Here is a 72,089-nt window from a genome sequence, read left to right on the forward strand (position 1 = left end):
TGTGGACTCTGACCACAATCTATTGGTTATGACCTGTAGATTAAAACTGAAGAAACTGCAAAAAGGTGAGAATTTAAGGAGATGGGACCTGGATAAATTGAAAGAACCAGAGGTTGTACAGAGTTTCAGGGAGAGCATAAGGGAACAATTGACAGGAATGGGGGAAAGAAATACAGCAGAAGAAGAATGGGTAGCTTTGAGGGATGAAGTAGTGAAGGCAGCAGAGGAACAAGTAGGTAAAAAGACGAGGTCTAGTAGAAATCCTTGGGTAACAGAAGAAATATTGAATTTAATTGATGAAAGGAGAAAATATAAAAATGCAGTAAATGAAGCAGACAAAAAGGAATACAAACGTCTCAAAAATGAGATCGAAAGGAAGTGCAAGATGGCTAAGCAGGGATGGCTAGAGGACAAATGTAAGGATGTAGAAGCTTATCTCACTAGGGGTAAGATAGATACGGCCTACAGTAAAATTAAAGAGACCTTTGGAGAGAAGAGAACCACTTGTATGAACATCAAGAGCTCAGATGGAAACCCAGTTCTAAGCAAAGAAGGGAAAGCAGAAAGGTGGAAGGAGTATATAGAGGGTCTATACAAGGGCGATGTACTTGAGGACAATATTATGGAAATGGAAGAGGATGTAGATGAGGATGAAATGGGAGATACGATACTTCCTGAAGAGTTTGACAGATCACTGAAAGACCTGAGTCGAAACAAGGCTCCCGGAGTAGACAACATTCCATTGGAACTACTGACGGCCTTGGGAGAGCCAGTCCTGACAAAACTCTACCATCTGGTGAGCACGATGTATGAAACAGGCGAAATACCCTCAGACTTCAAGAAGAATATAATAATTCCAATCCCAAAGAAAGCAGGTGTTGACAGATGTGAGAATTACCGAACAATCAGTTTAATAAGCCACAGCTACAAAATACTAACACGAATTCTTTAAAGACGAATGGAAAAACTAGTAGAAGCCGACCTCGGGGAAGATCAGTTTGGATTCCGTAGAAATACTGGAACACGTGAGGTAATACTGACCTTACGACTTATCTTAGAAGAAAGATTAAGGAAAGGCAAACCTACGTTTCTAGCGTTTGTAGACTTAGAGAAAGCTTTTGACAATGTTGACTGGAATACTCTTTCAAATTCTAAAGGTGGCAGGGGTAAAATACAGGGAGCGAAAGGATATTTACAATTTGTACAGAAACCAGATGGCAGTTATAAGAGTGGAAGAGAATGAAGGGGAAGCAGGGGTTGGGAAAGGAATGAGACAGGGTTGTAGCCTTTCCCCGATGTTATTCAATCTGTATACTGAGCAAGCAGTAAAGGAAACAAAAGAAAAATTCGGAGAAGGTATTAAAATCCATGGAGAAGAAATAAAAACTTTGAGGTTCGCCGATGACATTGTAATTCTGTCAGAGACAGCAAAGGACTTGGAAGAGCAGTTGAACGGAATGGTTGGTGTCTTGAAGGGAGGATATAAGATGAACATCAACAAAAGCAAAACGAGGATAATGGAATGTAGTCGAATTAAGTCGGGTGATGTTGAGGGTATTAGATTAGGAAATGAGACACTTAAAGTAGTAAAGGAGTTTTGCTATTTGGGGAGCAAAATAACTGATGATGGTCGAAGTAGAGAGGATATAAAATGTAGACTGGCAATGGCAAGGAAAGCGTTTCTGAAGAAGAGAAATTTGTTAACATCGAGTATAGATTTAAGTGTCAGGAAGTCATTTCTGAAAGTATTTGTATGGAGTGTAGCCATGTATGGAGGTGAAACATGGACGGTAAATAGTTTGGACAAGAAGAGAATAGAAGCTTTCGAAATGTGGTGCTACAGAAGAATGCTGAAGATTAGATAGGTAGATCACATAACTAATGAGGAGGTACTGAATAGGATTGGGGAGAAGAGAAGTTTGTGGCACAACTTGACCAGAAGAAGGGATCGGTTGGTAGGACATGTTCTGAGGCATCAAGGGATCGCCAATTTATTATTGGAGGGCAGCGTGGAGGGTAAAAATCGTAGGGGGAGACCAAGAGATGAATACACTAAGCAGATTCAGAAGGATGTAGGTTGCAGTAGGTACTGGGAGATGAAGAAGCTTGCACAGGATAGAGTAGCATGGGGAGCTGCATCAAACCAGTCTCAGGACTGAAGACCACAACAACAACAATAGTAAAATGATCGTCTATATTTAAATAACGCTATCTTACTAATTATCATCAGGCTCTTCCCTGAGTGTCGGAGGGCACTCAGGTGTCTTTAGTTGTGGGGTCGAGCCATGTAGCGGCTTACATGGAGCCGTTACAATACACTCTCAATACACAAGCATTAGATATGTAGGTCCACGTACCGTTGTGATGGTTTCTCTGGGGCATTAGAATTACGCATTTTGCTTATCTTGAAGTACCAGTTCTTTATTATCACTGCTTTTGAGAGCAGTGTATCCGTTTCTACATGCAGACAACCCTTTCAAGCCTGAAAGGAGCTTGCTATTACTTTAACCATTTTATTACGAAATCCTGGTAGAGATCATCAAACGAAAGCTAACTTGAGTCGATATGAGGACTATAATAGTCTCTTTAAAAAAAACAGTTCTATTTTCCATCTTGATATTTATAAAATCATTGTCCTTTATATTAAACGATCAGCTGAGCCATTTTCAGGCGCTACTTATTATGTCGTAACTTTACTACCTCACCCAGTGCGGAGGTATGCATATGTGCGTCCGTCATTTTGAGATGTAACCGCTGTCGTAGTAGACAAGAGCGAGACCGACATTCCATACTCCTGAACAGCTACAAATAAGATTACTGCCGAAGTCGCATACTTACGCACACAATAAAATAATGAATTGCACATAACATTTCTATACACGAGTTGTTACTCATGTCTTTGTATTCGTAGGCTAGTATGAAAAATCTATGAAACTGAGGTCTACTGAGGCCCACAGAACGCCTTAAAGTCGCAGATTGTGATTCTTGTTACTTAATACGGGCCGTAAGTAAAAGTCTTTGCCGACCATATTCATTCCCCTGTTCAAGCTATATGATAACTTCCTTTTTTCTGGAAACATCGTAGATAAGTTTAAGAAATTCTTTCCGTGACACTGGCATTAGCTCTGCATCCAAATTTTTCATATCCTTCACCACTTTATTTCCATATCTCTCCTGAATCACTGCTTTGAAGCGACTAGTTGGGACATCATCTCACTTTTGCACCAGTGTTATACTAGCAGTTCACGTACGTAAAGTATTTTTTGTAACGTTGTCATCCTCTGGCGAAGACCACACGAGACTCTGTCCAATAAAACACCCTGAATAGCTAATTTTATACTCTCTCCATAGCATTTCCCAGGTCGAACTGCTATTGATTTTCATTTAAATCTCTGGATACTTCCCTGAAAGCACAAAAGTAATTTTTTCATGTAGCTCGTTGTATCACCCAAATCAAGTAGACCTTGTGGGTCATGCTACTCGACTGAAGCAGTAAAAAAGAAAGTTGGGCTATCAAGGCAGACGGAAAACTTTGTTTAATGTTATGAACATACCCAACGGAATTAACTGTCTATACTCTATACAGTAGTATGGTTAACCCTTACCTCTTCTTTCTATTCTGTACTTTTTGCATTCAGTGGCTCGCCAGAGGTAAACCATGACAGCGGACTATATGAATAAAAACAAAATAAACATAATATACCTTTTCTCATAGTATATTTTAACAAAATGTTCAGTACAGATTGTAAATATTTGAAGAACGTCTTGAGCTCTTGATAAATTATCTTTATTGAAGAACCAGTTTCGATCCACGAGCAATAAATAAGGTTCATAAAATAATTTCCTTCACCATGCTAGGCGATAAAATTAGGGACACATCTTCCGCTTTGACTTTTGAACTTTATCATATTTATGAAAACGCTATTATTGGTCGATATGTTCAACACAATAGTATTCAATGTAATGAATACAATGCTTATACGATTCTCACTGTCTAATTCATCATTACATACTAACACTATAAATGTCATAGTCACTCTGTCTGTCCTCGCGACTAAACAGCTCGAACAATTTCGATGAAATTTGATATGGAGGTAGCTTAAAGTTTGGGGAAGAGCATAAGCTACTTTAGAAAGGAAACAAACTCGTACTCCATGAGGGTGACATCGGGAACGGACGACCTTTTTTTAAATCAGTGAACATAACCCATGAAAAAAGATATTAAATTTGTTGCATAAAGTGCACGCTTGCACGCTGTATAATGAATAGCTGCTTCAGTAGCTCGATGCATAGATCACACTCCTGCCCATGCTTCTCCGCATGCATCATGCGGCAGCAACACGGCGTGTGCTACTGCGTCATGCATTGTGTCAGGTGGGGGTTGTGGGGAAGGGGTGGGGGTGGGGTTCGTGAACACCACCATCACCAGCTACTCTTGCCTGAACAGACAGGCACTGAGGGCAGATGACGTTATTGCACATACAATAGCTTACTTACTCATCACCACTTATCTTAAGAGAACTACTGATACGTGAGCGCAGCCACTGGTAAAAGCTACTGTTACTATAATCACGGAGTTTATTATCTGACACCACTGACACCATCGCCTAGTATGATGTAAAAATTTTATGAACCTGTTGACGGGTCATGAATCATAACTGGTTGTTGAATATAGAAATTTTATCAGCAGTCTTGGTGCTATATCATGACGTTCTTCAGTTATTCCACTGATTACTTGTTTTCACTCAGCAGAACAACATAGATGTCACTTTCAGAATACCATATCTAATAAATTTAACTATGTTGGGTGATAAGAATGAAAGACGCGTCCACAGTTTTGAAGTCGGAAGTGACGCTGCATTGTCATTACCGTACCATCTAAAGCTTATTAGTATATGTACCGAGATATTTTTCTGTGACAAAATCTATGATCCACATAGATTGCCCCCAGAAGATCATGGGTCGTCTTCACTTGTCATGAAACAGCCGTGGCAGGCAAACTCCACGATTAATAATATCTTCATTGGGATATTGTTGAATTATATCCGTTGCCCGTCTTGCTGTATAACTGATTCTTTTTTTTTAGTGCGGACATTTTACGAAGCTCAGAGCTAGCTTGAGACGAATTTAATTCTCTGTACTACATTCACACTCACACTTACATAAATGTCTACCAAAAGATAAACATAATATTATACGCTAATTGTCACTGATGCAGCTCTTTCACGCTGCTAAGGTGTAAAGCCAAAGATATCTGAACTTCGTCAAGACTGCCGAGGACATCTGTAGAGAAAGTATTATTTACTTTTTTGTTTGGATTTTATTTATGATACATCGCACGAGAGGCGGAATAGTAAGCGGTAAAGATAGATATTAAACCTAATGATGTATTCCCGTAATGTGATGACAAGAAACAATGATGGGCGAAATGCGCTCTACTTTATAAAAGAAATGGTATGTAAATTTTCACCAGAATTGAAATCAGAACCGAACGAAATAAACATTGGCTGTACACTGTACATTGAAGGCACAAACATTCTCCCCTCCCCCCCCCCCCCCCCATAACGACGGTCTTCAGAGACGGGAAAGGTTTTTTTTATTTTCGAAGAAGATCCATGGACCGTGCGATAACAATGCAAGGAATTTAGAACCTGCAATGAAAAGAAAAATACTATATCATGGTTACTGTTCGTAGACTTCACATGCTTACGTAGCAGTAATGCTGTCCTTTCGGCTCCAGAACCATTTTCAAATAATCTGAGATGAAGAACTTCATGACGGTGTTTTATTCGTGTATTTTACGGTATTATCAAATTAGTGGGAACGTGCGGTATGTTGCTTTTTTATTCCAATATGCATTATACTAAAGGGGGATTATTTAGAGTTAGACAGTAATTTTTCAGGCGAGTGAGGCACGGTGAGCGATTAACATACACTAAAGTGACAAAAGTGTGTGTGTGTGTGTGTGTGTGTGTGTGTGTGTGTGTGTGTGTGTGTGTGGAGCTAACGGCCGGTCGACACCCAGGTTATCAGCACTTACACACTGAGGTGACGAAAGTCATGGGATACCTCCTTATTTTCTTTTTCTCGCCGTAGTGCAGCAACACATCATAGCATGACGTCGTTAGAAGTCCTCTGCAGAAATATTGAGCCATAATCGTTCATAATTGCGAATTATTGTCGGTGCAGGATTTTGCGCATTAACTGACCTCTCAATTACGTTCCATAAATGCTCCACGGGATTCATGTCGGTCAATCAGGGTGGCCAAATCATTCGCTCCAATTGTCCAGAATGTTCAGAAATTTCGCATTGTCATTCATAAAAATTCCTTCGTTGTTAGGAAACTGGTCCATGATTGGCTGCAAATAGTCTCCAAGTATCCGAACATAGCTGTTTCTATTCAACGATCAGTTCAGCTGGACCAGACGACCCAGATCGTTCCACGTAAACACAGCCCACACCATTATGGAGCAAACTTGGACAGTGCCTTGTTGAGAACTTGGGTCTATGACTTCATGGGGTCCGTACTACAATCTAACACTACCATCAGCACTTAGCAACTGAAATTGGGACTCATCTGACCAGACCACGGTTATTCAGCCGTCTAGGGCCCAACTGATAAGGTCACCAGTCCATGACAGGGGTTGCAGGCGATGTCATGCTGGTAACAAATATACTCGCGTCGGTCGTCTGCTGCCTTAGCCCATTAACGCCACATTTCGCCGCACTGTCCTAAGGCATACGTTCGTCGTTCGATTTCTGCGGTTATTTCACGAAGTATTGCTTGTCTGTTCAAATGTTCAAATGTGTGTGAAATCTTATGGGACTTAACTGCGAAGGTCATCAGTCCCTAAGCTTACACACTACTTAACCTAAATTATTCTAAGGACAAAGACACACAACCATGCCCGAGGGTGGACTCGAACCTCCGCCGGGACCAGCCGCACAGTCCATGACTGCAGAGCCTTAGACCGCTCGGCTAATCCCGCGCGGCTGTTGCTTGTCTGCTAGTACTGACAAGTCTACGCAAATGCCGCTGCTCTCGGTCGTTAAATGAAGGCCATCGGCCCCCGTGTTGTCCGTGGTGAGAAATAATGCCTCAAATTTGGTAGTCTCGGCAGGTTCTTGACAATGTGAATGTCCGCAGTTTGAATTCGCTAGCGATTTCCGAAATGGAATGTCCCACGTGTCTAGTCCCAACTACCATCGGGCGTTCAAAGTTTGTTAATTCCTGTCGTTCGGCCATAATTACGTCGAAAAGCTTTTCACATGAATCACCTGAGAACAAATGACAGCTTCGCCAATGCAGTGCCATTTATAGCTCGCTTACGCGATACCATCGCCATCTGTGTGTGTGTGTGTGCAAATCGCTATTCCATGACTTTAGTAACTTCATTGAATAATTCTTTCGTGTCAATATATTCTGACCCTGTTGTTTCCAATATGCTACAAATGCAAAGAACACACCAGTTCGTAGAACTCAAGGTTCAGGCTGAACTCACCACGATCCTTTATTACTCCATTCTCCGTATTAGGATGGCAGTGAGTTATGCCTGTAAATAAATAACAGGTCGTTCCGGCAGTCGTGTGCGGACGCCTCGCAAACCACACAATTGTCACGGCACTCCTAGTTCTTTTGACGCGGCCGCCTGCAAATGAGCGGGCGGTGACCGGCACCATGCTCAGGATGTGAGTCACGGCGCAGCTGACTAACAGAACAGAGCGTCCGTCACAGGACCCGATTTTCGACGCTATTCGTCACGACACTGCGCGTCGCATTCAGATTAACAGACACTCCGGCTTGACGCACGTGTCTTCTGCATTTCTGACCTCTAGCGAGATGTGGTTCTAAAATCTTACGAAGTCGCACTGACGTACTTGGATAATTAATCTACAATCGAATTCTGTGGTGGATACGCCCTTCGAATCAGATGCGAGGGTCATCCAGGAATTAAATTTCCTTATATCTTTTTTTCTTTCGCTTGAGCCTTTTTCCCACAGGGACGCAAGGTAGGCACGGTTAATCGTATTTGGCAATGTTAGATTAAGGGGTGGCAAGATGCCCTTCCTGCCACCACCCCGTACCCCCGGGATGGAATTAGTGTACCCCCTATGTCAGCGACTAGTGTAATCCATGGAATAATGCAAAAGTGTTCAGGTGTCTGCGAGCCGTGTAACTGAAGCGGGACGTGGGGACCAGCCAGGTATTCACCTAGGGGGATGTGGAAAACAGCCTAAAAACCACATCCAGGTTGGCCAGCACGCCGACCGTCGACGTTAATCCACTGGGCGGATTCGATCCTGAGCCGGCGCGCCTACCCGAGTCCACGAAGCAGCGCGTTAGTGCTCTCGGCTAACGTGGTGGGTTAAATTAAATTTCCTTATATACACTGACGAAAACTCGCAACACCGAAAAGAAGTTGTGCGACGTAAACGATAGTCGGCAGGTGTTCTTCTACATCTGAAAAATACTGCCTATTCATATTTCACACCAGTCGCGTAACAGTGGAGCTAGTAGGGCCTCTATGAGGATACAGATAGGGTTTGCTTGAAATAAACGCTGTAACAGTCGTGAGCATAAATTTCCTTGAGATTGGACGTGGGAGTTGATGGCAGCCAGAAACGACTTTAAGTCGATAAATACGTTTTTATCGATTGAGTTTGAACGGAGTCGTGTTATAGGACTACGAGAAGCTCGATATTCTCTCTGCGATACTGTGTGAAGACTTGACAGCAAGGTCGCCACTGTACACGATTACTGTCAGCGATGGTCACAAGAATGTGCGATCGCAACAAGACCGCGATACAGACGATCTCCCGAGGGGGAATACTGTCGTCTTCGGCGTATGGCTCTGGCGCCTCGCACTGCATTTGCAGAAGCAATTTGAGCAGATCCGATCCCGACGCCTTAGCGTGCATTCCACTGATCCCAAACCACTATCACTAACGAGGTTGTGTCCGCCCCCGGTAGCTGAGTGGTCAGCGCAACTGAATGTCAATCCTAAGGGGGTTCCCGACTGGATCGGAGATTTTCTCCGCTCAGAGACTGCATGCTGTGTTGTTCTAATCATCATCACTTCATCCCCATCGAAGCGCAAGTCGCCGAAGTCGCGTCAACTCGTAGGACCAGCAGCCGGAGAACGGCCTAGTCGATGAGAGGCCCTAGCAACACGACATTTACATTTTACGACTTTTAGTGGTGTCAAACCACCACTACTAACGACTTTTAGTTGCGTCAGCTGGGAGTTCACTTTGTAGGGTGGAGTGTGTTTTCTTTGAATGCTGGTTCTGCCCGAGTCTCAGTGATGGCTGCGTGTTGATTAGAAGGGGACGAATTGAGCGGTTTGCAACCAACCTGTCTGCGCGTTACACACTGCGGACCTACACGTGGAATTATGGTCAGAGATGTTATTCCGTACGACAGCAGGAGCATTCGTTCTTATCCTACGCACCTTGACGGCAAATCTATATGTCAGTCTGGTGATTCGGCCTGCTGTGCTGCCATTCATGAACTGCGTTCTAGTGGGCGTTGTCCTACAGTATAACGTTCGCTCACATACCGCTGTTGTAACCCAACATGCTCTACAGAGTCTCGACATGTGCCTTGACCTGTTCGATCACCGGATCTGTCTCCAATCGAGGGCATATGGAACGCCATAAGACGACAACTCCAGCGTCATTCACAAATAGCATAAACCGTCCCCGTATTGACCAACCAAGTGCAACAGGCACGGAACTCCAATCCCACAAACTGACGTCCAGCACGTGTACAGCATAATGCATGCACGTTTGCTTACTTGCATTCAACATTCTGGTGGTTACACCGGTTATTAATGCTCCAGCATTTCACATTTGGAAAGGCTTATCTCGCGCGTACATTAATCCATGTTCTTGCAATATTACTCATTTAAATATGTTATCTAGACAAATGTGCTCACAGAATTTCATTACTCTACGTTAATTATTATGGGGTGTTGCGAGTTTTTCAATCAATCTTTCTTTGAAAAAGATGAATTATAGTTACGTGAAAAAATTTAATGGCAACGCATCATTACTAGTCTTTCCAGCAGAAACAATATATGATAACCTGGATTCATATTTTATTGACATTGTGACATATAATTTTATGCTAGGTATTCTGGAGTACTGACATGTAATGTCAAAGAAGTTAAATTATATTGCTTCGTATGAGGCGCAGCAAGAAATTGGAAGAGCGGCTGTCTTCACATCCGAGAAAGCAGTTAACGCCATCAAGTCGGCGTCCAGAGGGATGAAGAAGATATCCAGAGCATCAAGTTCTTGCTATGCCTGTGTTAAGTAACAATATAAAAAGAAGTGAAGACATAATCTGTACTGGAAAAACCATCAGTCGGTCCTGAGATCTTGAAAGATGAAGATTGCTGCTCTGATCTTGTTATTACATTAGACGACTCTGTACGCATTGTGCGCTAATGATACTGTTATGAAGTTGTGAAAATTGATTGGAAGATGTCAGTGATCTCATTCATTTCGAAATTCTTGTAAACAGAATTTTTGGAAGAAGTGATGCTGGCAATAGTAATGACATAAAATTAACCTTTCAATTCTAAAAGTATGCGCCAGAGAACAAATGGACTTCGTTAATACGTTTGGCGGCAGGAAATCGATCTAAAGTGATAATTGCAACTGAAATTTTGGTGAGCTGGAACGTTGTAAACTGTTGAAATGAATGTTGGAATTTAAATACAATACGCATTTTGTCTGAAAGAAAGCTATTACGTACCGAAGACTGCGCACAAGTAGTGATGATCTCTGGCGAAAACAAAATGCACAAATTAAAAATAAAAAGAGCGAATACTTGAAATATCATGAGATTATAGCCACATATCTCTCTTATAAGTGAAGTATATTTACCACTGAGGGTCGAATATCTACAAGGAAACGGGCAGTGTGTTAGAAAGTGTTTTCAGAGAACAAAGATGGTGCTACCATCCGAATTGATGCTGCAATTAAACATAATATCTGTCGAGAAAATCAACTAACTCGGTTGCAGATGATTTAGAATTGGTTTGGAGGAATAACAGAAATTAACTAGTACACTAGAGACTTATACCCACATTCAGGACGCATAGCGTACACGAAACTGACAAAACTAAATTATATTGAGCTTATGTGGGATGCCATCTTCGTGAGCTGATGAAGAGTAGGTACGTCGCCTTAGATACCTACAGCTGGCTACATTACGAAGTTATCCCATATTAAGAAAAAAGAGATAAAGCTACGTTTAAGCTACTGTGCAGCATAATCACCAACAGGAAAGTCCATAGCTCGTGGTCTAGTAGTGCCGGCACGGTAGCTCAGAGTGTTAGGTCAGAGGGTTGGCTGCCCTCTGTAATAAAAAAACTGAGTTATGGGTCAATAATGAACTTCAACGGGCGTCAGGTGACGTCCGCCACAATTGAAACGAACAATAACGAACAAAAGGAGATAAAAAAAAGTATCTAGCGTTGCTGCCTCTGGATCACGGGGTCTCGGGTTCGATTCCCTGCCGGGTTGGGGATTTTCTCTGCCCGGGAATTGAGTGTTTGTGTTGGTCTCATCATTTTATTATCATCATTCGCAACAGTGGCTACATTGGACTGAGTAAAAAAAATTGGACTGTGTAAAAAGTGGGACTTTGTACAGGCGTTGATGACCGGGCAGTTGAGTACTCCCCAAACCAGATATCATCATCATCATCACCACCACCACCAGAAGCAAACGTTTGCTATATCGTGTACCAACTTTTCCACTCCTCTGTCGCAGAAGGTTGCAACATGGGAAAGGAATCCAATGCAACTACATCCGACTTCCTCCCTCAAACCATGAAATCTCCCTTGACATCTATCCCTCTTACCATCCTAAAGCCATCCGGTCTGTATATTTCTACGTCAGGGATTTCTCTCTGTGCTTCCTTTCTTTTTCTCTTCATTGTCCTGGCTGGACCTCCTTCCCAGTTATATTTAACATAACTGCCAAGGATAGCTACCAACGTGTCTGTCAACAAACAATGAAACAAGACAAAAACCCCAACGCCAGAAAACGATATGGAACCATATCGGTATTCACTGTTATTTAGGCAAACTGTGTGAAACATAAATCAACACATCAGGCAGAAATTACAACCACCGTCTTGAATCTTAGCCACTTGATCAATGCGCTTCATCATCGTCTAGAAGAAATGAAAATGCTTTTCTTCGCCGAGGTTAGAAGAGACGATTCCCTTGTCGATCACTAATTTCTCTGCGGAAGGGAGAGAACGGAATCAGGATTTAAACGTGAGACGGTTAGACGTTCGTATGCTTTTTTTTTGGGGGGGGGGGGGCGGCATTAATGCCACTGTAAAATTTCAACAGAATAAAAACTTCCCAAAAATCTTACTCCCACCTTCTCCCTCCCTGTCTTCGTGTCTCCCTCCCTCCCTCGCCCCACCCTCTCTCTCTCTCTCTCTCTCTCTCTTTCACGCACACACACACACACACACACACACACACACACACATACATACATACATACATATAAAAGAAACACATAGTCGCCCACAGAAATACTAAAACCATGTTCATACTCAGTCTTAAAACTTCTAACAAAAAAAAGAGAGATTCAATGTACTGGTCTCAAATAGGATAATAAATAAATGTGGCTAAATGATCACTGGGCTAAAAAGTATGAGCGAGTCACCGTGCAGGGCGTTCAAAGCCACAGTTAAAAGTTCTTAACCTCGAGTCGAGACGCCTTTTTTTAAGAATTTTATCGCACTCGTTTTAGCTGTACATTCAATATTTTCTTCGCCAAAATTACAGAATTTTTTGAATCTATTACTAACCAATATTGGCTCCCGTTGGAAGTACATGATGCTATGGGTACAGGTACAGGTACTGTAATAATTCGTATCTTAATATGTACCCACTTCAATGTGTTAGTTGTTTTTCTTTGGTTCCTGCAAACACATCACATAATTTACTACCTGATGTTTTTTGTATGGTCGTAACTGTTCGGTGTAGTGGACCTGTCAATACAGATTTTCGTTTTGTGTCCACGCTCTACACCTCAATACGTGACTGACCTGTCCTGCTGCCCCCTGAAAATAAATATTAATGGCTTGTGTCACATGTACTTGGAAGTACTAACCAACCTAAAAACATAGTACTCATAATAGTAAATACTGATGTAATGTTGTTCAGTACACTGCCCTCAGTCATTAATACAAATATCTGCACTTATACCACTGACACCTTGGATGTGGTAGCTAAGTTATTGTAGTCAGGTCTTGAAAATTGACATCAGGGAACAAAATTAATTACCTATGATATAAGATAGTGTTCTATAACTGGAAAAAGGTATAAACGTTTTCTTCGATGGTTGTGCAGTTTGCTACGACTATGTTCTGTCGTTTCCAGAAGAAGTGATAGGTATCGGGGGGTGGGGGGTTAAAAAGGACCGTTTCGCTGTGGACACCATCTATGTACTGTGAATGTGTGGAAATATGGCGAAGACCTTCATCTCTTCACAGATTTTAGGAATGCATGTAACAGCCTCCACCGGGAGAGCCTGATGAATTCCCTGACCGAGTTAGGAATACACAAGAAACTTGTGAGCCTAGTTCGAGTTTGTGTCACTAATTCAAAAGGTAAGTGTAGCTCGAAACCAAGTCACGGAGAGCTTTGACATAAACACAGGGCTTAGACAAGGAGATGCCGTTGTTCCAATATTGTTTAACCTGGCGCTCGAGATTGTAATAATGAGGAAATCTTTCCATAAGAACTTCGAGGGTATCAGGGTATATCGTGAGGAAATATCTCGCATTTGCCGGTGACGTGGCCCTGTTGGCGAGATCTAAGGGAGAACTGATGCGAATGAGTGGCAGCCTGGAGGTGACAGCGAGAAAAATCGGTCTCCTTGTGGATCAACAGTAGACCGAGTACCTGATCAAGAGCAGGACCTATGCCTAGTCAAGAGAGCCACTCCAGGCTCTGGTAGTCCGAACCCGATGTTATAAAATGGTTGATCTGAGCGTAATCTGTACAAAGGACGCATCATGTAAGGCAGAAATCAATGCTAGGATCCAAGCAGCAAACCAATCGTATTTCAGTCTGCTTCACCTTTTAAAATCGCGAAGTCTCCCAAGGAATTTCAGACTCCAGCTGTACAAAACACCGACCCCAACTGATTGGCTATATTGTTGTGGCGCTTGAAGTGTCCAGAAAAAATAGTTAAATAATCTTCTTGTTTTCGAGCGAAAAGTTGTACAGTCCGATACAAGATAAGATCACAGGAATGGATGATTCGGCATAATTGTTAGCTACATGAAATCTGCTACAGACCAAACATTGAAGGCCTATGAAATTCATGTACTGAACTTCCAGCGGAAGATGACCACTATGAAGACTAAAGGAAAGAGGGAGAAAAAGATGTTCAATTGTGTGTGGGACTTAACTGCTAAGGTCATCAGTCTCTAAGCTTACACACTACTTAACCTAAAGTATCCTAAGGACAAACACACACACACCCATGCCCGAGGGAGGACTTGAACCTCCGCCGGGACCAGCCGCACCGTCCACGACTGCAGCGCCTAGACCGCTCGGCTAATCCCGCACGGAAAAGATGGAGAGATGGATGCCGTGAGGACCTGACGCAGATCGGGATAGAGAGTGGCTGCAGGTAGGTGGCAGGAAACAAAATACAGTGGAAGAGGAGCCTCACAACTGAGCGCTTTCCTCTGGGTCGGATCGTGTGAAATAAAATAAGTACATCGCAACTCGATTCTCATCAGGATAACTAGATGTAGGATCAGCTGGGCACCAAAAATACCTATGGCAGCACGGTTGGCAAGCATTACCTGCTACCCAATGTATGCTGCTTTCGATCTTTCTGATGACAATATCGGTTAATTACAGAAATTTTTTTCTGTGGTTGCTTTTCTGAAAATATTATGCATATAATTATGAAGTCAATCGCTACATTCTCAGGAAACTGTCCGTTTATCCACACTCACGTGATCGTCAGCTAAGACAAAGGGCAGGCCATCATTTAGTTTACCTCAGCCATCTCATCCAAGTATAAAGTGTACTCAGCTAAAGTAAAGCGTACAGTGATATGATAGCCGCGCGCATCATAGATAGGAAGGTCATCTCACCGCATGCTGAAGTCACATGTTACTGCAATGTATCCTGTTCGGTAGCCGCTCAGAGCGACATCATCGCGTTAGATAATCGATTGAGGTACGGCGCTGCCAGATCGCGTTTCACCGACCACGGCTATTTCTCCCTGATGGCCAGCCACACTTCCAGGAACTGTTACGTAACTCTCTGACTCAAAAATTAGATACTAGCCTGCAGGGGAATGGCATGACGTATCAACTGATGTTCTCTGCATGGTTTCTTGACTGCTTGCTCATTTACCCAGATACCCACTAGCTCTGGCACCCGGCACTAAGATACATGCTTCCCTTGCTTCTGAGTAAGGTGTACTGTGTCAGGTAACTTGTGTACTGGTCTTTCGGAATTTTTTTTCGTGGTGCCCTATATGCTCCAGTACTTTCAGGATCGTATTTGGTTCTCCTCCAAGTACGGGACCATTAGAGACGTCGCCGAAAGATTGGCGTAGGAGGCAGAAAGAAATTAGCCGCCTGCTTATCAGAAGAAATAATCCTGGCAATAAGCAATTTATGGGCGATGGAAAACCGAGAACGAATTACTGAGATTAAAGAGAGTGTAACACAGGAGTCTTTCTCCCCTGTTTTTCACTGTGTACATCGGAGAAGAAATGCAAATGAAAGCTATTGTTTAGGAATGGCGTTAAATTCAGGAAGAGTAACTGTCAACGACAAGATACGCTAGTGACAGCGCTGCCGTCAGTAACGGTGAGAAAAGGAATGAACTGTCTACTGAGCACAGAACATAGATTAAGTGTCAGTCGATAAAAGACGCGAGTGTTGTGGTGTAGCAGAAATGATATTAATGACGACGCCAAAATTGTGAACCACGAAGTAGTCTAAATGAATGAATTCTGCCACTTTGGGAGTAAATAACTTCTGACGGACGAAGCACGAAGGACATTAAGAAGCAGATTAGCAGAACAAATAGAGGATTCCTGGTCAAAACAAGCATCAAACATCGGCCTTAATTTGAGGAAGGAATTTATGACTATGTTCATTGGATGCACGGCGTTGCACGGTAGTTGTAACATGAATACGAAAATGTGATGAAAAATAATGCTCCGAATTCTTTATGTGAAAATTCATATAGACTTTTAAATGAAATAGACTTTATTAACATTCTACATCTTTTTCTTTATGTGTACATACGAGAAACTATAATATTTGACTTTGTTGTGGGAACGATAAGCTCATCTCTGCCTGCACCGCTTCATCACTATCAAAGTGAATCCCTCGAAGGTGTTCTTTAATATTTTGAAACACTCTAAGCTCATTACAGACCTAGAGGTTAGCACAACCGTTTCCTTAACTGTGAACACGAACAGCCCAACACCGCACATTGCTGATGTCGATACAACCATCATGGTACACAGGTTTCATTTTACTATGCTTTTCAGTTGTAGGTACGTTTTTTGCGGTTAGAAACTCGATTGCAGCACAAAGTTTCTCACTCACCGACACAGTTGCACTACACACCGCCATGTTATACTCTGCAATTCGGAGCCCTCTAGCGACAGACGGTTGCAACATGCTTCAGCGAGATGGGAAAGTCGATCGAGTAGTATGCATGACATGTAATACTTCGATCGATACTGAGAACATAATAGCCGGCCGGAGAGGCCGAGCGGTTCTAGGCGCTACAGTCTGGAGCCGCGCGACCGCTACGGTCGCAGGTTCGAATCCTGCCTCGGGCATCGATGTGTGTGATGTCCTTAGGTTAGTTAGGTTTAAGTAGTTCTAAGTTCTAGGGGACTGATAACTCAGATGTTAAGTCCCATAGTGATCAGAGCCACTTGAACCATTTTTTTTCTTGAGAACAGAATAAAAAAAATTCGGAGATATTATTATTTAGCAAGCCGTCGTACATAAACCACTACGCACGTCATACACAACAGAGTGAAGGTTTCGTTTTGTCTTGTTAACTTGTTAGATAAATCAGACTTGAATTATGTAATTAATATAGAACTGACAGAGAAGACATGAAAGGGTAGCACGTACCTCGGGTGAAGTAGACGAAATGCGGCGAGCAGGTAGGTAATGGTGAACCAGTCGGAAGGCAGCGCTTGGAGTAAACAGAAGTGAATGGCGCTCGCAAGCGCGCCCAAGTTTGTACGATGAAACTCACGGAATGTCTCATATTTAAACTTCACAGATGCGTGTGGGTTGGAAGGATGTTGCGACTATAAAATGTAGTACATGTCGCTGGAAGTATCTGCGTGTGAGCGATTAACAAATGCCACAAATACACCACGGCGTCAGAGAAAAACTTACAACTATCTGTCACACATCACTGCAGTCAAGCCGGCCACTGAGGCCGAGCGGTTCTAGGCGCTTCAGTAGGGAACCGCGCTGTTGCTACGGTCGCAGGTTCGAATCCTGCCTCGGGTATGGATGTGTGTGATGTCCTTAGGTTAGTCAGCTTTTAAGTAGTTCTAAGTTCTAGGGGACTGATGACCTCAGATGTCAAGTCCCATAGTGCTTAGAGCCATTTGAACCGTTTTGAACTGCAGTCTACGGTGCTGTGACTTGTGTAAAATAACGGGACCAGTAAATCTTATTCTGTGCTAATATAATAACTAAATGAGCATCTGTATTTCAGTTTTTTAGCAGTAATCCAGGTTTGTTACCAGCATCTTGAAAGAACCGATGGTATGTTGGTGTTTCCTATGAAAGATACTAATTTCAAACAACTTTATAACAGTAACAGGTGTTAAGGTGCAATACAGCCTTCGAGTTCAGGCGAGGGACCAAAATATGAGAACAACAAAACGTCAACGTATTATCAAATCTAAAGCAATGAGGCAAAACAGTTGGCATTCAAAATATCTTCCATTCGTCTCAGAAAGGATAAATACAGGCCCTGTATCTTTTCAATGGAATCTTACACTATTCCACTTGCGAAATAGATGCAAGTTTAGGCAACGCTGGATACCGATTACGCACTCTTCTCTCCAAAGTAGTCCAGAAAGGCTCAGCAGCATTGACATCTGGTGACTTCAGTGGTTGGTGAAATAAGACAATCCATCCTCGAGCTCACAAAACAAGTCCCAAACGCTGCGAGTTGTAGGAACAGGGCCCCTGTCGTCTTAGAACACAGCATCATCATGGTAACAAAAATTGTATCACGGGATACATCTAATCAGCAAAAATGATCACTTAATCCCTGGCAACAATGCGACCTGTGGCCCAGGGAATACCAGGATGTATTTGCCCAAATCAACACCGAACCCGCTCCATGTTTCATTGTTGGCACATAAATTCGACAAGAAGTCGGAAACGGTGTGCAACAAGACTCATCCGAGCAAATGGGTTTCTCCCATCGCTCAATACTCCAAGTTTTACGACTTCAGAAACACGTCTTCCCGTTACGAGTATTCGCAGCACTGATGAGTGGTTGCCGAATTCCAGCTATCCCTGCAGTTTTTTGCTTATGGAGCCTCCTTCGTGTTTTATTTTAGTGCTGAAGGTTTCTCGAGTCGGACATTCGATTCTGCAGTCACTTTTGCAGTTGTCGTCCTGTTATTTTTCGTCACAATCCTCTTCAATGGCCGTCCTTCACGATCACTCAACACACAATTCCGTCCGCGCACTGTCTTAACGGATGGTGTTTCTCCGCTTTCCTTGAATCCATACATACCACATACCTGCATACTCGTATTTCAGGAGAGACGACGTCATAAACACTGAGATCCGTGAAAAACTGCCGCACTGTGCGTGACGTTTAAATTTACTACTTCTGTTCGAGTAACTCTATTTGCAACACATTTCTCATACAGTATCCACGTGTGATACTGAATGTTCTTACAAAACAATATTTTAATATGACACAGATCAGGTGATATGACGTCATAAACTCCGAGATGTATGAAACACTGGCACATCATGCATAACGCTTAAATTTAGTACTTCTTTGCGTTGACAGTATCCACATAAGCCTCTGAATATAGCTACACAAATACATGGTGAACGTTAATAAAACCGGCAAACTGCGGAGACGGATTTCTCACTGGAACTGGAGAAAAGAGGGTCCTATGAACAGTGTGCGTGCAATGACAACAGATCGTCCTCAAACATAGTACACGGCTGCATCGCGTCCATGACACAACATGTAATACTGTTATCGATATTGCCTCTAACGGTCTCACCTAACTTCTTTGCCTGATTTTACTTAATGTGATTTCTGTATAACTACACTCTTTGATGGAACATCGATGTTATATTTTATTCCGTCATGGGTGTGTGTGTGTCGTCCTTAGCACAAGTTAGTTTAAGTTAGGTTAAGTAGTGTGTAAGCCCAGGGACCGTTGATCTCAGCAGTTCGGTCCCATAGGAACGTACCACAGATTTCCAAATCGTACTTTATTCATTATTTATGATAATTTATGCAATTGTAATTAATCTATGAATGTAATTTCTAAAGAATGTGCTGTAAAAGAATGCAAATGTTATATTTTACTTGTTTAAGCATAGCGAAAGAAGGTTTGCAATCACGTAAAAAGTGGAGGGAGGTCCCTTCGCAAAGGAACTGGCTAGGCGGGAATAGAAAAGGTAGATCTGGCGGTTGAACTGCGAGGTTCCTATGTGACATGAGTCAGTCGGCGGCTAGCAGCCACCGAGTGAGCATCTTGTGAACTGAAAGAGGCGAGAAGAACTGCAAGATTATATAATATGGCCTCGGATGCGGAAGTAATTCAGCATACTTGTGTTAGTTCTGTACTATGAAAATCTTACGCTAGGAAGAGAATTTTCAGAACTTGTTGCACAGGAAGAGCCGTGAATACCTTTGCGGCCTTTTCTTGAACAGCACAGGAGATCGACACAGCCACCACCTCCAACTCAAATTATCAATTGAGCACTGTATAAATGCATGAAGCAGTTATGTGGTTTCGTTTGCAGAAATAAGTCTGTGTTCTGTGTCACTTGTACATAGGCAGGATCATACCCCATGTGTTACCATGAATCCGAATATCCTATTTTACTGAACTGAAAAGCAGTTCCCTTCTTTAAAGGAAATAATAAACTTTGAGAAGTTGTGAAGTTCATGATTATTTAGTGAGCATAACTTCTGAAACATTCAACGTAGTTTTTATAAACGTACAGTTAAAATTTCATCAAAGTACAGTTAGTAAGAGAAGATTTAAAATATTTAGTTCAAATAATTTTTATTATTGAAACAATAGTGTATACAATTTCATGTTTTATATAGTTAATAGTATTTCCCATATTGTGTTATGACTAAAGTGTTCAGCCTCGATCTGAGCCTATAGATAGATTAGTTTCTGGGTCCCCATGCTAATAGTTGAGCCAGATTTAAATGTTACAATACAGTAGCAGCAACCAAGAATAAGCAACTGGCTGCAAATATTTAAACTAGTTAGATTCAGGTATCACGTATTCCACTTGAGCTAGATAATACAAAGAACTGAAGGTTCCTTGAGAGTGCAAAGAAATACTCAGTACAAAAGAGACAATTATTTCCTAACTATTTCAGTAACAGTAATTTCCTAAAATAAACTGTTAAAACAATCTCTTCTCCAAGTCAGTAGTGCTCCACGTTAGTATTCATTTACCTATACTGATCATTGTCTTCGTGCTGTAATGTACCCATTGTAAGTGTTATTGACAGCCAGTTGTTGCCTAAACCTATTAATACACCTCCTGTGTAGTTCAAATCACTGGTACATTACTTGCTAAATTGTGCTATTGTCTTATATCTCACCAACTAAACAGAAGTCCAGTGTCAAGTAAGTCAATTCCAGTAGTTAACTTTCTTTTTGAACCATGACAGTACTGGGTACAAGAACCTTTCTTCGATTCCCGTTAATCTTGCTACTGTTTTCTTTAAACAGAAAGCTTTAAGGAAACAAAATTGGTGCTATACCTTACCACCGTCACGGTCACAAAATTAAAATCCTTTCGCAGGGGTAACATTATCTGGATATTCCTCCTTTAATAGTAACCGGTATTGTTATAAACAGATGTTCAAAGTGGCCTCCATGGGATGCAGTGCCAGTTCTGGTAAGGGTTGCTTCTTCGGTAAGGAGGGCTGATGAAAGATATCCCATAACTATGTTGGTCTGGTGCAAAAACCAGCGACAAAATCCTTCTGGTGGAGGGAAATCCGTGGCTGCAAATCCTTGCACTCGTTGTAGGTGATAGGGATCCTAGCGGTTGTCCCTCAGGATGCACATAATCGTACTTTGGTTTACATCATGTTGACTGACCATTTGCCAGGAGCTTATACTAGGGTTCGTCTCAATATCCCGTAGAAAACGGTCCTCCAGATCTGGTGTGCGCACAGACCGCCGTCGCGCTGCACGTTCGTCTGTCTGAAAGGACCCATGATCACACAAATGCCCAAAAAGGGCTTCGAATGTTGTGTGATGTGGTAGGTGGCTGTGAGTGTACTTTTTTGTTATAGCCGTACACCCCTTGACTGTTTCCAACCGCTTGACACTAGACAGGCACCATCTCGGCTTGTTCCCGACATGAACACCGAACCATTCTGCCGCCTGCAGTATGCTGCGTCAGTCACACAGCTTGCAACACAAAGAAACACATGGCACGTGGTCAGACGAACTGATTACTTTCTCCTCTGCATTTCTAGTCAGGAATCCGTCCATGGAGGTTGTCCATTTTATTAATGCGCACTCTGTATATCACTGTGGGACACGTAACTTCAAGAGATATAACATCATAAACACTGAGAAACGTGGGAAAAATGGCGCATGTGCACTAAGTTTTAATACATTTATTCTTTACTACTAAGACACTCCTACAGTCGAGTCAGCTTAAGAAAATCCCTGACTCCTGGGACTGTTTTTGGCAGCTTTCAACTGCGAGGTGCAAACGGCTGTAGGTGAAAACGATGGCCATCTATAGAAATATGAAGAGGCGTTGCCATAGACACGTTTACAAAATCACGTTGTAGACACGCGAAGCAGCTGCACCCAGCACTGTCCGGTACGATGTTTCTTAATTTGGGTACTGTACTTGTACGTTGGTACATTAAGTATATTTCTTTGTACGACTGTTTCATAATGTCAAATGAGTTTTCATGAGTACATGGAAATAATTTTTGTCAATACTTCATTACAAACACATTTCACTTTTGTCTTCATGACTAATAGAAAATTGGAAATACGAATACTCGAGCCAGTGAGATATAAGACTTCAATACGTTGTTTCTCGAAACGCCAAACATTTCGTCTCCCTTGGTTACGGAAGAACCCACCATGCATGTTGCAATCATTCCGCCGGGCTTCAATTCACTTAGCTCCAACATAATGCTCTCCCAAGCACACAGATCACTGTTGCGGCGACTACAGATACCTGCAACATATTGAGCACACTGCACACGTGCCGTTTCTTGGTAAATACAACAGCGCAACATGCAGGCGTAGCCACCATCAGCATTGACGTCTACATACACTGCGTTCAAGCATGCACTGCTCGCCAAGTTTCCATACTTTTGTTCAGCCCCTGTGAATATACAGCGTGGTCCACTGATCGTGACCGGGCCAAATATCTCACGAAATAAGCATCAAATGAAAAAACTACAAAGAACGAAACTTATCTAGCTTGAAGGGGGAAACCAGATGGCGCTATGGTTGGCGCGCTAGATGCTGCTGCCATAGGTCAAACGGATATCAACTGCGTTTTTTTAAACAGGGACCCCCATTTTTTATGACATATTCATGTAATACGTAAAGAAATATGAATGTTTTAGTTGGACCACTTTTTTCGCTTTGTGATGGATGGCGCTGTAATAGCCACAAACATATGGCTCACAATTTTAGACGAACAGTTGGTAAAAGGTAGGTTTCTTAAACTAAATTCAAAACGTAGGTACTTTTGAACATTTTATTTCGGTTGTTCCAGTGTGATACATGTAACTTTGTGAACTTATCATTTCTGAGAACGAATGCTGTTACAGCGTAACTGTAAATACCACAGTAATGCAATAAATCCTCCAAATGATGTCCGTCAATTTCAATGCATTTGGCAGTACGTGTAACGACATTCCTCTCAACAGCGAGTAGTTCACCTTCCGTAATGTTTGCACACGCTTTGCCAATGCGCTGACGCATGTTGTCAGGCGTTGTCGGTGGATCACGATAGCAAATATCCTTCAACTTTCCCTACAGAAAGAAATCCGGGGACGTCAGATCCGGTGAACGTGCAGACCATGGTATGGTGCTTCGGTGAGCAATCCACCTGACATGAAATATGCTATTCAACACGGCTTCAACGGCACGCGAGCTATGTGCCGGACATTCATCATGTTGGAAGTACATCGCCATTCTGTCATGCAGCGAAACAACTTGTAGTAACATCGGTAGAACATTACGTAGGAAATCAGCATACATTACACCATTTAGATTGCCATCGATATAATGGGGGTCAATTATCCTTCCTCCCATAATGCCGCACAATACATTAACTCGCCAAGGTAGCTGATGTTCCACTTGTTGCAGCCATCGTGGATTTTCCGTTGCCCAATAGTGCATGTTATGCTGGTTTACGTCACCGCTGTTGGTGATTGACGTTTCGTCGCTAAGTAGAACGTGTAAAAAAAATCTGTCATCGTTCCGTAATTTCTCTTGTGCCCAGTATCAGAACTGTACACGATGTTCAAAGTCGTCGCCAGGCATTTCCTGGTGCATAGAAATATGGCACGGGTGCAATCGATGTTGATGTAGCAATCTCAACAACGACGATTTTGCACTACTGATGTGCGGATTACCCGCGACAGCAGCTAATACACCTACTTGCTCATCATCATTTGTTGCAGGTCGTGGTTGACATTTCACATGTGGTTGAACACTTCCTGTTTCCTTAAATAACGGAACTATCTGACGAACGCTCCGGACACTTGGATGATGTCGTGCAGGATACCGAGCAGCACACGCCCGTTGGGCATTTTGATCACAATAGCCATACATCAACATGATATCGACCTTTTCCGCAATTGGTAAACAGTCCATTTTAACACGGGTAACGTATCACGAAGCAAATACCGTCCGCACTGGGGAAATGTTACGTGATACCACGTATTTATACGTTTGTGACTATTACAACGCCATCTATCACAAAGCGAAGAAAGTGGTCCAACTAAAACGTTCACATTTCTTTACGTACAACACGAATATATAATAAAATGGGGGTTCCTATTTAAAAAAACGCAGTTGATATCCGCTTGACCTATGGCAGCGCCATCTAGCGGGCCAACCATAGTGCCATCTGGTTTCCCCCTTCAAGATAGCCGAGTTTCGTTCTTTGTAGTTTTTTAGTTTGATGCTTATTTCGTGAGATATTTGGCCCGATATACAGGGTGTTACAAAAAGGTACGCCCAAATTTTCAGGAAACATTCATCAGACACAAATAAAGAAAAGATGTTATGTGGACCTGTGTCCGGATACGCTTAGTTTCCATGTTAGAGCTCATTTTAGTTACGTCAGAATGTACTGTAAATTTTCACAATCATCATATGTGGGCTGACGAGAATCCGCACGCAATTGTGCAATCACGTCATCAACACAGATTTTCTGTGAACGTTTGGGAAGACATTGTTGGTGATGTCTTGACTGGGCCCCATGTTCTTCCACCTACGCTCGATGGAGCACGTTATCATGATTTCATACGGGATACTCCACATGTGCTGCTAGAACATGTGCCTTTACAAGTACGACACAACATGTGGTTCATGCACGATGGAGCTCCTGCACATTTCAGTCGGTGACAGACAACAGATTCGGTGACCGAATATTGGTAGAGGCAGACCAATTCCATGGCCTCCACGCTCTCCTGACCTCAACCCTCTTGACTTTCATTTATGGGGGCATTTGAAATCTCTTGTCTACGCAACCCTGGTACCCAATGCAGAGACTCTTCGTGCTCGCATTGTGGACGGCTGTGATACAATACGCCATTCTCCAGGGCTGCATCAGCGCATCAGGGATTCCATGCGACGTAGGGTGGATGCATGTATCCCCGCTAACGGAGGACATTTTGAACATTTCCTGTAACAAAGTCTTTGAAGTCACGCTGGTACGTTCTGTTGCTGTGTGTTTCCATTCCATGATTAATGTGATTTGAAGAGAAGTAATAAAATGAGCTCTAACATGGAAAGTAAGCGTTTCCGGACACATGTCCACATAACACATTTTCTTTCTGTGTGTGTGAGGAATGTTTCCTGAAAGTTTGGCCGTACCTTTTTGTAACTCTCTCTCTCTCTCTCTCTCTCTCTCTCTCTCTCTCTCTATATATATATATATATATATATATATATATATATATATATATATATTGAAGCTCCAAAGGAACTTCTATAGGGATGCGTATTCGATCACAGACATACACTGTCCGATCAAAAGTATCCGGATACCTGGCTGAAAATAAGTTACAAGTTCGTGACTATCCCCATCAGCAATGCTGGAATTCAGTATGGTGTTGGCCCATCCTTAGCTTTGATGACAGCTTCCACTCTCTCACGCATACGTTCAGTCAGGTGTTGGCAGGTTTCTCGGGGACTGGCAGCCCATTATTCATGGAGTGCTGCACTGAGGATAGATACCGATGTCGAACGGTGAGGCCTGGCACAAGGTCGGCGTACCAAAGCATCCCAAAGATGTTCTATAGGATTCAGGTCAGGACTGTGTGCAGGTCAGTCCATTACAGGGATGTTATTGTCGTGTAACCACTCCGCCATAGCCGGAACAGCTACTCGATCGTGTTGAAAGATGCAGTCGCCATCCCCGAATTGCTCTTCAACAGTGGAAAGCAAGTAGATGCTTAAAACATCAATATAGGCCTGTGCTGTGATAGTGCCACGCAAAACAACAAGGGGTGCAAACCTCCTCCATGAAAAACACGACCACACCATAACACCACCGCCTCTGAATTTTACTGCTGGCACTACACACGCTGGGAGATGGCGTTCATCGGGCTTTCACCATACCCACACCCAGCCATTGGATCACCACATTGTGTACCGTGATTCGTCACTCCACACACCATTTTTCCACTGTTCAGTCGTTCAATGTTTCCGCTCCTTACACCAAGCGAGGCGTTGTTTGTCATTTACCTGCGTTATGTGCGGCTTATGAGCAGCCGCTCAATCATGAAATCTAAGTTCTCTCACCTCTCGTCTAACTGTCATGGTACTTGCAGTGAATCCTGGTTTAATTTGTAATTCCTGTGTGATGGTGTATGTGGATGTCTGCCTATTGCACATGACGACCCTCTTCAACTGTCGGCGGACTCTGTCAGTCAACAGATGAGGTCTGCCTGTACACTTTTGTGCTGTACATGCCCCTTCACGTTTCTACTTCACTATCACATCGGAAACAGTGGACCTAGGGATGTTTCGGATTGTGGAAATCTTGCGGACATACCTATGTCACGAGTGACACCCAATCACCTGACTACGTTCGAAGATCGAGAGTTACACGGTGCACCCCATTCTGTTCTCTCACGATATCTAATGACTACTGAGGTCCCAGATATCGAGTATCTGGCAGTAGATGGCAGCGCAATACTCCTAATACGAAAAACGTATGTTTTTGGGGGTGTCCAGATATTTTTTGATCACATAGTGTATGTAAAGAGGCCAGATACGGATCTGCGGTCAGCAACGCATAAGTATAAGGTAACAATTGTGTGGCGCCGTTGCTAGATCGGTTGCTGCTGCTACAATGGCAGGTTATCAACATTTAAATGCGTTTGAACGTGGTGTTATAGTCGGCGCACAAGCGAAGGGACACAGCATCTCCGAGGCAGCGATGAAGCGGGGAGTTTCCCGTACGATCATCTCACGAGTGTACCATGAATATCAGGAATCCGGTAAAACATCATATCTGAGGCCGAGAAATGATCCTGCAAGAAGGGGACCAATGACTATTGTAGAGAATCGTTGAACGTGACAGAAATGCAACCCTTCCGAAAACTGCTGCAGATTTCAGTGCTGGGCCATCATCAAGTGTCAGCGTGTGAACCATTCGACGAAACATCAACGATATTGGCTTTTGGAGCCCAATTCCCACTCGTGTACCTTTGATGACTGCACAACACAAAGCTTTACGCCTCGTCTGGGCCCATCACCACCAACATTGGACTGTTGATGACTGGAAACATGTTGCCTGGTCAGTGGTGTCTCGTTTCAAATTGTATCGAGCGGATGGAGCTGAACGAGTATGGAGACAACCTCTTAAATCCATGGACCCTCCATGTCAGCAGGGGACTGTTCAAGCTGGTGGAGTCTCTGTAACGGTGTGGGGCGTGGACAGTTGGAATGATATTTGGACCCCTGATACTTCTAGATACGACTCTGGCATGTGGCACGTAAGTAAGCATCCTCTCTGTTCACCTGCGTCCATTCATGTGCCGGCCGGTGTGGCCGTGCGGTTAAAGGCGCTTCAGTCTGGAACCGCGTGACCGCTACGGTCGCAGGTTCGAATCCTGCCTCGGGCATGGATGTGTGTGATGTCCTTAGGTTAGTTAGGTTTAATTAGTTCTAAGTTCTAGGCGACTGATGACCTCAGCAGTTAAGTCGCATAGTGCTCAGAGCCATTTGAACCATTTTTTTTCCATTCATGTCGATTGTGAATTCCGACGGACTTGGGCAATTATAGCAGGACAATGAGATACACCATACGTCCAGGATTGCGAGAGAGTGACTTCAGGAACACTCTTCTGAGCTTCAACACTTCCGATGGCCACCAGACACACCAGACACGAATCTTATTGAGCATTGTTAAAAAAAGTTCTCTTGGTTTGGGGCCGCTTTGTCAACAAAAAATTCCAACGTTTCAGAGACTATTGTAAGACGCCTTCCTCATTGTGTATCTCTAAGTGCTGAATGGACGCTAATTTAATTTTTTATATACCAGGAGTGCTGTCAATGGATATGGGAGTGAGGAGGAAGGGTATGTTTGCGAGGCTGGGCATCCAATAAGCACAAGGTTATCTTAATACAAGAGATGTATCCGTCTCAAACAATGCAATAAATCAGCGATGGCAGAACACGAGGAACAGTGCAGGAAGAAGATCGAGTTTCGATTCGTTTAGCCTTAGGAAGAAGATCAGACAGGTTATGAAATAGCCAAGCGACCCGACTACATTAATAGAGACGACGGGTACTGATTCCCAGCGTCTTGGCTGCCAGCAGTGACAGCTTTGCGGAAGGACAGCTCTCGCAAATCAACGGGCGTGCGGTAGGCCACAGCGGCGGAGGGTACACAGAGTGCTGAGGCGCCCAAGTCGTTACTAGGCAGTTGGTAAACAGCGCTACGCTGCAGCAGCCGCTCAGATTCCTGTTCGCCGATTTCCACCAATGACCAATAAAGGAAACTCAAATGGAAAACCTCCTATGTCCGCCAATGACAACACGCAACGGAAAGACCAATAAAAGAACACCTAATACCCTTCCTCCTCGGCCACATATCCAATGACAGGACTCCTCCGTAGTATGTAAGTTACCATATTATCGTCCATTCAGCAGTTAGCAACACACCCTGAGGAAGGCGTCTTGCGATAGTCGCCGAAACGTCGGTATTTTAGAGTTGACAATGCGGTACCAAACCCAGAAGAATTTTATTGAGAGTGACCACGGCCGCGGAAGCCTACGTTTACATTACTGAGCATATCTGGGATGCCTTGCAACGTGCTGTTCAGAAGAGATATCCACACCCTCGTACTCTTACTGATTTATGGACAGCCCTGAAGGCTTCATGGTGTCAGTTGCCTCCAACACTACTACGGACATTACTCTTCTCATTACTTCTTAAGTAATACAACCCAGTACGTTGTCCTCGATGGTGAGTGTTCATCGGAGATGAGGGTATCATCTGGAGTGCCCCATGGAAGTGTGGTAGGTCCGCTGTTGTTTTCTATCTACATAATTGATCTTTTGGATAGGGTGGATATCAATGTGCGGCTGTTTGCTGATGATGCTGTGGTGTACGGGAAGGTGTCGTCGTTGAGTGACTGTAGGAGCATACAAGATGACTTGGACAGGATTTGTGATTGGTGTAAAGAATGGCAGCTAACTCTAAATATAGATAAATGTAAATTAATGCAGATGAATAGGAAAAAGAATCGCGTAATGTTTGAATACTCCATTAGTAGTGTAGCGCTTAGCACAGTCGCGTCGATTAAATATTTTGGCGTAACATTGCTGAGCGATATGAAGTGGGACAAGCATGTAATGGCAGTTGTGGGGAAGGCGGATAGTCGTCTTCGGTTCATTGGTGGAATTTTGGGAAGATGTGGTTCATCTGTAAAGGAGACCGCTTATAAAACACTAATACGACCTGTTCTTGAGTACTGCTCGAGTGTTTGGGATCCCTATCAGGTCACATTGAGGGAGGACATAGAAGCACTTCAGAGGCGGGCTGCTAGATTTGTTACTGGTAGGTTTGATCATCACGCGAGTGTTGCGGAAATGCTTCAGGAACTCGGGTGGGAGGCTCTAGAGGATAGGAGGCGTTTTGTGTGTGTGTGTGTGTGTGTGTGTGTGTGTGTGTGTGTGTGTGTGAATCGCTACTGAGGAAATTTAGAGAACCAGCATTTGAGGCTGACTGCAGTACAATTTTACTGCTGCCAACTTATATTTCGCAGAAAGACCACAAAGATAAGAGAGATTAATGCTCGTACAGAGGAAATATACGCAGTCATTTTTCCCTCGTTCTGTTTGGGAGTGGAATAGGGAGAGAAGATGCTAGTTGTGGTACGAGGTACCCTCCGCCACGCACTGTATGGTGGATTGCGGAGTATGTATGTAGATGTAGATGTAGACACGTCGTGTTGCGGCACTTCTGCGTGCTCGTGGGAGCCCCACACGATCTTAGGCAGGTGTCAGTTTATTTGGCTCTTCAGTATATGTATATGCTTTAACTTATATAACAGGAGAGTAGATAAAGGAGGATGGTGTGGGGAAATCCTACTTTGTCACAAGCTCTGCTGTCGTGTCACATGACGAGCTGGCCCGCGAGCTTAATTAAGTATGTGAATCTGGTCCGCCGGTCGCCAAAAGATGACCAAGCATGCTCTATGCCAACAGTATGGCAGATTAAACTTCCTGGCAGATTAAAACTGTGTGCCGGACCGAGATTCGTAATCGGGACCTTTGCCTTTCGCGAGCAAGTGTTCTACCAACTGAACTACCCAAGCACGTTTCACGTTCCGTCCTCACAGCTTTACTTCTGCCAGTACACCGTCCCCTACCTTCCAAACTTTACAGAAGCTCTGCTGCGAACCTTGCAGAACTAGCACTCCTGAAAGAAAGGATATTGCGGAGACATGACTTTGCCAAAGCCTCGGGGATGTTTCCAGAATGAGATTTTCACTCTGCAGCGGAGTGTGCGCTGATATGAAACTTCCTGGCAGATTAAAACTGTGTGCCCGACCGCGACTCGAACTCGGGACCTTTGCCTTTTGCGGGCAAGTGCTCTACCGCTGTGAGGACTGGGCGTGAGTCTCAGTTGGTAGAGCACTTGCCCGCGAAAGGCGAAGGTCCCGAGTTCGAGTCTCGGTCCGGCACACAGTTTTAATCTGCCAGGAAGTTTCATATCAGCACACACTCCGCTACAGAGTGAAAATCTCATTCTGGAAGTATGGCAGATGGTAACAGTGAATTAGGCGGTGCGCCAAATCGCCCCGTACGCGACTCCGGCCATTAGCGCCTCGAAGCAGGTAACGGCACTTGGAAACAGTAGCCGGACATGGTGGTGCGGCGGCGACCTATTTCCGCCGCGTCGCGACGACTGACGGACGCCAGCCAGTGCAGGGGGCGTCTTGCCGTGCGGACAGCCGCGTCGGGCGCCGCCGCCACCAACGTAAACATCGCGCGGCGCTCCGCGTCTGGGAAAACACGCCGCTGGATGTGAATGATGCGCGATGTGTGTGCTCAGCGCCGTCCCGAGCCAACAAATATTTTGGTACAGTGCCATCGTCCCTCCTTCCGTGCCACCAGTGTTTTCCGTAAATAAATATGAATCCTTCGCGCCATTCTGTTTGTGTTGGGAAGCTCCGCTCCACCGCCTGCATTACCGAAGGCGAAAACAATAGGCGCTTAAGTCGACACCTGTTCGTCGGCACTCATTTCTGACAGTGCTCCTGCACGCGCCGGCCATTATTTGAGCAGTCCAGTGACATTTGTCTGTGGAGGCAGACAAGCTGCGTACAAGGGAACTGACGAGCCCTCTGGAGTGTCCCTAGGTATGTTGACGTGATGTAAGGTATGTTTGCATTACGAGCCGGTGACAAAGTAATCACAACATGGGTGTATGGTATGAGATTTCCGTCTGTCACGTACTGCAGTCGGTGTTAGCACATTAGAGGCCGTAAGCGCTAACCGTAGGAAGACGGTGCACTTTCAGCCGCTTGAGAAGCGGTACTCCTGAGGCGTTGGTTTTTCATTTTTTAAATTTTTTTCCTCTTCATTTATGTTATCACTCCGAAGAGAAGACTAACACTATAAAGAGTAATGCGTAGAATTCCATGCGTCAGTTTTCTCGGCTACAGTGGTAGTTCTACCTGTTTGTCATCGGATCAGTCCGCACCGCTTCACTTATTTGCAGATCCTTACATTTCACGACGACTTTCACCCAGAAGTAGATTAATACTCGTTATATGCTATATTGGAGACAGGCTAGTGCAGTCACATTGTCGATTATTGTTTCGTGCACATTTTTAGTTGTCTGTTTTCTTTTTAAAAATTGCTAACGTTTGGTTATATCTCAAGATTTGAATTATTTTATGTTTTTTTTTCTGCTGAATATAGCGATTATTTATTTATTTAACATGATATTATTAGGGTCATCGGGTCCTCCTTTGGATCAGAGTTTCATAGATTCAAAAATGATTCAAATGGCTCTGAGCACTATGGGACTTAACATCTATGGTCATCAGTCCCCTAGAACTTAGAACTACTTAAACCTAACTAACCTAAGGACAGCACACAACACCCAGCCATCACGAGGCAGAGAAAATCCCTGACCCCGCCGGGAATCGAACCCGGGAGCCCGGGCGTGGGAAGCGAGAACGCTACCGCACGAGTTTCATAGAACTGGTACCTTTCTTACATCATAATTACCTCAGAAATAACAATTTTAATGCAGTATAACAAATAGTATTAAAATAATTTGAGTGTCTATAGTGACAGTGTTAGTAAATAGTATTACGAATTAATAAAGTTAATATTGGTAGTACATTTACTACTGCTGGTGCTGCCACCACTAATAATGATTATAGTAATAATAATAATAATAATAATAATAATAATAATAATAATAATAATTTAGTTAGATGTGAATGTGTTGAGGTGAACTTCTTTAGCTAGAAATTTGCTATTTTATCATTTCCAGGCCTCCGGTATGTTCTGCCAGTCGTAAAAGGAGACGAAAAGAACAAACCACTAATAGGGCTAACCCCCCTTTTAGTGTGATTAGTTGGTTCAGGACATAACTAATGAATCCTCGGACAAGCGCTGTCATGGTCGGGGACGACGCTTGAACCCTATACCCGTCCACAATGGTAACGACACTGCTAGCCACACGGCAAATGATTTAAATCCAAATAGAGGTGTTTTGCAGGATATGCTTCCTGCAACCACTCTAGAAGGAAAACAAAGGCAGAGGATGAGATGGTCAGGTGAAGTTAACCGACACCTCATGTTCTGTTATTACCAAGCAACAAACTTAGGAACCAACACAACTGGATACAGGTCACAAGTATACACAAAATTTATTACCAGATACCCAGAATTAAAATTTTTACCAGAACAACGACTAGCTGATCAGATCCGTGTAATAATCAAAAATAACAGGATACCCCAGTCAGAATTAGAAAACATCAAACAACAAGTACAACAAATACTGGAACAAAATAATGTGCAATCAGAAGAAGAAGAAAATACAGTAATGGACTCAAACATCCCAGAGCAAACAAACAAAGAACATGCATCAATTAAAGAATCACAGGAAAACGAAACCTTAAGACAGCCACCAGAACAAGCACAAATAGAACATGAAGTGACACACATGTAAGATATGGAAGAAAAATTTCAGTTGACATATATAGAATACAAAGACACAAATACAGACATTAGACCATTCTTGTATAGACCACCAAATAACCCACAAGTTGAAACAACAATAACAACTATCAACACAATCATACACAACAAAATAAATGAAAATGCAACTATGGAAGAGTTACAACTACTGGTTTATATAGGAGCACTCACTACACTAAATATACACACTAGGTAGAGATCAGAACCAACCAACATACAGAAGAAACCCACAAAATCAGCATGGCAACACAGGCTACAGATCAGAATAGAAAAACTGAGAAAAGACATTGGACAGCTAACACAATTTATAAGAAATGAAATATCAGAAAAAAAACCGAAAAAGGTTAGGTAAAATATCACAGCAAAAAGCGGTAGAGCAATTAGATGAAAAGAAGCAGAAATTACAAGCATTGGCCAAACGACTTAGAAGATACAAAAAAAGTGAAAATAGAAGGAAACAAAACCAAACATTCAACACAAACCAAAAGAAATTTTACCAGACGATAGATAACACACACAATAAAATAGACAATCCACCAAACATAACAGACATGGAACACTTTTGGAGCAACATATGGTCAAACCCGGTACAACATAATAGACATGCATGGTGGATACAAGCAGAAACAGACACATACAAGATGATACCACAAATGCCTGAAGAGATAATTTTGCAACATGAAGTCACCCGAGCAATTAATTCTACGCACAATTGGAAAGCCCCTGGCAAAGATAAAATAGCAAATTTCTGCTAAAGAAGTTCACCTCAACACATTCACATCTAACTAAATGATTTAACAGTTAAACTGCAAACCCATACACATTCCCTGATACACTTAAACATGGAATAACTTATCTGAAACCTAAAGATCAAGCAGACACAGCAAACCCAGCAAAATATCGCCCCATAACACGCCTACCAACAATATACAAAATATTAACTTCAGTCATTACACAGAAATTAATGACACATACAACACTGAACAAAATTATAAATGAAGAACAAAAAGGCTGTTGCAAAGGAGCATGAGGATGTAAAGAGCAACTGATAATTGATGCAGAGGTGACATATCAAGCTAAAACTAAACAAAGGTCGCTACACTACGCATACATTGATTACCAAAAAGCTTTTGATAGTGTACCCCACTCATGGTTGCTACAAATATTGGAAATATACAAAGTAGATCCTAAATTGATATGGTTCCTAAACATAGTAATGAAAAATTGGAAAACCACACTTAATATCCAAACAAATTCAAATAATATCACATCACAGCCAATACAGATTAAGCGTGGAATATACCCAGGAGACTCATTAAGTCCTTTCTGGTTCTGCCTTGCTCTCAACCCAATATCCAACATGCTAAATAATACAAATTATGTATACAATATTACTGGTACATACCAACACAAAATCACACATATGCTATACATGGATGATCTAAAACTACTGGCAGCAACAACTCAACCAATTACTAAAGATAACAGAAGTATTCGGCAGTGATATAAATATGGCTTTTGGAACAGACAAATGTAAGAAAAATAGCATAGTCAAGGGAAAACACACTAAACAAGAAGATTACATATTGGATAACCACAGAGACTGCATAGAAGCGATGGAAAAAACAGATGCCTATAAATATCTAAGATACAGACAAAAATTAGGAATAGATAATACAAATATTATATAAGAACTAAAAGAAAAATATAGACAAAGACTAACAAAAATACTGAAAACAGAATTGACAGCAAGAAACAAGACAAAAGCTATAAATACCTATGCTTTACCAATATTGACCTACTCATTTGGAGTAGTGAAATGGAGTAACACAGACCTAGAAGCACTCAATACACTTACACGATCACAATGCCACAAATATAGAATACATCACATACATTCAGCAACAGAATGATTCACATTAAGCAGAAAGGAAGGAGGAAGGGGATTTATAGACATAAAAAACATACATTATGGACAGGTAGACAATTTAAGAAAATACTTTCTAGAACGAGCAGAAACTAGCAAAATACACAAAGCAATCACTCATATAAATACATCAGCTACACCATTGCAATTTCATAACCACTTCTACAACCCTTTAGATCACATAACATCAACAGATACGAAGAAAGTATACTGGAAAAAGAAAACACTACATGGCAAGCACCCATATCATCTAACACAGCCACACATCGATCAAGACGCATCCAACACATGGCTAAGAAAAGGCAATATATATAGTGAGACGGAAGGATTCATGATTGCAATACAGGATCAAACAATAAACACCAGATATTACAGCAAGCATATTATTAAAGATCCCAATACCACAACAGATAAATGCAGACTTTGCAAACAACAAGTAGAAACAGTAGATCACATCACAAGCGGATGTACAATACTAGCAAATACAGAATACCCCAGAAGACATGACAATGTAACAAAAATAATACATCAACAACTTACCACACAACATAAACTAATAAAACAACACGTTCCCACATACAAGTACGCACCACAAAACTTACTGTCAACTACAGTAGTCATACCACACAATATCCACCAGTACATCAACGCAATACAGCTACATCCAAACGTATATATACAACTACAGAAATCTGTAATTGTTGATACATGTTCAATTACCCGAAAGTTCCTAAAAGCAATGTAGCATATAGCGTACGGTTAAAAGGAAGTCACGCTTGATCAAGGTCCGCGTCACTTTCCATTTTTAACCAGACATAACGTCTGAGACAGGAAAGAGAAATAATAATAATAATAATAATAATAATAATAATAATTATTATTATTATTATTATTATTATTATTATTATTATTATTATTATTATTATTACAGTAAGATATACTAAAAGTAGCCGCGTGGGATTAGCCGAGCAGTTTAAGGCGCTGCAGTCATGGACTGTGCGGCTGGTCCCGGCGGCGGTTCGAGTCCTTCCTCGGGCGTGTCTGTGTGTGTTTGTCCTTAGGATAATTTAGGTTAAGTAGTGTGTAAGCTTAGGGACTGACGACCTTAGCAGTTAAGTCCCATAAGATTTCAAACACATAAGAACATTTTCGAACTAAAAGAATTTACACGCGTACAAAACAGATGTTTTCTAATACACACTATGTGATCGAAAGTATCCGGTCACCTGGCTGAAAATGACTTAGAAGTCCGTGACGCCCTCCTTCGGTAATGCTGGAATTCGATATGACTTTGGCTCTCCCTTAGCCTTGACGACAGCTTCCACTCTCGCAGGCATACGTTGAAACAGGTGCTAGAAGGTTTCTTGGGGAATGGTAGCCCATTCTTCACGGAGTGCTACACTGAGGAGAGGTATCGATGTCGGTCGGTAAGTCTTGGCACGAAGTCGACGTTCCAAAACAACCCAAAGTTGTTCTGTAGGATTCATATCAGGACTCTGTGCAGGCCAGTCCATTACAGGGATGTTGTTGTCGTGTAACCACTCCGCCACAGGCCATGCATTATGAAGAGGTGCGCGATCGTATTGAAAGATGGAAATTTGGTTTCTGCATGTACGGCTGCTGATGACCTAGAAAACGTATATAAGTAGCTGAAAATCGTAAATGATATTGAGCTACGTCGTTGTATTAACATAACGCGGCTGGCTGCGTCCTAGTGTACCTTAAATAACATAAAATTCTGTCCGCATTTGCTTGCTCAATTTACTTCTCTTGATTAATGAAACCATGTTCTTTTTTTTTTTTTTTTTTTTTTTTTTGCGATATGTGTGCGCCGTGCCCAGCTTTAGGTGAATTTAGAGAATGTTGCAGCAATGGCGGCCAACAATTAATGTACATATGCTATACTGAAAATGGCAATAAATCGGAGGAATTGTGGTTCACACACATATAAGCACTAAACGAATATTTTATGTTAACCAACAATCATTATATTCTATGATAACAAACAGAATTTATCACATCACAGATGTTTCCATCCATGTAACAAAATGTGATTGTACAAGTTTGCTCTAATTGTTCTATTGACTCCTACAGAATAAGTATTCGTTTAACGCTTGCAATCTCTGGCGTAATGAATGTCGTACACGCCGCAGTACATCTGGTGAAATGTCGCCGCAGGCTGCTACAATACGTTGTTTCATATCCTCTGGGGTTGTAGGCACGTCACGGTACACATTCTCCTTTAACGTACCCCAAAGAAAGAAGTCCAGAGGTGTAAGATCAGGAGAACGGGCTGGCCAATCACGTCCTATGAAACGCCCGTCGAACATTCTGTTAAGGGTCAGCCTAGTGTTAATTGCGGAATGTGCAGGTGCACCATCATGCTGATACCACATACGTCGACGCGTTTCCAGTGGGACATTTTCGAGCAACGTTGGCAGATAGTTCTGCAGAAACGCGATGTATGTTGCAGCTGTTTGGGCCCCTGCAATGAAGTGAGGACCAATGACGTGGTCGCCAATGATTCCGCACCATACATTTACAGTCCACGGTCGCTGTCGCTCTACCTGTCTGAGCCAGCGAGGATTGTCCACGGTCCAGTAATGCATGTTCCGTAGATTCACTGCCCCGTGGTTTGTGAAACCCGCTTCATCGGTAAAGAGGTAGAACTGCAACGCATTCTCTGTTAGTGCCCATTGACAGAATTGCACTCGATGATTAAAGTCATCACCATGTAATTGCTGATGTAGCAACACATGAAACGGGTGAAAGCGGTGACGATGCAGTATGCGCATGACACTACTTTGACTCAGTCCACCGGCTCTCGCAATGTCCCGTGTACACCATGTGTGGGTTCTTGGCAACAGCGGCTAACACACCAACTGCACCCGCTTCTCCTGTGACGGGCCTGTTACGGACCCGTTTGCGTGCTAAGACCATACCTGTTGCATACAGTTGGCGGTAGATGTTTTGCAATGTGCGGCACGTTGGATGCTCTCTGTCCGGGTACCGTTCTGCATACACCCTGCAGGCTTCAGCTGCATTTCGTCGACACTCGCCATAGATGAGTATCATCTCCGCCTTTTCAGAGTTCGAATACACCGTGATCACAGTTCCTACAACACTACACTATCACAGACTTCTGGTAACAAGGTGTACTACAGTTGGTCTGCGTGCGGAGACGAATGCAGAATAACAATAGCAGCAAGCGCTACATGCGGACACTGCGACAGCTAGACCAAACCACAACAGTGCACTACAGCCACACTCGTAAACACGGTCGTCATCGTAAACATGTCCCCGCAGATGCTGCTCGCCGACCGTGGCCCGTGTTTGTAACAACACGCAACTGAACGTCGGAGGTTTCAAGCGTCAACTTTAGGTTACAATATCTCTGGATGTAATTAACATTTTACAATGCAACAAACGGCACTGATTACGTATTTGTTTATATGTTCAGATTTGCTAACAAAACTAACGTGGTTCCATTTAAAAAACGTAGGTTTGTGTTAAAAAACATACTTCCGTGCATTTTTGTATGGTTTGTATTAAACAATTACACTAGCCCCTCTCCTCACGTTCGGTCAGTGGAATCGGTTTCGTCAGCATTTGATGTGGTTTACAAAATATATCCAGCGGTAACGTTAGGTGACTCACCCTGTATATACTTCCGTACAATATTTACACGAAAAATCATTTAGATGTGACTGTTTTCTTGCATCTAGTAGTGAGAATAAATAAAATGTATTTTGAAATTTCTGTTTCATCTATTTGTAAAATTATTCAATGAAAAGTGTTTCCTGAAATTTCGCTTTTTTCTGATGTTCAGTAGTTCATCAGGGTGAGAATTCACAGAAAAGTCATTGAAACCATGACACACTGCAAAACTGTTCGGGAAGGCACCGCCGAACAGTATTGTGATCAACTGAAATTCAGATTTTGAATCGGCAGCACCCAATCCCTGTCATTAGTGGACTTTGGCTTACGTGGGATGGAAAACTGGTCAAATCTTCGACAGCAACGAAGATAGCGATGCAATGTATTCACCTGCCGAAGCGTACAGGTCAACGACTGCTAGGGAGATGTTTGTCGGAAAGTGATCTGAAGATTCAGTCTCTTTCCTTTAGCGAATAAAAAGACAGACCAGACCAGACGTCACTATCAGGTGCGTAAAATCCGGCGAATAACAGCCGCTGTCAGCTGTCGTTAATTACCCCGCCTGGAGAGGCGGGCAACCAACAGGACACTCCGTAAGGAGCGCGCTTGGAGTGACCATTGGTACTGCGGCGGGGCGGCGGTGCGACGAAACGCTGACTTTTACGGCGGGCGGCCGCCTGGTTGAGGGCGTCGTGGCGACCTGCGTCTTTAATAAAGAGGCGGCCACACGACGCGCGGCTCCACTGTGGACGTCCGTAGTAAACTCGAGCCGAAGGTCGGCCGTAAAAGTCTCTATCTCGTCGCATTCGTCAGCCGACGTAAGCAATTGCTGTTGTCGTTCAGCCGTGCCTGTATGTGTGTTAAGAGTGCAGTTTACACACTATCACTGTTCCTTATAGCACCGGTGTATTTCAGCATGTTAACAGTCGCGTTATTTGTACCAGGCTGGTCTGACTGGCGCTGTAATACGTGGGAGGATCTAATTCTCTGTATGTTATCTGCTTGTGTAAGCATGAAGTAATACCAGAAAAAATTATAGGGAAGAGAAATAGCTAATGTGAGCAAAGGGTACACTATTTGACACAAAAGGCACCTATGCATTTAGGAACTAACAAGGCAAGTACACTATACGAGGAGAGTTCAGTAAGTATCGCGCCACGCACATATACACACTGAAGAGCCAAAGAAACTTGTACACGCGCCTAATATCGTGTAGGGCCCCCGCGAGCACCCAGAAGTGCCGAAACACGACATGGCATGACTCGACTTAAGTCTGAAGTAGTGCGGGAAGGAAATCACACCATGCATGATGTAGGGTAGTCCATAAATCCGTAAGAGTACGAGGGAGTGTAGATCTCTTCTGAATAGCACTTTGCAAGGCATCCCAGTTATGCTCAATAATGTCCATGCCCTTGGAGTTTGGTGGTCAGCGGAAGTATTTAAATTCAGAACAGTGTTCCTGGAGCCACTCTGTAGCAAATCTGGACGAGTGGCATGTTATATTGTCCTGCTGGAATTGCCCGAGTTCGCCGGATTGCACAATGGACATGAAATGTGAAACGTCTTTGTTCCATTGTGTCTAACTGTTGCTGTGTTTGTCTCTGATTTTGTTCCATTGTGTCTAACTTTTTGAGATTTTGTTCCACTGTGTCTAACTTTTTGAGATTTTGTCCCATTTGTCTCTGATTTTGTTCCATTTGTTGCATTAATTGCAATAATAATGTATTAGTGTCTGGTATCTGTTTCTCTATGCTTTTTGGCAGTGCATTTTCACCGGCAACATTCACATTTTGACAAGCAGAAAATGTGTCTTGACTCATTTGAGAAAACGGTGATGACCCAGAACCTGAATCTACAATATTTGCGAAATTGTGTCCTGTCATTTCGGATTCCTGAGGCGAGCTGTTGCCGACCGACCGATCGATAATGCTTCCCTGCTCACTAATTGTTTCACTGTCTACGCCATTGTTTGCCACCCGCTCCATTTCCCTATGCACAATTACCAAATTATTACTTTGAACATCAGTTAATTCATTACTCGGTGGCGCTAACACACTGCTTTCGTCTTCGCTGTCATTTCTCAGTTTACTTTGGAGCCTAGTGTTACGTTTTTCACACGCCATTATTGTCACAATATTTCACACGATAGCACAGAAAAGCACAATTTGAAGAGCAAAAATAAGAGAACACATTAACATAGCACTGAAAATAATATGTAGTTAATTGCAGCTGCGAAATACTTAGTGCAAATCTACATGCATGCCACAACTGTTTTACTGTACAACAATGAAAGACTGCAACTACAAAGGAGATTTTCTCTACAATTACGCGCTAGCAATAAACAAAAGCTACACTAATTACACAAACTACAAGAAAAAAAATCAGAAGATTCCAGTGAGGTATCCTCGGCTAAGGGTCGACATATGAAACGTCCCCTTTTTTAACAATTATACACGACTGTCCTTAAACTGGCACACAATATTTTTTTTAGCGCAACGCAATCTGACTTTAAATAATCTCTACAAGAGAATGGCCCTGACTAACATTAACCTGTACTTTTCACAAATCACTTACCTCACAAAAATCTTGGTTACTCCCACTACTGCAATACAGCAAGCGCCACTACTGCCAGCTAAATAAAAGATTTAAACTATGGAAGGCACTAACTACTGATAGGGATAGTTAGCAAATGAAAGATATTAATAGAGAACAAACGTTGTATTTACCTTAATAGTCATCATATATATATATATATAGCAGTTCATGACAAATTTCAAAACTCCGCCATCTCTCTCCCCACATCCACCACTGCTGGCGGCTCACCTCCAACTGCGCAACGCTACGCGCTGTTCACAGCCAGCTGCCTAACACTACAATGGCGAGTATTACAACAATGCAAAGCAGCCACAGACTGCACACAGCACAGCCAGTGATTTGCATACAGAGGTGGCGTTACCAATAAAAAGACCTAAACAGCCTACTTACAAATGATGCAGGTGATCAGACAGGATGCTTAAGTAAGTGTCACCTGCCAGACCCATATCTAGATGTATCAAGGGTCCCATATCAGTCGAACTGCACACGACCCACATCATTACATTGCTCCACCAGCTTGAACAGTCCCCTGCTGACACGAAGGGTCCATGTATTCACGAGGTTGTCTCCATACCTCTTCCAGTCCATCCGCTCAATACAATTCGAAACGAGACTCGTCTGACCAGGCGACGTGTTTCCAGTCATCAACATTTATATGTCGGTATTGAGGGGCCCAGGCGTAAAGCTTTGTGTCATGCAATCATCAAGGTTACAGGAGAGGGCCTTTGGCTTCACACCTGACACTTGTCGATGGTTCGGCTTTGAAATCTGCAGCAACTTGCGGAAAGGTTGCACTTCTGTCACGATAGACAATCGTCTTCAGTCGTGGTTGGTCCCGCTCTTGCAGATCCTTTTCCGAGAGCAGCAATGTCGGAGATTTGATGTTTTGCCAGATTCCTAATATTCACGGTACACTCGTGAAATGGTCGTACGGGAACACCTCACTTCATCGCTACCTCGAAGATCCTATGTCCCATCGCTAGTGCGCCGACTATACCACCAACTTCAGACTCATTTAAATCTTGATAACCTGCTATGGAAGTAGCAGTAACCCATATAATAACTGATATAACAACTGCGCCAGCCACATTTCGTCTTAAATAGGTGTTGCCGACCGAAGCGTCGTCTTCTGCCTGTTTACATATTTTTCAAGACAATCTCCGTTCACTGCGACAGCCTGAAGCCACTTTTCTGGGAGGGCGCGTGTGCTCTCGTGGTACCACTCTAGTGGTCGGCGCTGGACCGACGCCTTGCTGCATCAATAACCTCCGCACCATCCAAGTACTGCTTCCCGCGGAATGTATCCCTCATTGGGCCAAACATATGGAAGGTGCGAGATCCGGCCTGTAGGGTGTACGAGGAAGAACAATCCAGTAAAGATCTGTGAGCTCCTCTACGGCGCGCAGACTTATGTGAGAGCTTGTGTTGTCATGGAGAAGAAGACGTTCGTTTGCACTTTTGTAGCGACGAACACAGTCAAGTCGTATCTTCAATTTCCAGTAAACTTCAGAGTTGATCGTTGCACCATGAGAAGAGACTGTAGTGCTTGCAGCGGAACTTTTGTAAGGTTTGTTTTGGTTTCCTTATTTGTGTTTTTCAAGTGTAAATGTGTTTATGTTCTGTGTTTTTTTTCCTTCTTATGACTGCACAGGGCAGAAAAATATCACTTTTGTTTCCTTTAGCGTTCAGTACTGACAATAAAGCAATACGCAAAATTTATTTTCACCACTGCATAATTCAGTTCAAGTGCTGGTTCGGCTCCACCAATAACGATTTATTCGTAAACGAACACCAGCAGACCAGTGCTCTTGCTTCCTCTGTAATACGTAAGTTACGAATGCCCTCTTCACATGGACAAAATAAAATCTCCAATGCTTTTAATGTACCTTGTTGAGACCCATTATAAAACCCGATACATGACGTTAACAGTCACCTCCTCGTCTAGAGAACATCAATCTGACCAGTTTGTGAGGTATTTCTGACACTGTCAAAGGTCGTGCTGAGGTGTGTACACCGGTTCCCGTCCGACAGCCGAAGCTAAATATCTTCGGGTGTGGCCAGTATTTTGATGGTTGACCGTCCGGGTACACCGCATGCTGTTGATAATTATTCGTTTGCCTTTACGGCGGAGTGACAGAAAGGGCTGTGGCGTAAAGCCCCTGATAATCAGTCTTTGAGCCAACGTCCTGGATCGAACTCCGAGACTTTTCGCATTGTCTCATTCAGTCACGGCATGCGACACTGTTTATTGTGATCCTTTCTTCAGATGGGGAGATTAAGCTCGGCAGTCAGTGACGGTACCGGGTTTGACTCTTTCCCTTCCCTGACCATCGCTAACATTAACACGACACGACACGACATGACACTACACTACACTACACACACACACACACACACACACACACACACACACACACACCATTTCAGTCAGCTACGCTTACACACTGAACTCTCATACTTCGCGAAGGGAAGTTGCTTGCGGGCGCACAGTGTAGGAAAAAACCTTATCCAATTAGGCGGCTGAAACTTTACTTCATTTCTACTACTTAAAACAGTTGATGTAAGTGCTTGTGCTGTTAATAACAATGAACGAGGGAAATGAATGTACGAGGTGCGGCTAGAAAAAAACCGGACTGATGCTGGAAAAAACATTTATTTACAATTATTTACAATTTCATGTTATCTCCTTCAATGTACTCTCCTCCTCGGTCTCTACACCGCTCCATACGAATTTTCCACTGTTCATAGCAATGCTGCATATCATTTTCGGTAAGTCCATACATTACTTCCGTCGCTTTTTCTTTTACTGCTTCAACAGTCTCAAATCTAGTTCCTTTCAAAGCTGACTTGACTTTAGGGAAAAGAAAAAAGTCACAGGGGGCCAAATCAGGTGAGTAGGGTGGATGACCTAAGATGGTGAAACGTCCCCTTTTAAACAATTTTACACGACTGAGCTTAACCTGATACACAATATTTTTTAGCGCAACGCAATCTGACTTTCAAAATTCCCTACAAAAGAATGGCCCTGACTAACATTAAACTATACCTTTCACAAATCACTTACCTCACAAAAATCTTCGCTGCTCAAGCTACTGCAATACAGCGAGCGCCACTACTGCCAGCTAAATAAAAGATTCAAACTATGGAAGGCACTAACTACTGATAGGGATAGTTAGCAAATGAAAGATATTAATAGAGAACAAAGAATGTATTTACCTTGATATCATCATATATATAGCAGTTCATGACAAATTACAAAACTCCGCCATCTCTCTCCCCACATCCACCACTGCTGGCGGCTCACCTCCAACTGCGCAACGCTATGCGCTGTTCACAGCCAGATGCCTAACACTACAATGGCGAGTATTACAACTATGCAAAGCAGCCACAGGCTGCACACAGCACACCCAGTGATTTTCATACAGAGGTGGCGTTACCAATAAAAAAACCTAAACAGCCTACTTACATAGCCCCCATTCTCCCCACAAAAAATTTTACAAATTGTGTTGGACAGTGGCCAATACAGATTTGAAGAAAGTTTTCATAATTACAATAACAAAGATATCAAATGCACACACTTATTGATGCAATGTTGGTCAAAAGCTAAAATTTTCTCACAGTCCATAAAGACAGTCCTGATCATTCATCAAATTGCAGTGTTTTTCTCAAAGTCTGAGCAGTAAAAGAAAATGCACACGGAAGTAGTGGATTTCCATGCAGTCTTGAAGAAGTAGCGTTGTCCTTCCAACGGAAAGACAGTGCTGACTCTTGACATGCTGACAGGTAATGGGCCACAACAGAGCAAACCCACAGCGGAGTCAGTCGAAGTTTTGAAGAAGATTGGTAGGTAGGTCATCACAGAGCAGACCTACTGCAGTCCTGGTAGAGATTACGGTATTGGTGGGCCACCAGAGGTGCAAACCCACTGCAGTCCTTGTAGAAATAATGGTATTGATGGATCATCAAAGATGTAGACCCACTGTAGTCCTGGTAGAGATAATGGTACTGGTGGATCATCAAAGATGTAGACCCACTGTAGTCCTTGTAGAGATAATGGTACTGGTGGGCCACCAGAGGTGCAGACCCACTGCAGTCCTTGTAGAGTTGGCCAGCAGCCATCTGTTGCGACTGTGCAGGTGCACAATCACCATCGAAGAGTCTTGTGGATAATATAGCAAGTCCATAACCACCACTTGTGCACTCACAAAGTTTTTGGAATTGTCCTTAGAACCAGCAATGCTGTTATCCAGACCCTTGCTGAATTGTTAACACACGTGCAAACACTAACAGTCCCTGCTTGTCACATATTGTCCATATACTATGACCAACAGAAACGTGTGCAGTGAGATGTAACTTACAAGTTACTTAATTTGATGAACTGGTGTCAATTGCAATTTTATAACATGAGAATACAATAACAAAGATACAGAAAACATCATTAAAGAACATAACAATACAGATAACATTTGTAGTACAGGTTTTACAATAGAATAGAAATAAACATATACATCAGTGTTACAAAAATAGTGACATAAGTACATACATAAAGATCAGAATAAATTTTGAAACATCAACTTCACACATGAGCATTAAAATAAAACAAAATAAATAATGTCTAAGCATATTTACAAGGTAAATAACATATTATTAATGCCAATTATATTTGAGGATAACAGTATTCCTCATCATAGTGAATGTAGCTTAGTATTAGAAGAAGAAAAATATTCTATGAAACTACACAGAGACTGGAAGAAAACAAATACACAAGGGTACACAAACACATAGTGGGATAACACAAAAGGAAAGGACAGGGTTTGTTTTACTGCAGTATTTTGCATGGAGATCTCCCTTCGTTCATCATTATTCCCAAAAGTCCTATCTAAGCCTGTTTTCTGTATTCTGTTCACATCCTCTGTCAAAAATAGTTTTTCTCCACTGTACAGTATCCTTTTTTTTTTTTGCCAAACCATTTTCTGATAGCTTCTCAATGCATTTCTTATAAATTAATCACAGTTAGTTTCTTATATAGTCTACCCCCTCTTAAGCTAACTTAAATCTACTGAGCTCAGATATATATACCAAGGGACGAGGCAATGCAGCATCACATAAAACAATTAATATAAACAGCAATGAAAAAAAAACGCAGATTTGCGAAGCAAGCAGCATTAAGAAATTAGCAAAGCAATTGTAATATTACAACTAATCTAAGGCAATGTGCAGCAAACAATAAAAATAAATCATTAGTAAAACTGGCTTAACAGAATAACACAAAGTCAAATTCAATAACACTATGCCTGGCAAACAGCAGCAACTTATACCTAAACATGACATAGCTCAAGCAGAAAAAATATTACACTAAAAATGGCCATGTCTAATACCTATGTCACATCTTAACACTAGAGTGATGCATCACGAGAACTTACACTAGCAGATAAGTTACCAAATCGTAAAGAAATTGTTTATGCAATTCCTGTGAAGGGAAATGTCTTTTTATGCTCCCTCATTTTTTGGAAATATATCACAAAACTATTATTTACTGGATCTGGAGACAGAAAATATTTATATTAGTACATCTATAAAATTTTATTTTAACCAGTGCTGCAGTGCAGCTAGAAACTAGATACTAAACAAAATGAGTAAATAAATACATAAAGCAAGCCATATGGCATTTCTCTCAATGCTCGTAGATAGACACTTGTCCTAATCAGGTGTGCAGATGTGAGAATGTTTCCAAGTTATTATTAGCGTGTCGTATTTACGATGCTTTCTACAAACGAATGTCAATAGCGAGGATAATGGCCTCCCTTTTTTTTTTTCTCTACCTGTGCTTCCGGAAAGGCACACCCTAATGGCTTGTTCTCCAGGTGTCTGACACAGCTGTGTGCCCACGACACATTACGTGCAGGTGGTCACTGAACTTTCTTACCGAAATATTTACGACACCAGTTTCCGCTACAGTGACAGTCTCATATAAAAATATTTCACAGGTCAAGAATTTGGGTTACAAATCCGTAGAAACAAAATCCTATAAATATAACAGCGTCCAAAAAATTTTCGCCAGCATTGTGATTCATTTACGCATTTACACACATTTCCTACCTCTTAAAGTACGATTCTTGGTTTCCAACATCCTTTTTCACAAGTCAGTGTCCCTAACCGCTACTCATTACTCCTTACCTTATTACACATATATATATATTTGTCGACGCTTCTTTAATATTTCATTATATGAAATATGTAGCATAATCAAATTCCTCATATAGCATCAGCTTCTTGACCATAAACATACCTCAGCAGCATAATACACATCGTCGTCATAAAAATAACATCATAATACCTCAGTCAACTCTGAAAATCATCGTAGCTTCCTCCAATAATTTCAAAACCTAAAAAAATTCTCTGCTCATGTCAAAAGTGTCATCCGCCTCAAATGTACTTTAAAATCATGCTCCCTTACCAAATACATCATTCAAAGCTCTCATAGTATCACAATGGTTCCGAAAAAATATGAACAGTTCACAAAGTACGGACAAAATGCAATTTCATAAGTGTGAAGTTATTCAACTGTGTAATTACGTAAACATCTGTCACTAATGCAGTAAAAAAAAATGTTTATCTCTCAGTTAAATGATCAGATAGCTGTGTAATTTGTGTGTTAGAGAAATATGGTACCGATGTGTAAAGTTGTATAAGCAAATACCATATTAGCTAGGGCTCCTTGTGCGTGCCAAACACATGGTACACAAAGTAGGCGTGTACCCCCCTGAGGATAAATGTAATTATACCCTCAGGTGTTACAGATTACAGCAATGGAATGAAATGTATCACGGAAAACTTTCTTTGCAATTCAAAATCTCGAAAAATAAATGGCTTAAGTACAAAATTAATCTCTCAAATGCGTGTTCTGTAGCGCTAAATGTGCGTCTTGCTGTAAGATAATTCTGTGGAAGTGTCGTAGTTATCGTCCTCCGAAAGCTAAGTTCTGCAGAAGTCAATGTACTTACCTCATGATAAACAAAAGTGAAATGCTTTGTGTATGGATATCGTAGTTATTACGCTTATTGTTGTGATGAAGAAAGTACTGTACTGTAACGTATTGTTGTGCCACGAAAAAGGCTGTCTCATTGTTGCTATACCACAAAAGTTACTACTAAAACATGTTTTTCTTTCCAGAAGAATTCAGAAAACTGTGCAGATATAAAACAGATACACCGCAAAAGCAACATTGTAAATTGTCACTCATTAGTAGCGTCGTGATAAAATCGTGTAGCTGTCACATAAACTAACCACTGTGTCATCTGGTATCTCACAGAATGTACTTTAAATCCAGAATGTATTTTCAAGTAAACCGAAATGTTGCATTAAAATCTCATTAACAGTACTGGTAAATGTTCTAAGTATGTGAGCCTTATAGTCGTTACGTAATCGTGCAACAAACAAGCAAGAATGTACACACACAATAACACTGTGTCGTCTGCTCACTATAACAATGCATTCGTAATTTCTGTTTAAATAAGTTCTCTTGGTTCTTGACTGGATATATAACTTCAAACATTGTTGCATGTTAACAGTTTCTTAAGTCTGACAAAGCTTACTAGCAATGTAAAGCGAAAAGTTATATGGCAAAGACAAAGTTAAAAAGCAGATTATCTTTCAATAAACGGTTTTACATGTGAAATGTGGTGTAAACCTTTACTCTTCATAGTACTCCGAGTTTGAACTTGAATGCAATTGTCATGCGGTATACGTCGGTAAAGAATACTGAAATTTTTCTCAAGGTTAGCGTCTATGTTCTTTTTCCCTGAGCCAGCTGGCGCACGCAGCTGCCTGCTGTGCGGGTCATTGTCTGTCTCTTTGTTGGCGCGTGTCGTTATTGGGATTTGGAGACCTAACTTCTACAAATTCACCGTGACGAGAGGGCCCTGCCCTGTTTGAATCCCGCCAGTTCTGATGCAATTCAGGTCTGTCGTTACTATCATATCGTCTATCGTCATGTCGGTAGTTTCTGTGGTTTCTTTCTTGTCGGTTAAGTGGTGGAGAATTTCTCCCTGAATCGTAACTGCGCGCTGGACCGTTTCGTCTAAAGTTATTCTGTCTCTCGTAATAATAATTGTTTTGGTTCCCATATTGTCTGTTTCTCTGATTGTCTCTGTGATAGTCATTACCGTGGAGAGGTGATCTTTCCCTGTAATTATTACTACTCTGCCAACGGTTGTTATACGGGTGGTGTCTGTTTCGGTCACGATTTGTGAGAATAGCCTTGTCGCGTCCAGTTATTATTTCTTTCATCGCGGAATTGCGACGGATGTGATCTGTAATTGTTGTGCTCCTGCGTTCCGCGATTGTCAGTGTCAATTTCCAGTTCTTGTAACAGTCCCTGAATAGCTTCAATGTCGTCTTTGCAACGTCCTGCCAAAATAATATGTCGTAAATGTTCAGGTAATTTGATTAAGCAAATGCGGATGAGTTCTGAGGGGCTGTATGGGTTTGACAGGTATTGATTCTTGTGCAACATGTCTTCAAAATATTTCACAAGACTGGAAAATTCAGATTGTTCGAAATGTTTCATCATTATGATGCTATGTTTTACTCGGTCTTGTGTAGCTTGAGACCAATATGCTGAGAGGAAGGCATGGTAAAATTCTCCTTCACTGTGACAATCGTGAATGACTGATCGCATTCTTACAGCTGGTTCATTCTCTAAGTAGCCACACATAAATTCTAATCTGTGTTCTAACGACCAGTTGGGAGGAAAACAATGAGAGAATTGATGGAGCCACGCTTGTGGATGAATGTCGTTGCCAGAATTCTTAAATATTTTGAATTTACGTGTAGTAATGAACAGCTTATAGTCAAAATCATCATGTCGGCGAGTCGCATATCGGTCATTGTTAGGTCGTGTCGGCCGTTCCATCTCGAAATTCGGTGCACATTGCCAGTTTCTTTCATAACTTCCGAAATGCCCTGTGTTATTATTTTGCGTCTTTTCCGTATTTCTAAGTCCCTCTTCCCGTGTTGGGGCTCGAGTGTCCTCTGAAATACGTAATTCTTGTATTACCTGTGTCAGCTGATCTTGTACTTCCCGGATTTCTCTTTGGTGTTGCGTATTAATTTGATTCTGATTTTGTTTGAATTTCCTAATTTGTTCATACTCTGCTGTGTCAGTGAAGGCTACAGGTCTTGTGTCATTCAGATCATTATCTACCTTTGTAGATAAGTTAGTGACCTGATCCGAAAGTTCGGCTACTTTATCCGATAGTGTACTTATTTCCTCAGTGTGTTTTTCTGAACCAAATTCCAGAGTATCTACTGTGTCCTTTAAGTTTTCCTGAGTTTTTGCAAGTTGCGTAACCGAATCGGTAGATGCAACTGAGTCAAATTTAGCTTGCAAGGTCTCATGATTTTCATGAACAATAGTTTGCAGTTCTTTTATGGCTGCTTCGTGATTCTGTAATGCATTTTCATGCCGCGAAAAAATAGGTTGAAAATGCTCACAAATTTGTGTTTGTACGTCATTACAGTCTTTTTGACATTTCGATTCAATGTTATGTAACTCAGTAGTTAAATCTTCACGTGTTTGTTCACGAGTTTGTTCCAATGAGTCTAACTTTTTAAGATTTTGTTCCACTGTGTCTAACTTTTGAAGCTGTTGCTGTGTTTGTCTCTGATTTTGTTCCATTGTGTCTAACTGTTGCTGTGTTTGTCTCTGGTGTTGTTCCATTGTGTCTAACTTTTGAAGCTTTTGCTGTGTTTGTCTCTGATTTTGTTCCATTTGCTGCATTAATTGCAATAATAATGTGTTAGTGTCTGGAATCGGTTCCTCTATGCTTTTCGGCACTGAATTTGCACCGGCAACATTTACATTTTGACAAGCAGAAAATGTGTCTTGACTTATTTGAGAAAACGGTGAGGATCCAAAACCTGAATCTACAGTATTTGAGAGATCGTGTCGTGTCATTTCGGATTCCTGAGCCGAGCTATTGCCGACCGATCGATCGATAATGCTTCCCTGCTCACTAATTGTTTCACTGCCTACGCCATTGTTTGCAGCCCGCTCCATTTCCCTATGCACAGTTACCAAATTACTACACTCCTGGAAATAGAAAAAAGAACACATTGACACCGGTGTGTCAGACCCACCATACTTGCTCCGGACACTGCGAGAGGGCTGTACAAGCAATGATCACACGCACGGCACAGCGGACACACCAGGAACCGCGGTGTTGGCCGTCGAATGGCGCTAGCTGCGCAGCATTTGTGCACCGCCGCCGTCAGTGTCAGCCAGTTTGCCGTGGCATACAGAGCTCCATCGCAGTCTTTAACACTGGTAGCATGCCGCGACAGCGTGGACGTGAACCGTATGTGCAGTTGACGGACTTTGAGCGAGGGCGTATAGTGGGCATGCGGGAGGCCGGGTGGACGTACCGCCGAATTGCTCAACACGTGGGGCGTGAGGTCTCCACAGTACATCGATGTTGTCGCCAGTGATCGGCGGAAGGTGCACGTGCCCGTCGACCTGGGACCGGACCGCAGCGACGCACGGATGCACGCCAAGACCGTAGGATCCTACGCAGTGCCGTAGGGGACCGCACCGCCACTTCCCAGCAAATTAGGGACACTGTTGCTCCTGGGGTATCGGCGAGGACCATTCGCAACCGTCTCCATGAAGCTGGGCTACGGTCCCGCACACCGTTAGGCCGTCTTCCGCTCACGCCCCAACATCGTGCAGCCCGCCTCCAGTGGTGTCGCGACAGGCGTGAATGGAGGGACGAATGGAGACGTGTCGTCTTCAGCGATGAGAGTCGCTTCTGCCTTGGTGCCAATGATGGTCGTATGCGTGTTTGGCGCCGTGCAGGTGAGCGCCACAATCAGGACTGCATACGACCGAGGCACACAGGGCCAACACCCGGCATCATGGTGTGGGGAGCGATCTCCTACACTGGCCGTACACCACTGGTGATCGTCGAGGGGACACTGAATAGTGCACGGTACATCCAAACCGTCATCGAACCCATCGTTCTACCATTCCTAGACCGGCAAGGGAACTTGCTGTTCCAACAGGACAATGCACGTCCGCATGTATCCCGTGCCACCCAACGTGCTCTAGAAGGTGTAAGTCAACTACCCTGGCCAGCAAGATCTCCGGATCTGTCCCCCATTGAGCATGTTTGGGACTGGATGAAGCGTCGTCTCACGCGGTCTGCACGTCCAGCACGAACGCTGGTCCAACTGAGGCGCCAGGTGGAAATGGCATGGCAAGCCGTTCCACAGGACTACATCCAGCATCTCTACGATCGTCTCCATGGGAGAATAGCAGCCTGCATTGCTGCGAAAGGTGGATATACACTGTACTAGTGCCGACATTGTGCATGCTCTGTTGCCTGTGTCTATGTGCCTGTGGTTCTGTCAGTGTGATCATGTGATGTATCTGACCCCAGGAATGTGTCAATAAAGTTTCCCCTTCCTGGGACAATGAATTCACGGTGTTCTTATTTCAATTTCCAGGAGTGTACTTCGAACGTCTGTTAATTCATTACACAGTGGTGCTGGCAAGCTACGCTCGTCGTCACTATTATTTCTCAGTTTGCTTTGGAGCCTAGTGTTACGTTTTTCACACGCCATTATTGTCACAGTATTTCACACGACAACACAGAAAAACACAATTTGAAGAGCAAAAATAAGAAAACACATTAATATAACACTGAAAATAATATCTAGTTAATTGCAAGCGCAGCTGCGAAATACTTGGTGCAAATCTACATGCATGCCACAACTGTTTTACTGTACAACAATGAAAAATTACAACTACAAAGGAAATTCTCTCTATGATTACGCGCTAGCAATAAACAAAAGCTACACTAATTACACAAACTACAAGAAAAAATCGGAAGATTCCAGTGAGGTATCCTCGGCTAAGGGTCGACATATGAAACGTCCCCTTTTAAACAATTTTACACGACTGTGCTTAACCTGATACACAATATTTTTTAGCGCAACGCAATCTGACTTTCAAAATTCCCTACAAAAGAATGGCCCTGACTAACATTAAACTATACCTTTCACAAATCACTTACCTCACAAAAATCTTCGCTGCTCAAGCTACTGCAATACAGCGAGCGCCACTACTGCCAGCTAAATAAAAGATTCAAACTATGGAAGGCACTAACTACTGATAGGGATAGTTAGCAAATGAAAGATATTAATAGAGAACAAAGAATGTATTTACCTTGATATCATCATATATATAGCAGTTCATGACAAATTACAAAACTCCGCCATCTCTCTCCCCACATCCACCACTGCTGGCGGCTCACCTCCAACTGCGCAACGCTATGCGCTGTTCACAGCCAGATGCCTAACACTACAATGGCGAGTATTACAACTATGCAAAGCAGCCACAGGCTGCACACAGCACACCCAGTGATTTTCATACAGAAGTGGCGTTACCAATAAAAAAACCTAAACAGCCTACTTACAATGGGAATGTTGTGTTTTGCCAAAACGTCTTCACTGACAACGCACTGTGAGCTGGGGCATTGTCTTGGTGAAGGATCCATGACTTTTTTCTCCACAAATCGTTCCGTTTTCTCCGTACTCGCTCACGTAGGGTAGCCAGGACGCTAATGTAGTAATGCTGATTCACTGTTTGTCCCTCTGGTAACCAATCAATGTGCACAATCCCTTTCATGTCAAAAAAAAAAAAAAAACAATCATCATTGCCTTGAATTTCGATTTTGACATTCGTGCTTTTTTTTGTCGTGGAGAACCAGGAGTTTTCCAATGCATCGATTGGCGTTTAGTTTCGGGATCGTAAGTAAAAAACCACGATTCATCGCAAGTAATAACATTTTGTAAGAAGGTGGGATCACTTTCAATGTTTTCCAGGATGTCAGAACAAATCATTCTTCGGCGTTCCTTCTGTTAAATTGTGAGACACTTTGGAACCATTTTAGAACACACTTTGTTCATGTTGAAACTTTCATGAAGAATCTGCCTAACACTTTCCTTGTCAACTCCTGTTAACTCAGACACTGCTCTGATTGTTAAACGGCGATCTTGTCGAACAAGTTTACCGATTTTTTCAATGTTTGCATCAGTTTTTGCTGACAATGGTCTGCCAGTGCGAGTGGTGTCTTCGCGGCGATCTTTAAATCGTTTAAACCACTCAAACACTTGTGTTCGCGATAAACAATCATCGCCGTACACTTGTTGTAACATTACAAACGTTTCACTTGCAGATTTTCCTAGTTTGAAACAAAATTTGATGTTAACACTCAACATTTTCCGACGCACAGACAAAACGTCAACTACTTAAAACAGACGCCACGGGCAGACTGAGTGCAGGAGGCAGATGAAACTCGAGCAGTAGGCGGAGCGAGAGTCACGTGACAGGCCACGCGACTTTCAGCCTTATTGCATTCGTTTTATTGTTTCACCAGTACTAGTCCGGTTTTTTTCTAGCCACACCTCGTATACGTCTCGAGCCCGCATATCGAGTGTAACAGGTGAGGGCTTCTCACAAGGTCTTGTAATTAGTGCTGATTGACAAACGATAGGCAGTGCTTGAATATTTTTCCCAAATTCCGATGAAAATGTGGTATAATGTTAAGATTTCAGTTAGTGATCAGACATACGGAGTTATTTTAATGAAGTGGTACAAGGCATGAGCCTCCCAAAAGATCGTGCTTGTAATATGGAACCTCAGACGATCGACCGTATCCTGAGTGACTTTAGGAAGAATCCTAGCGGCAGCCCGAACACCTAAAATATATAATTAAATTAATTTTAGTGAAGAAAGGTTACTCGTCTGCATCGGTCTGTTGCTACATTCCTCCCTTCCTCAATTTTCTAATCACTTGCGGCAGGAATTTTTTCTGGTAGTGGCTGTGTTTCTTCTGATCTTCCACTTTCTTCCTCTGTTACTTCCTCGCTACATATGTATCACACCAACATAACGCAATGTAATACATGTTTGGTGTAGTAAATTACTTTCTCACCTCTGGACCAGTATAAAATGGAGTAAATATCGTTTGCTGAAGACAGTTTATCTATTTACATTCTTATTCGGCGCGAATCTGTCCTCAGTGTCTCTCGTTTCAGCAGTTGTAGTCTAGATTCCTAAAACCTGCTTCTTCCTCATTTCTAATATTCAACATTTTTGTTATTCTTTTGTTTATTTTAACAGTAGTTCTGTGGTATGCATCCTGGGCGTTGCAAGGAACAAACATTCCAAATGTTTCTTGATTTCACCTATGAATCTCAACAATGATAATAATTCCCCATCGCTGAATTATGCTCTGAATTTCTCTGTGGAGTATAAATTCATATTTATTGACAATATGAGCACACACGCACGCCTAAACGATTTATCAGGATGATTATACAGAGTAAGACCGCGAGTACTGTGCTTCTTTTTAACACGGTGAATGAATTAAAAGCTCGGTTTGAACAAAATCGTTTTATGTCCAACTAATTGACAGTGCTAATAAGGAGGAAAAACATACCATGTTTGAATCTAAACGACGCTACAATCCTCGGAAGCAAGTATGAATGGAATCGCTCCTCTGCACGTCTATATGCGCTGAAGTGCTCACACATGACTAGTTTTAAACGTGTGGTCGAAACTCTTTCGGATGCGAGATCGCACATTCATGAAAACACGATAGAATTTAGCAGAAGAAACGAGGCTATTAAACTGTTTAACAAGTTTAACGAAGCCTGCAATCATTAAAGGACAAAGGATGTTTCTCTAAGATGCAGTGCGATAACTCACATTTAAAATGTGTCTCCGGCTAGATCACTCCTGCCAGTTCACTGTGATTTTCGTTGCCAGGTCGATTCGTGTTCATCTTCGAACACCACGCTTTGGCACCAATGTTTTCTGAAGTCTCCTTCCCAAGTGAAACTTGGCCGAGCGGCTCTAGGCGCTTCAGTCTGGAACCGCGCGACCGCTATAGTCGCAGCTTCGACTCCTGCCTCGGGCATGGATGTCTGTGATGTCTTTAGGTTAGTTAGGTTTAAGTAGTTCTAAGTTCCAGGGGACTGATGCCCTCAGATGTTAAGTCCCATAGTGCTCAGAGCCATTTTAACCAATTGAAGCTTGTTAGATGGCAAGGTTCTTTTTTTTTTTATTGTTTGAGTAAATAACTCCAGCATGTGTAGCCGAGTAAATACGTATTTCCTGTTGTAAATTGTTCTTCCTCGATATTCTATTTTTCCTTCTCCACACGAAAGTACAATACATATTTTCAGCTAACTGCAGAATACTTATAATGGTTTCAGTTACTTCACGACTACACTGTCGAAGATCTCTTTTACTCTTTGAGAATTGCAACGCTTTTTTTTCCGCGTAATATCTTTCCTGAAGTTGTCTGCCTGCTTGATACCGTCATTAACAATGATAAAATATTGATAACCTTGTAAGTTTATAACTGGTTCATGAGATCGTTCAATGTTGCTGAACTTCCACGTTATATGCTTTCGCTGCTCAATTTGAAATTGTTACGCCAAGCACTAACAGATAAATCTATGTGACAATAGTTGATACCTTGTATCGAACTTAGTCGCATCGAGGTGTAGATATATTTATTCCCTGAATTCAGTGGCGCAGAGAACTGTGTTGTCCACAATTGATAGCCGCGCGTGGTAGCCGTGCGGTTTAGGGCGCCTTGCCACGATTCGCGCGGTTACCCCGTCGGAGGTTCGAGTCCTCCCTCGGGCATGGGTGTGTGTGTAGTCCTTAGCGTAAGTTAGTTTAAGTTAGATTAAGTAGAGTGTAAGCCTAGAGACCGATGACCTTAGCAGTTTGGTCCCTTAGGAACTTACCACAAATTTCCAATTCCCACAATTGATAGAGAAAAGGCCCGAACGAGGCAATCTTCTGAGATAATTATTTCGTGTGCCATTATTTGTATGCTGTATTGTAAACTCTAACAACGGTAATCTAATACATATTTAGTCGTTTGTGAACAATCTCACTAAATGCGACTGAGATATATAATTAATAATGTCCTAGTTATTGCCATTCTTCGCTGATCAGGTCTGTCTTGCTGAAAACAGGCTAAGTTGCAAACTTCTTCACATAAAAAATCTTATTACAATGACGTTTGTTGGCGTTTAAAGTGCGGCGTTCCTGAATTCGATACTGAGCTACAAAGGACTTCCTCGGGAACGTAACAGTAAGCTTCAATGCTACCTTAAACACTCTGTAAAATGAGCAGATCAAATGTTGCTTTCATTCCAGCAGATGCATAGGGACGAGAGCCTCCAGTATGAAGAACTTGTCAAAAGACAAGAATACAATACATATTAAAAGTAAAAACTGCTGCACTTTCCACAGATTCGAAGGGTAATGGTTCCCGTGAACATGGACTCAGTGTCAAAATCTTAAAGATATTTTCATTTAAATGTTAATAACAATGTTGTCTCAAAATATGTACACGGGGGTGGAATGGACTACGCGGGAAGAACCGCCTCGGTCGTCTAATTTCGTCTGGAGGTGAGAAGGTGCGCTCAGACTGACAAGTGTTTAACAAACAGGTATCGGTAATGGTTTAGTACCGTTGCGACTGTTGTCGCGCGCAAGTTGCGTAGTCTGACTATAAAAGTGAATGAATTCGCTGTTCTATTTTAACTTTCTGGACCATTTCCAGCTAAGGTCAGCCTGTCATTTCTTTCTTTCTTTTTTTATTTTTATTTATTTTTTATTTATTTTTTATTCGCCATAAGTATTTAGTTCACCTAAATCAACATATCTTAGCTACCTTTGTATAGAACGCAGCTGTAAAAGAGTTGTTTACGATGTTTACTGAATAAAGATGTTCAAATGTGTGTGAATTCCTAAGGGACCAAACTGCTGAGATCCTCGGTCCCTAGACTTACACACTACTTAAACTAATTTACGCTAAGTACAGTACATAAACCCATGCCAAAGGGAGGACTGGAACCTCCGCCGGGGGGGTTTACTGAATGTTTTCTCAATAGATATGCGTTTGGGGTGGCATTGTCTACTGGTATAGTCCGTTCTTCATCTGATGGGTTTCCTTTCTCATTTGCAGGTGGAACGTCATTATGTCCAGAAGACGGAGAGACAAGACTGGTTCACGAAAAACATGGAACAAGCTGTTGAATCGATGACAAACAAAGACGATGGCCCATGAAAAAGCAGCGAAACAGTTTGTCGTGCCTTTGGCTATTTGAAAATGATAGGTAAAAATGAGGAACGAGAATCCCCATTCAACAACTGACAAAATCTGCGCCGGCCGCTGTGGCCTAGCGGTTCTAGGCCCTTCAGTCCGGAACCGCGCTGTTGCTACGGTCGCAAGTTCGAATCCTGTTTCGGGTATGGATGTGTGTTATGTCCTTAGGTTAGTTGGGTTTAAGTAGATCTAAGTCTAGGGAACTGATGACCTCAGTCCCACAATGCTTAGAGCCATTTGAACAATTTGAACAAAATCTGCGGGAAGTATCAGTGTGTTTTGAATGAGGAGTAAGGCTTAGAATTTGCCAAATATCTTAAGGTTCTCGAAAAACGACGTTTTGATACGACTACAAAAGAACTGTGTATTAACTTGCAGAAAGGAACAGCTGTCAGCACCGTTTCCATAACGAAACGAACATGAGGGGAGAAGTTGGGTCCTTGGATTTCTGGTTCGCCATCCTGGCTTAAGTTTCAGGAAGCAGTGTTAACAGTGGGCGCATAAGTCGTGTGCTGACATGGATACTGAGAGCGATGGAAGTTTTTTAAGAAAAAGGTAAAGAAAAGACGTAGTGCATTTCGCCCCCTACATGTGGCGGAACGGAGTTGAAGATGTTTAGTTTATTGATACAACAAACGAAATATATTGTTTACTGTTATCTCCAGTTCCTAATTTTAGTGCAAAAATGTCTGAATAAACGGTTCCTAATTTTTTCTAAAAAGTTGTATCGGCATTGAGACTTCAGAAATTTGCTCCAAACGTTACGCAGGCCATTCTGCCCCGGTCGCTCCTAATACAGTGAGGGTTATATGACAATTTTAGGCTATTTCAGCCATGTATCATCAAATACATCACTAATTTTAGAATATTTATTTACATGGGGTTCATTACTACAATGAATTTGTACGGAAGTCTGATTGTACGTCAAACTTGTATTATTTGATGTTATTAATGACATACACACATCACTCGGTTCCACTAAGAAAATTAGGAAAACCTTTAGTTTACTCTTGAACTTAACTTTATTTGTAACTTAACTTTTCATTGCTGGTGGCAAGTTACTAAAAATGTGTGATCTTCATTAAAAGACTACTTTCTAGAAAAAAAACTTAAGTCTTTGTGAATGATGCCATCAACTAATCTGTTGGTTTGAAAAATAGATATATTTGAATGCCAACTTTCGTTAACGAATGGAGATACTGGGAAGATACAGTTAGTGTCCCTAGTTCCCCAAGTAAGACTCTGCAGGACAGTCTTGAGTTCACAAGACAAATAATACGTATTACGAGTTTCTGGACTCGGAAAACTGTAGCTTGGATTGGGGACTTACCTAAAAAAAAAATCTCATGTGACATTATGGAATGAATGTAAGCAAAGTAAGGTAGAGTATTTGTTTTTCACGTATGTTTGACAACACCTACAATGGGAACAGAAATTTGTTTGGGCGCTTCAGCAGTTCTGAGGTATGCTCCTCCGAGCTGAATTTATTACCAAACTTTAATTTCAAAAATTAAACATTATCAGCCTCTTCCACCGGATCGTCGTCATATTTTAGGCATATGCTGAAGGGGGGAGAAGAGAGGGGGGGGGGGCATTTCCTAGTTCTAAACAGTATATAGTGTTTTTCCAAAATTTTGTGACACATTGGCTAGGAACCATTTATTAAAGTCCAAGAAAATATCATTAAACAATCTTTCTAAGATTACATTTGTTTTGTAGTTTATTTGCAATTTTTGCATTATCTGCAAATAAAAGAAATTTGGCATTTAGTAATGTCACTGATGGGAGACGACTGATATAGACTAGTCTTTCTTTTGTGATTCTCCACTTATATTGTTCCCGCAATCTTTTGTAGTCGCCGTAAATAACGTTTCTGTTTCTGTAGCTCATCATCATTCCCTTGGGAATCTCGATCACCATTTTGCACTCTGTGAGCCCAGATAGAAATACTTCCTGGCGTTGCACTAGATGTGACATTATTTTGCAGCAAATAAGCTACTTTACTAATCTCATTCTGAATGATACTGACATGTAGCAGTTTCAATAACTAGCCGCTGGGCTGGTGCATAAGTTAGTAGCGTTTTTCCATAAGTTTAGTAAACAGAACAGATATCATAATACAGACATTGTTCATCAATAATATATTCTTCTTTATTATCTACAACAGTCTGTGAACGCTGAGATAACTTTTCGTTTCCTAGACAGTATAAAACACGTGGTTTGAGGCGAAAAACTTATCGGAACGCATTTTCATCTGGCAAGGAAGTCCCTATGAGGCTATTCGATAGACAGCGGAAAACGTAAGAATTTGAGTCTGGAAGATCAGGTTAATATGGTGAGCGTGGAATGACTTCCCAACGCAACTCCTGTGTAGTCTTCTCTGTCAGTCTAGAAGATGCGGGCGCGCGATATCGTGGAAAAGCATCACTTCACACAGTCTTCCTGGTCGTTGTCCCTGGGGTGCATCTGCAAGACGCCAATAAATGTCAGTAGTGATTGTTACAACTCGGAGAAGCAATTCGTAGTACGTCAGCCGTCAATGTTGCATTGCATTTATAACATTTTCTCTTGTGGGTGCCGGCAGGTCTATGTACAGGGAGTTGCTGCTTCGTTTCGGCTCAACACTTTCCTTTCCTTTCCTGACGCTAGGATAAAGACAACATTTGCATTCACAAGTAAAGATACAGGATAGGAATGATCGCTGTTGCTCACAACTCAGTTGATGACGATCAAGCAGAGATGAACAAATGTCCACCGGCTGATGATGATGTCGTGTGACTAGGGCCTCCCGTCGGATAGTCCGTTAGCCGGGTGCAAGTGTTTCGATTTGACGCCAATACGGCGACTTGCGCGACGATACCACCCGCTAATTTTTGTGGTATTGTCGTAGAGCTTACGGTACACCCGATTCCTTAACCTTCCCCACTGCAAGCAGATGTCGCACGATCGTGGAATGATTACAGTTCATCACATTTGTCAGTTCTAAAGTACACTAACGTGGATCATTGTGGATTAATGCATTTAAGAGATCTGCATCCAACCCTGAAGGTCTACCTGAACATCCTCCTCAAAACGAGGAACATTTTTCTTGCCGCGCTCTGTGCAGTGGCATTACCCCTTACACAGTGCAAATGTTTCTGGCTGCCTCCGTTACTGTCATCCCTCTATTGAACTCAAACAGAAGAGTAAGACGGAAATGTTTGGATCTCCCCACATGGCACTCTTATTTTGTGGCGACCACAGCTCCACTCACTATCTCAAAATTACAATGTGTAATTTTTTGGTAAGATCTTACGGGACCAAACTGCTGAGGTCATCGGTCCCTAAGCTCACGCACTGCTTAATCTGACTTAAACTAATTTACACTAAGGACAACACACACACCCACGCCTGAGGGAAGACTCGAACCTCCGACGGGGGCAGCCGCGTAGACCGTGACAAGGCGCCTTAGGCTAGGCGCAAATTGAGACGCTTATAGCGCGTGTGGCGCGACGCAGCGCAGCGCGTGTTTTTGTAACATCACAGGTTCAAATGGGACCGCGCAAATTGCGACGCGACGCGACTGGGACGCGACACGCGCCTGCGCCAGGTCGCGCGGCGTAGTGGTTGAGGCACAATTTCTCGCGCCGCGCGTCGCGCTTGCCTCGCTAGCACCGTGGGAAATTTGAGGCGGGGAGCGGAAAAGTAGCCCGGCCATATGCTCACATCGGAACGGCGCATATCAGCAGTGGTAATATTGACAATACGATAAATTTTGCCTTACTGTGTACTGAATTTTATTGCCTTTGGGCAGTGTTTCGTTTTTCGCCATTTAAACGCTCCAGCTTTCTTCGTTAGCACGTTATACTTTTCTATTATTTATATCTGCATAGTTTTTTTTTGTTTTTCTTCTGTCAAGAAAAATGTATACTTCAGTAACTGATGAGCCACTGGCCGCTGGAATTGTATCATGTGCCTCCGCGATGTCATCAGATCGCAAGAACAGACAGAGGGTAGTGAATAAGGAAGCAAGGAATATTATAAAATCATGTGATTAAGAAGCAAGGCAGGGAAGTAAGGCAAGGTTATATTCTCGCTGCCTAGTAAGCTAGCATATCTGTACTATCTGTTACAAAAACTTAGAAAGGGATAATCTCCACAGGTGTGATCCCTTTGTGCTTGTGGTAAAAACCGTCCAAGATCTGAAGTATAGAAGTTTCACTGTGATTAATCTGATATGGATATAATAATGTAATACGCCACACTGTACTACATGCATGTGAACAACATATTTCCACTGCAAGCTAGAAACAGTCGAAAAGCAGTCACAAATAACAATGTTTTAATTGGTTCGTCTTGATGAGAAAAAGCATTTCAATTGTTGCATGGACATTATCAGCATTAATAAACTAATTATACAACAACAAGCTACACAAATGAAGAAAATGGTCGGTATTATTACGAAAGTAGGAATATCCTAAAAGAGTGTTATGATTAGATATATTTATTTGTTGAAATGTACTGCTGACAAAGGCAAATCTACTTTCATGACAATGTTTTTCGAACTCCATCTCACAAGGCACACATGTCTAGCTTGTGCATTCCTGTCGGGCGCATTATCCTTCGCTGCTGACAATACACTGACCATTGTGTTGTGCGACAGACCAATTGTTTATTTTTCTCAATAACAACTATTTTATTCACGGTCACGCATTTTCAGTTTGGCAAGCCCTAGGTGAGTAAACAGTATCTGGCATGTGCCTATCATTCCGCCTGAAGGAACGCTCGTCATTATTTTAATATTGCTCAGATCAAGAGAAGGAATAAAATCCTTTGGTAAGTTTCCATTCCAGTCGCTCAGTGTTAAAAATACGATGGGTTACGGGGATTCCACCAAAATTCCAACAGAATTGCCAATCTGTTTTTGTGTGAGTTGTTAACCTTTTCTCATTCGAAGAAGCATCAAAAATGGTTCAAATGGCTCTGAGCACTATGGGACTTAACATCTGAGGTCATCAGTCCCCTAGAACTTAGAACTACTTAAACCGAACTACCCTAAGGACATCACACACATCCATGCCCGAGGCAGGATTCGAACCTGCGACCGTAGCGGTCGCGCGGAAGAAGCATCACCATTTATGAGTAAAGGCCACATTTCTCTTGGTGACTGGTTTAATTGTACTTCCTTTGTCACAATGTAATTTGCCCAACTCATCTCACAGCAGCTATTGAGACAGAATTCCGAAACGGAGGGCCTCATTAAACAAGTAATTGGCAATCACAGAGTTCAATAGCTTACGAAAAACTTCATAGTATCGGTCTGCAGTAACATAAAAGAAGAAATTTCATGTTTATTTTCATACTAGGAAGCTCTTGTTTCGCTAGCTGTCGATAACTCTTAAAAAATTAGTCACTGGAGTGAAATAAATAAAAAAAGAAGTTTAAGTAGTGATATATCGCCATAGATAAGAAAGTTCCGTGTGTTTAATAATTGGCAAAACACTCTCCTCCTTGTGTGCTATCATTCGCCAAACTTTCGTTTCGATGTTTCGAGCGGTTTAGGAGATACGAGAGATGTTGCGAGTATTTCATTCTCGCGGGCGTGAGATCGGAAGTGAGCGCGCTACGTGGGATCAATTTTCTCGAGATCGGAGGTTAGGCTACCCCGCGCGGTTGACAATGTGGAATCTCAAACTGCAACAGTGAACTACCAATAAAAAATGACAATCGATAAGCAAACTCATAGTAAGCGGAATACCAAAATGCAAAAGAAAAACGCTACGAAATTATGCGCCAACCTATTGCTAAGGAGGAGAAGTGGGGAAAGCGATTGGTATTCAAGCGTTTCGTCACTGAAGCCAAACGCCTGTGAGTGGTACAGCTTGCCTCGGTAATCATAGTGGACACACGACGACTGTCAAGCGTGACACAGACGGCTGCAGGGCGCTGGGCCAGCTCTGCCTACGGAGGCTGTAGCTGTCGCCTCTGCCACTGCGACGCACTGCCGACACGGGAGAACACGGACCACTGGCGCCACGCCAGCCGGCTGGCGCCACACGTCCACACACACACACACACACACGCACACACACACGCACACATACACATACACACACACACCACTTCATGTTGCAGCCGACCGGTAACTGCTCGGGATATCTCCTACGGCTGTCAGGCGTAACTGACGTAGCCCACGTTGGAACTCTTACTGTAGAACAAGGCAGGCACCTTCATGTGGACTGTGAGGTGAGCGACAAGATTTACGATCTAGTTCTGTGACAGCAAGTAGGTTGTCACATACCTGCATTTTGTATAAACCCACATTGAAGAATTAACACTTTTCTCTGCTAAGACCATGTTCTTTCAGTAATAAATGTAGCAGTCGCATCAAAATATGCTATCTGATCAGAAGTCTGCTACATCTATTAGTGGACGTTAATATGGGGTGTGCCCACTCTTCGCCTTTTTTGGTGGCTTGAATGCTGGAGACACTTTCGATGAAGTATCTGAATGTCTGCAGAAGAAGCGCACCCCACTCTTCCTCAAGAGCCAAATCCAGAGAAGGTGCCGGCCGAAGTGGCCGTGCGGTTAAAGGCGCTGCAGTCTGGAACCGCAAGACCGCTACGGTCGTAGGTTCGAATCCTGCCTCGGGCATGGATGTGTGTGATGTCCTTAGGTTAGTTAGGTTTAACTAGTTCTAAGTTCTAGGGGACTAATGACCTCAGCAGTTGAGTCCCATAGTGCTCAGAGCCATTTGAACCAATCCAGAGAAGGTAATGAAGTTTGATGCATGAGTTTGAAGTGAAGCCGGCATTGTATTTGACCCTAAAGCTGTTCCATCGGGTTCAAGTCGGTACTCTGGGCACGCAAGTCCATTTCAGGAACGTTATCATCCGCAAACCACTGCCTCAAAAATGCTGCATTATGACGCTGTGCATTATCATGCTGAAACAAGCACTCATCTTCAACGAACTGTTCCTCTACAGTGCGCAGTACACACTGCTTTAAATGCCTTCATATCCTTCCGTATTTAGCGTTTCTTTAAGCGCATTGAAGGGACCGCACCCTAATCACGATAAACACCCCATACCGTAACATTCCGGCCGCGGTGGCCGAGCGGTTCTAGGCGCTTCAGTCCGGAACAGTGCGATTGCTACGGTTGCAGGTTCGAATCCTGCCTCGGGCATGAATGCGTGCGATGTCCTTAGATTAGGTTCAAGTAGTCAAAGTTCTAGGGGACTGATGACCTCCGATGTTAAGTCCCATAGTGCTCAGAGCCATTTGAACCATTTTGAACCGTAACATAACTCCACCGCACTTCACTGTTAACACTACACCTGATGACAGCTATCGTTCTCCCGGCGTTCGCCGAACCCAAACCCATTTATCCGATATCCACAAGCTATAGCGTGATTCCTCACTCCAAATCTCTCGTTTCCAATCACTGTCAACTGTTCGGTTCGGACGCTCTTCACACCAACTCAGCGTCGCTCAGCAGTGACTATAGAGGTGTGTGGCCTGTGAGGAGCTGCTCCGTCAATGTAGCGCATTCTATTTAACTCTTATGCACAATGCTAGCTGGACTTCTGGAGCATTTTGGAACTCATGATTTACTACCTCCGCTGACTTAATATGATGTTTGCGTCCACTCTGAGCAATGCTCGATGGTCTCAGTCCTTCAGTACATGAGGTCTGCCAGCTGTTGGTTTACCTGTGGTTGTTTCTTCCATTTCACAATCACACCAGCAACTGTCGACTTGGGCAATTATATAAGGGTCCAAAATTCACTGATGGATTTGTCACTTAGGTAACATGCGATGACTCCTATGCAAGTTTGGGGTCTAGTGTTAAACAGCAATCCGATCATATGACAAGAGGAAGCACCTATTACCACGAAGCCTGCTTTACAGGAAATATGCTATGACATCTACAAATTATGAAATATCTACATACTGCCTGATTTCAGAACATAGCTACGTTCAATGTCATCTACAATGTAGAGCTTTCGTATGTTGCGTTCTAGTAATCTGATACTTTAACCATCGATTTGTAACCTTGTCGCAATTATTATGGTAAACAAAATTGAAAATCACACTCTTTTACTGACTAACACTTGGTAAACACGTAAAATATATACCGTTGTGATTGTGCACATTCAGATGACAGACTTATTTTTCTGCGACGCATTAGCTAAAGAGTGGACGAATCAGGTAAAGGACTGCTCACATTAATTACATAAGGGACAGTAACATTTGTGGTGCAGTTGCGCAACATCAGATAACTGATATGTCGATAAAAGAGGGTCTCAAAAGAGTGGGCAAATCTGTGTGCTGCTTCGTCTAGGCGTAGCTTATGGAATTACTTCAAGGAAGCCATTGCAACGGCCTAGAAAAACCCGTTTTCTAGGCAATTTTAGGGCGAAAGGAAAGGTAGTAGTTATTGAGCATATACAAACCTTAAAAAATGTTTTTCATCACCTCGGTACCGAGAGTTCCGGAACCTGTATAGAAAAGTTGACTTGAGATTAACATAAACATCATTTCCGCCCTTTTTATTATTCATGAAAACCACACACTGCATGTTGTACCACGGGACCTTTAGAGGTGTTGGTCCAGATCGCTGTACACACTGGTACCTGTAATACCAAGTAGCACGTCCTCTTGCATTGATGCGTGCCTGGATTCATAGTGGAATACTATCCACAATTTCATCAAGGCACTGTTGCTCCACATTATTCCACTCCTCAACGGCGATTCGGTGTAGATCCCTTAGAGTGGTTTGTGGGTCACGTCGTCCATAAACTGCTCTTTTCAGTCTATCCCAGGCACGTACGATACGGTTCATACCTGGAGAAAATGCTGGCCACTCTTGTCGAGCGATGTCGTTATCCTGAAGGAAGTCATCCACAAGATGTGCACGATGGGGGCGCGAATTGTCGCCCACGAAGACGAATGCATCCCCAATATGCTGCCGATATGGTTGCACTATCGGTTGGAGGATGGCATTCACGTATCGTACAGCCGTTACGGCACCTTCCATTACCACCAGCGGCGTACTTCGGCCCTACATAATGCCACCCCAAAACAGAAGGGAACCTCCACCTTGTTGCACCCGCTGCACCGTGTGTCTAAGGCGTTCAGCCTGATCGGGTTGCCTCCAAACACGTCTGCAACGATTGTCTGGTCAAAGGCATATGCGACGCTCATCGGTGAAGAGAACGTGATGCCGATCCTGAGCGGTCCATTCGGCATGTTGTTGGGCCCATCTCTACAGCGCTGCATGTTGTCGTGGTTGCAAAGATGGACCTCGACATGGACGTCGGGAGTAAAGTTGTGCATCATGCAGCCTATTGTGCACAGTTTGAGTCGTAACACGACATTCTACGGCTGCACGAAAAACATTATTCAACACTGTGCCGTTGCTGTCCGGATTCCTCCAAGCCATAATCCGTAGATAGCGGTCATCCACTGCAGTAGTAGCCCTTGGGCCGCTGACGCATGTCATCGACAGTTCCTGTCTTTCTGTATCTCCTCTATGTCCGAACAACATCGCTTTGGTTCACCCCGAGACGCCTGGACACTTCCCTTGTTAAGAGCCCTTCCTGGTAACAATGCGGACGCAACTGAACCGCGGTATTGACCGTCTAGGCATGGTTCAACTACAGACAACACGAGCCGTGTATCTCCTTCCTTGTGAAATGACAGGAACTGGTCGGCTGTCGACCCCCTCCGTCTAATAGGCGCTGCTCATTCATGGTTGTTTACATCTTTGGGCGGGTCTGAACAGTCAAAGAGACTTTGTCTGTGATACAATATCCACAGTGAACGTCTGTCTACTGGGATTCTGGGAACCGGGGTCAGGCAAAACTTCTTTTTTATATGTGTATTTAAATATATTACCAAACTTTTTTGTCGGAAAATGTGGGGAGTTTCGACAAGCAATATTTATTGTTAAGTCTAAGCCTGGAGGACTTCGTTCTTGCTACGTGAAGTCTGCATTGCACGTTTTACATTTTATGTGTTAAAAAAAACAGAGAAAACAGCAATAAAATCTATAATCCTACTGTTCAGTCGTAATTCACATTAAAATCCTGGTCACTGTCTTTCAGTTTCGTGGCAGACGCACTGACACCTTCCGACTGCTCTCAGGCTCATATCTGTTCTTCGTACTACTTCGACACCGCGTTGTTTACGATGTTTCCGTACCTTCCCTGTTCAAGTACACTTTCTTACCACTCATTCTTACTTGGGAGACAAAACCATATCTATAACATCACAAACTATCAAGAGTCGCCGGCCGAAGTGGCCGTGCGGTTAAAGGCGCTGCAGTCTGGAACCGCAAGACCGCTACGGTTGCAGGTTCGAATCCTGCCTCGGGCATGGATGTTTGTGATGTCCTTAGGTTAGTTAGGTTTAACTAGTTCTACGTTCTAGGGGACTAATGACCTCAGCAGTTGAGTCCCATAGTGCTCAGAGCCATTTGAACCATTTTTGAATCAAGAGTCAATACTGCACACAAAAATCAAGTTTCGATGCCAAAGAACAGTCTTTTTCGTACACGTACTGACGCTTGCTGACGTCAGTCTAACGTATTATTCTTTTTAAATGCTGCTGACTGTATCCAGACACTACAGGGGACATCGAGTTGGCGCAGGTAGTCCGTTTACGGTCATCCGAGACGCTGGAGGGTTAGCTCCGAATTCCATAGAACATTTTTTTTTTGCCGGTATTGGTCTCTTTCCCTCGTATTAAAACCATCTTTTAATCCAATAAAAATGATTTTTTGAAAATTCTACAGTGATGTTACACCTTAAACTGCGTCACATCCCATCGATTATAGGTCTGATTAATCTAGTAACAGAGCATAATCTCTAATCCCTTTTACTCCATAAATAGAGCGCCTACAACGAGAAAAGATAAGTGGGGGGAAAGGCACAGCCAATCACGCTACTTTTGATTATCAGTGGTATAGATTTGACATCAATAGTTTTCAGTCTGTGCCTACGCTTGCCTCAAGTTGCTTGTAACGTTATATAAGGCTAAACCATACGAATACCTTGCAGTTTGATTTCGATTACGATTCAGTGAAGTGATGTAGTGGCTGATATTTAAAACAGAACAGGCCCTCGTTCTACACTTAAACGGCAGCTGGCAGCTTCCAAGAAGACCTGTTGTGTTTCTGGTATACTCAGGTAACCAGTTTGGTGGGTTTCGAGGGTCGCCGTCTTAATGAAGTTGTTATTGGTAGGTTTATTTCTATTTACGACATACAATGTACCCCCTTATTTTCTCATTGCATCTAGATGTTCGGTACGTCTTGTAATAACTATACATTGCGAATATTAAGTAAGGGGAGAAACATGTAGTGCATCTTTGAAATGAGCTGTGATTTCGCGGCACATTTGAAGTTCCACCTCACTCGCCAGGCGGCGCCAAGGCAGGTGGTATCTGCTAGCTGCTGCGGAGGGCGGACGGAGCGTCAGTACTAAAGCTCACTGATCAAGGCAGCGGCGGACAGCAACACCGATGTCCACGAGCAAACGAGCGTGGAAGACTTTAGGAGTTTTATTCAAGGGTTGCGGGGGGAGGGGGGGGGGGTTGCGGTAATACGACCTTGGTTCGCTACCAAGCCACTTTGAACGCTGCATGTTTATCAGCGCATCATCTCGTTCTCTTATTGGTTGATTTAAAGTCGTCCATACCTGTTTTCGTGCCATAGTAAACAGAAGCTGGTTTCATCACTTTTGCGATGCTGATTATGACTTTTTGTGAGCTGTGAACTCTTTGAACTACATTGTAATTCTGCTTGATTTTTGCTCACATCAGCAATATTGGGTGGAGTAAATGATTCCTTATTTGTTTTTGTTTCATATAAAGCAGAAGCTGGTTTCATCGTGTGCTGTTATGTGAACTCACGTAAATTTCTTCCCGCTTATGTATCCGTGATGAATGATTTAAATGTGTTTTAAATATATTAATCGTATTATAGGCCTTTATCACATCTGTTTTTCATACTTTCTCACATTTATTGGAGGACTCCATGTTAGCAGCTTTTGACAGAATTTGTATTCAACTTCATTACGTTTTGTCACGGACTGTTTATGTAATTCTGCTTTGAACATTGTTGGTTCTTGCCACTGAGTATATTTCGTAATATTACTGATCAGTCCTGTCAGAAGATGCTGACATGGAGTTCTTCATTACATTCGAGAAATGGATGCGAACCAAAATAAACTGTAATACAACCCACTTAAATCTAGCAGTTCGCATGCGGATTCGTAGGCAAGTACAAATGTACAAGAGTTGATTGCACACCATGGGACGAAACCATTTTCTGTTTTATATGAAACAAAAACAAATATGAAATCTTTTAAGGCTCCCTTTATTGCAGATGTGAGTAGAAATCAAGCAGAAAGCAAGCAACATATTTACAATGCAATTCAAAGAATGCAACACTCATAGAAAGTCCTATCACGAACACAGTACAGCGAAACCAGTTTCTGTGTGATGTCATGTTAGGTGATTTTTAGGTTCTAACATGTGCTAAAGTGCACTTATTTCAACTTGATAAGCCGGCCGCGGTGACAGAGCAGTTCTAAGCGCTTCAGGTCGGAACCGCACGACTGCTACGGTCGCAGGTTCGAATACTGCCTCTAGCATGGATGTGTGTGATGTCCTTAGGTTTAAGTAGCTCTAAGTTCTAGCGGACTGATGACCTCAGATGTTAAGTCCCATAGTGCTCAGAGCCATTTGAACCATTTTTTCAACTTAATAATAGCCACGGTCAAAATTGCGGCATTGCATTCCAAAAATAAATAATTTTACGATGTCATTTACAAAATTTTACATGGCTGTGAACCCCAGCTAGGAAAAGGTAATTTTAGTTCTTCATTGAGATCTCTCGAATATATTGCTTTGCAATGTCACAAGAATCTTCAGATTCCAGGGCATGCACATTACTAGGAGACTACAACGGCCACCCATAAAGAATGAATGACAAATAGTCTCACCTAAATGTGCTATTGTAAATTAAAAATCTGGTTTTATGCGACATATTTTCTCTTGTTCAAAGTTCCCTGCCAGGCCACCTGGAGCGCTGTTGTCGTTCTCTCTTTCCTTATCGCGACATGTGCCTTGCAGTCTTACCTTTGGTGTTCCTTGATTTTGTGTGCGACAACAGGTTAGCTATCACTTGGAGCTAGTGTCGGTGAAGACTATGGGCAGCTGTTGGCTGACAACACAGTGAGAGAGAAGGCGAATTCACTGAGAGGACTCTGTACAGTGATATTTTGGTTCCCAAGTGATTGGTTCATGAGTCTTGTGTCGGACAGTGGATTGGTCGGAGCCTGAAGTCAGTGCCTGGTTAGAGGATGGGTGGCTGCTGGCCGACAACAAAACGCTGTTCCAGAACTTCTGCTGCGAGCAGTGGAACAGCCAGAGCTGGGAGCTGGGACCGTGGTCGGCTGCTGGCTGACACCAAA

This window comes from Schistocerca nitens, chromosome 5 (genome assembly GCF_023898315.1).
Source record: "Schistocerca nitens isolate TAMUIC-IGC-003100 chromosome 5, iqSchNite1.1, whole genome shotgun sequence".
NCBI classification, from domain to species: domain Eukaryota; kingdom Metazoa; phylum Arthropoda; class Insecta; order Orthoptera; family Acrididae; genus Schistocerca; species Schistocerca nitens.